We start from the raw sequence: 72089 nt of genomic DNA, 5'->3' as shown, positions 1-72089 counted from the left end.
TTCCACGGCTCCCTTCTTTAACTTACGCTGTGCTGTCAGCTCTCATCGTAACCCTTCCTACCCTGCCTTGGTGACTCTGCTTAATGCCACCTCCTTTGGAAAGCCATCCCCACCACTGCAGTAACACTGGTCTCTGCTGCTTGGAACTCTTATAGCCTTTGACTTGGAACCAGGCACCTTTGGTCCTACGTGGACACAGCTTACCCGTCCTCTACCATTTTGATTCACAAAGCAGGTCTGTGTGCAGGCTGGATACTGAGCTTTTGTCCTTGGTCACATCCCCTCTTCCCAACTCTGACTTGTATTCTCCTGAGCATCTCTCCTAGAGCCTGATCTTTGCAGCTTCTGACGAGGGCCCTCGCCCACCTATCTCTCCGACCCTGCTCGGCTCTGATGGTGGTGATGGTGATGGTGATGACAAAGTCAATTTCTAGGCTGTGGAACAGCAGGCAGGTCCCGTGCCACCACTGGGAGATGGCAGAGCCTGCAGGCTTTGGGGTTTTCACCCCACGCAGAGTCTAATCATGAAATGACCTGGGGGGCACAAGAGGGAGTCCCGACTCTGAGTGAGGACCTTTATCCTGAGAGCTGGTCATCTTGGCAGATGTCTGAGTATCCATCCGTGAGCATGTCCGTGTCTGTGTTCTCATGGTCTAGAACCCGATGGTACCAGTGGGCTGAGAGGCCTGTCAGGACCTGTGATGAGCAGAGTCAGAGGTCTCCTGGCTGTCAGGCCAGGTCTGAAGACCACTGGTCCCCTGGCTGCAGTCGCACTGTGCTTTGGGCTGTCCGCGGAGGAGGTGGGGCCGGGGGTCCTAAGGGTCAGTCTCTGTTGGGTCCACCCACCTGTCCAGGCCCCAGCCCCGCCCAGGGGATACTCTCTTCCCCCTCCCAGGCTCACCCTTTGCCTGCACTGTTCTCACAGGTGCCTGTATTCTTCAGTCCTTTGTCTTGGAAATAGATTCTCAGCAAGATGACTTCGTTGGGACACAGTTTGGGGGTAGCCTGAAGCCTCCCCTGGCTCATCAGATCTTACAAGCTAAGTCTGAGGTAGGCCTGAAGTTGTCTGGGGCCTCAGGAGGGAGCCAGCCTTCCATCCTCGGTGCCATCCTAACTTGTAGGTTCCGAGATGGACAGAGGCCTCCAGCCAGCGCCCCGCGGCACCGACGCCCTCCCCACCTCCGCAGCGGGCGGTGCATCTCTCTGGCCTCTCCCAGTGCTGTCCGGCCTCTCAGGCTGGAAGTGCCCCTGTCCTCGGGTCCCTGGCCAGGGGTCCTGGGGTGAGACCTCTTGGGAAGGGCTGGGAGGATGCTTAGGGCAGGGGCAGCAAAGGTGTGGACAGGACTGGAGCCAGCCAGGCCAGCTACCCACTGCACCCGCATTTGGGGACTTAACAGTGAGAGGGGCCAACACTCAGTGACCTTTATTTTCTTTAACTGCATTTTACTCTCCTGGCCCAGGACCCGAGCTCTCCATGCCAGGGGGCAAAGGGTGACTTCAAACATGTTAGTTAGCGCTCACTCACCCTCTGTCAGGGTAATCAGCTTGTGTGGGCGAATCCTTTGTCTTTGGAGGTTTTTTCCCACCCTCCCCTCTAGCCAAGACGGCATCTGAGGCAGGGGAAGCTGACACACCCTGGGGTGGGAAGGGGGCCTTGGGTTGTCCTTGAGCTGTCATCTGGGGCCTCGGGCTCCTGGGGCATCTCCATCCTGGGGATCCTGGAGTGGGAGCTAAGTTCCCCTGCCCACGTGGCCCCAGCTAGACATCATGGCCACAGGCAGCCTCGGGGTCCCCGCACCTCTGACACCCACCTACAGCCTCTCACCCTCACCCAGGGTGCAGGGGGCAGACCCTGGCTTCTAGTTCTCTTCCTGCCTTTCCCGCCCCAGACAGCAAATAGCTCCTGGAATTCTCCCACACCTCAGGCAGGTAGGATGCACAGGCAGAGAGAAGTGATGAAATCTGTTTAACCACATCTTTCTGCCTAAACCTGCTTTCCTTTTACCCATCCTGGGTTCTGGCTCCGGGTTGCCCAGAGCCGCCCAGACAGGAGGTGGTGCCCAGGGTCCAGCTTTCAGCTGCCTTTGAAAATGTGCTTTCCACCTCATTCCCTTTCCCTGCTGAAGGTCCAGCTCTGGGGTGGGACGGATGTGCTGTGAGCAAGAACGCCTGCCTTTTCTTGTCTCCACTCCCGGCTCTTCTCCCCAAATCATGAAGGCTTCTGTGGTCTGTTCCCTCCTGTCCCCACGCCTGGGGACCCTGGGGGATGTTCCTGCAGCCGAGGCAGCAGCACAGCCCCGCACACCTCAAGGCAGCGGGACAACCAGTGCCATCAGGAACCTACAGTGAAGCCCACTTCAGCTGAGTCTGCATGAAACACTTATCATACAAAGCAAAACCAAACCAAACCAAACCCTAATGTGTCCCTCTGGGGTGGCTTTTAAAACTAGTTTTGATCATTTGGAGAGTAACTCCTTAGCTACTTAGAAAGCTTGACAATCTAAAATGATTCATTTGTCAAATATTTAGGTTAGTTGAGATTCAGCATTTGCTAACACGTGGAAGAGGCGTGACTGTAAATGGACCGGACAGGTTTGACGTGGAAGCCTCCTGTGCTCTAGCCACGCGCTCTTCACCGAGAAGCACCCCCTGGAACAGCGCCCGCCCTCCTGTGTGCCTGAGAGCGTGTGTGTGCACGTGTGCCTGTGTTCACATGTCTGTCAGGCGCACACACGTGTGTGAGCGCCTCGTCTTTCTTGGGGTTTATTAGGTTTTCTTTGTGCTGCGAATGCTTGTGGCCTCTGGGGGTGCTATATATATACAGATGCAGAATTTGGGAAACACAGGATTTTCCACCTGAAAGGAAACCTTAGGCATCTTCTAATCCACTTTTCTCATTCTGCACATCCGGCAATTAACACCCAAAGAGGGAAAGCGACTTGCCCAAGGGTCAGATAGACAGCCCAGGGCTCGCTCTCATTCTCTCTCTCTCTCCTGCACACACACTTATTTTGCAGGCAGAAATGGCTATTTCCTCGTTGTTTCGCGCGTCTTTGTTTCTTTTTCTCCCTCCTTTATGCTTCCTTTTCACCATGTCTGTCTGTCTGTCTGTTTGTTTGTCTTTCCTCCTCCCTCCCTGTTGTGTGTCCCTGGGCCCGGAGCTGAGGTCACTTGGCAGCGGAGAGGGAAGCCCGTGTCTCCCTCTAAGGCTCAGCCCAGGGCCCGCGGGTGCTGGGGGAAGTGTAGGCACAGCGTGCTCTCTGCTCCCCCATTTGCAGGGTGCCTGGAAGAGGGGTGCCTTTTCCCCAGGAGGTGGAAGCAGAGAGAGGCACAGAGCTGGGATGTGCAGCAGCCAATGCTCTCTTGGGGGGGAAGGAATGAGTTCCCTCCCGCGTCCCTTTCTTTCTTTCTTTTTTTTTTTTTAGTTGAAGTACAGGCAGTTACAATGTGTCCATTTCTGGTCTATGGCACAATGTCCCAGTCGTGCATATACGTGTATATGTTCATTTTCATATTCTTTTTCATTAAAAGTTATTACAGGATATTGAATATAGTTCCCTGTGCTATACAGAATAAATTTGTTTTTTAAATCCATTTTTATATACAGTGGCTAACATTTGCAAATCTCAAGCTCCCAAATTTATCCCTTCCCACCTCCTTTCCCCTGGCAACCATAAGATTGTTTACTATGTCTGTGAGTCTGCTTCTGTTTTGTAGATGAGTTCATTAGTGTCCTCATTTTTCTTTTTTTTAGATTCCACATATGAGTGATATCATGTGGTATTTTTCTTTCTCTTTCTGGCTTACTTCACTTAGAATGACAATCTCTAGTTCTACTCATGTTGCTGCAAATGGCATTATTTTGTTATTCTTTATGGCTGAGTAGTATTCCATTGCATAAATACACCACAACTTCTTTTTTTTTTAACATTTTTTTATTGAGTTGTAGTCATTATACAATGTTGTGTCAAATTCCAGAGTAGAGCACAATTTTTCAGTTATACATGAACACACATATATTCATTGTCACATTTCTTTTCGCTGTGAGCTACCACAAGATCTTGTATACATTTCCCTGTGCTATACAGTATAATCTTGTTTATCTATTCTACATATGCCTGTCAGTATCTACAAATTCTGAAATCCCAGTGTATCCCTTCCCACTCTCCACCCCTTGGCAACCACAGGTTTGTATTCTATGTCTGTGAATCTGTTTCTGTTTTGTATTTTTTTTTTAAGATTCCACATATGAGTGATCTCATATGGTATTTTTCTTTCTCTTTCTGGTTTACTTCACTTAGAATGACATTCTCCAGGAACATCTATGTTGTTGCAAATGGCGTTATGTTGTCATTTTTTATGGCTGAGTAGTATTCCATTGTATAAATCTACCACATCTTCTTTACCAGCCATCTGTTGATGGACATTTAGGCTGTTTCCATGTCTTGGCTATTGTAAATAATGCTGCTATGAACATTGGGGTGCAGGTGTCATCCTGAAGTAGGGTTCCTTCTGGATATATGCCCAGGAGCGAGATCCTGGGTCATATGGTAAATCTATTCCTAGTCTTTTGAGGAATCTCCATACTGTTTTCCACAGTGGCTGCACCAAACTGCATTCCCACCAGCAGTGAAGGAGGGTTCCCTTTTCTCCACAGACTCTCTAGCATTTATAGTTTGTGGACTTTTGAATGATGGCTATTCTGACTGGTGTGAGGTGATATCTCATTGTAGTTTTAGTTTGCATTTCTTTGATAATTAGCAATACTGAGCATTTTTTCATGTGCCTATTGGCCGTTTGTATGTCCCTTTCTGTGGCCTGAGCCAGTGGCCTCCAGTTCAGATACCTTTTTAGGGAGGATGCATACGCCCCTTGCCTCATATCGGGATGCACAGGAGAGAGCTCCCTTCTAACCCTGATATCCTGATGCTGAAATGTGGCTCCCTGTCTTCAGCAGACTCTGTGGAAATGACTGCTTTGATGTGGCTCATCTTCCAGAGAGGCATGGACTCTCAGATTAGGAATGGAACTTAGATGTGGTTCTTTTCACTGCCACATCCATTGGAGGAATCCATCCTCTAGCATCCCGGAAGTCTCCCGAGTCTGCCTAACCACCCCCAGCAATGGAACCAGTTTCTTTCAAAAGTCCTTCCATGACTCATTTCTTTCAACATGTCCCCATCTCTTTCCTCTCCTGTGCCAAAGGTCTTGGAATAGGAGGCTACCCTTGCTTTCTCTACTTCCTTGTTTCCCATTTGTTCTGTAATATGCTGAGCCTGGCTTTTGTCTCTCCCACTTTATCAAAAGTATTCTCACTGCAGTTATCAGTGGCCAAATCCAGTGCTACTTTTTTAGTCTTTGTGTTAATGCTGCTGATCACTTCTTTGAACCATCTTCCTTGTTTAAGAAATACATTGTTCTCTCTTTGTTCACCTCCTCCTTCCCATCAGTCCCCTTGACTGGGTACTCTCTCTGTCTCATCTCTAAGTGCTGGGTCACCCTGGTCCCATCCTTGAAGTTTCTTCTTTTTTTAGGCTTCATGGTCTCCTAGGCACCCCATTCTGGCACAGGATGGTCATTTCCTGTCATAGGCTGGAGGTCCCAACTGAACATGTTCAGCCTCTTACAACTTTTAGCTGTTTCCATCAAAAGACCCTCAGACTCAGGGGTTCTTTCTTCCCATGAGAAAAAAGATCTCCCCTACTTGAAGCCATGTTTTGGTTAGTGGCTCCATGATCTACCCAATCATCTCAGCCAGAACGTGAGTCATTTCTGACTGCATCCTCTCCCTCATCCTGCAGATGCCCTTGGCCACCAGGTCCTATCGGCTCTACCACGTCTTCGCCTCCTCACTGCCAGCCTTTCATCCTCTCTGCCTTACACTCTTGCTGTAGTCTCCCAACTGGTCTGTTTGCCATTGGCTTTGCCTTCTCTGGCCCACATGCCCTTTATTCTGTACACAGAATGGGCTTTCTAAATCCTTAATCTGGTCATGCCAACTTCCTCCTCAAAAGCCTTCGATGGCTCCCCATTGCCTCCAGGACAGAGCCCAATCTCCTTGGCTTGGTATTCCAGGATCCTCATAACTCACCATGTCCCCTCTCCGTCCCCTTCTAGGTCTCTCTTCTGCCGCCTCCCCCTTCCCCCTGTGCTGGGTCCCTCAGTTCTGGCTGGTACCGTTCTTATCCTCACTTTCCATTTTATAACCAGCTGAATGATTGACATCATTTAATTAATTACTAGATGGTTCTTCCCCACCCCCACCCCCCAGGCCCATAGACTGCAATCTCCTTAAAGGCATGACTGTGGCTTTCTTGTTCAGTTCTCCACTCCAGAGCTGCCAACCTGACTGGGCGACTGGAGAGCTTCACATATGTGAATCTGAGTAAGATCTTAATCCTGTAAGTGAGCCACAGGGTGCAGAAGGTTGTCCTGACTACAATGGTGACTAGATGAGATTTTGAGTTTCAGGAGGATTGGCTGGGGAGCTTCAGGCAGGATGGGGTGGAGGCAGGCGTTATCAGGGACTGGGGACTGGCAACAGCACAGGCGTGAAGTGCTGGTCTGAAATGAGTGAATTTTTCTCTCCCATCCCATATGCTTCCAATGGAGAGTCCAGGAGATGGAATCAATTTGTGCTTAATTGAAAACGAACAGAATCCAGAACTGGGCTGATAATAAGCTTAGCATGTAACTGTGAAGTGACCTTACCTCATCGTGGGAAAGCTTTCTCTCCTTTTTGGCTCTTTCTAAATCTGTTCTTGTTTCATTCCTTGGTCTCCATCTCCTCCTCTTCCAAGGGTGGAATCCAGAAGAGATGCTCTCTGTTTGGAACAATGTTCCTCTCTGATCTGCTGTTAATTTGTTTATACTGTTGTTAGTCTCTACAATACAATATGCATCTTTGAGATATCACATCTGGAGGCTTCTATCCCAGAGAAGAATAAAATTGCAGTTGGAAGAGTCCGAAAAGTGGCTGAGTTCTGAGGTTCAGACTGGCTAAATTGGTAGCTTTTCCTGGCTCTAAGTTCTCTGATAGGAGCGAGAAGCACCCGCTCGCGCCTGTCTCTCCCCTGGCCCACGTTCTCCAGCCCAGTGACAATTCAGGAGGCTGCTTTTCTGCTTTTTGTTATACTGGGTTCTGCCCCATCTCTCTAAAGCAATCTTATAAATCATTGATGAGAATATTTCTATTTTTGTCTTAAATATCCTAGCCAAGAAAGTCTTATGAATACTTTCCAAATCAAGCGCTGGCATCGCACGATGCTTCCTCACTGATGGCAGCCCCAGCCCATTGTGTTTGCACTTCTTGGCTCGGCCATCCATGCCAGCAATGCCAAGTCTCAGCTTGGGGTGGGGGCTGACCCCTGGCGCAGAACTCTCGGTGGCCTCTTTCTTTTTTTTAATTTTAAATTTTATTATTATTTTACTTTTGAGGGGGAGGTAATTAGGTTTATTTATTTATTTTACTTTCTAATGGAGTTACTGGGATTGAACACAGGGACCTCGTGCATGCCCAGCAGGCACTCTGCCACTGAGCTCTACATGCCCCCCTCTCTTTCTTGAGCAGAAGTTTCTTTCCCATGGCTGCCCCTAAATTGACTTTTTTGGTTTGCTTTTTTGGAGGGTAGTAATTAGACTTACTTATTTTTTTTTAACGGAAGTACTGGGGATGGAACCCTGGACCTCATGCATGCTAGGCATGAGCTCTACCACTGAGCTACACCTTACTCCCCAAATTTAAATGCTATCAGTTATGACCAAAGATTCCTCGTGCCATCCATCCTGCCTCTGAGCCACCACCCCTCAACCCAATCATCCCCATCACCCAAACATCATCCTTCCTGTGCCTGGGAATTCAACTCCCTTGAAGGTCAGCCTACATTTGAAGGCATGAGGTTCCAAGATAAAAAAGGACCCTGTCTGGTAGTACATTCCAAACCCACTAGTTCATAAAGACCATTGGGTTTACCACTCTATTCTAGGCATTAGCACTGGGTCTGGCACATTGGAAGCACTCAGCAAATACTGCTTGAGGAATGAATTGGGAAATGCAGAAATGCATGAAATGCCTAATACATTGGATGCTCCACACACCGGATCTCCTCTCCCACCAGAACCATCTAGACCTGACACCCTAAGACAGTTAATACAGGTTTTTTTTTTTTTAGCTCATTGTTAGTCTCTACTGAGAAAGTAAGATGGTTCAGATGCATCTTTCCTATTCACCCTCAACTTGTTTGGATTTTTCTCTGACTGTGATTCTCCCTCAGCCTTCACGTTGATAATTTACATGACCTATTCCTTGCTTGTGCATTGCTTAGCTTGGGCCTTTCATCTGAGTAAGTCTTGTATTCCTGAGCAGAGCAGAAACACCTGGAGGGAGGGACTACGTCCATTTACTTCATTCATAGCCCAACGTCAAGACAGTGTAGTGGGTGTTAAATAAATGGCTCTTAACTGACTGATGGAGCCAATGGGTCTCAAGCTCAACATCCACTTTTATTTTTAATGTTAGAAGTTAGAATCTAAGCCTAAGAGGGAATGCACAGTAAATTTTTGACCCACTTCATCATGACTTGCTTATCGTCTGTCTGATAGCACCAAGTGTTACAGGTTTCCATAGTCTGTTTCACTGAAGGTGCACAATAGGAAGACTGTTAGGTAAGTCACAATTATCCAAGGCACTGGATGATTTCTATTATGTCTTTGCAATAATTAGATGCTTCAAAGAATTCATACCTTGATATTTTGGTGATGGTTTCAATAACATGCTTTGTAATCTCCATGCCACTGGGGAATGACGACCCGGGAACTCTGGAACCAGCCATCAGTCCCATACAGAATGGGCTGGGGTCCACCACGATTAGCGATGGGGCTCTTCGCCATCAGTGCTATCCTCCCTACCCACCCCCCAGGAGCTTATGGGGCTGGGGGAGGCAGACGTATGCCTGTGGCTCAAGGTCCAGGGTTGTAAATATTTGAGCACGTAGAGAAGGCTGAAGTTACCTCTCATCAGGAGACTGATGAGCATCTCACGCAGAAGTCAGCGTTCGCACTAGGTACTGAAGGAGAAATCTGATCTCACAAGCCAACACTGTATCTGATTCCTAGCAGGTGCTCCACAACTGTTTGTTGGCTGCCTGAGAGAAGACAGTGGTGTTTTAGGAGAGGGGGAAGAAGGCAGGGAAGAACGAGTTTTATTTGGGAGGCAGCAGGTCTGAAGCTGAGGCTGGAGGCGTCTGAGCCGGTAGCTGGAGACAAATCTGGTTGGCTGGTTGGAGGCTGAGTATAAAAGCCCTTGAGTTTAGCTGAGGATTTTAGACTTCAGTCAGAAGGCAGAGGGTGTCTCTGGATGTCTTGAAGACATCTGGGCTGTGCTTCATAAGGTCAGGCTGCATTGTTGGGATGGATGGGGCTGGGAGCAGAGGAATCCTGGTGAGGCAGTTGCAGACAATTGGGTGGGGTAGGCAGAACCCTGAACCCCAATAGGAGCAGTGGGTGGCAGTGGGGCAGAATCTGCAGGACTGGGAGCTGCCTTCACCAGCAGCTGGTCCTCGCCGCATCTCCTCTCCTCTCCCATCACCTGCCTGTTCCCTAACGTCGTCTCCTTCAGGAGTCTGGCACCTGCACCTCCCACCCCGCAGGGAGGCTCTCACTCATGGGGAGAATTGACTTTAGGCAGGTGTGTGTGGATGTGAATTTGCTAAGATCCCTATTTATTTATAATTCGTTATTTAATGCCTTCCTAGGGTCTGAAAGGATTAGAGAAAGACAGTGTGAATGTATATACACATGTTTTCTCACCAAATGGGACCTGCAGTTTCAGCCTGATTTCTTGTTCGGCAGCACAGTTGAAAGTAAGAGCTTTAGGGTAGATGAGTAGGTTTGAATTTCGACTCTGTCAGTGGCTAGCTGCATGACCGTCATCAAATTATGTGCCTGCTCTGAGTCTCAGCGTCCTTACCCATTGTGTGGGGATGGGTGTAACCTACTTTCCAGTTTTGTCGTGGATTAAATGAGATCAGACCTGTCGGATGCTTAGTGTAGCATCCGGGCCACAGGAAACACTCAATGGGTAGTCAGTATCACCAGACTTTTTGCCTCATTGTGACTATTATTACCCTTCTGGGCATCAGTGGTCAGGTCCACATGAGTATCCTACCTTCCTAAGGCCTTGCCAGTTTATCCTGTATGTGGCCACCTACCTCATTGATGAGATAAACAAGTACGTGTGTTCCCCCGAGGCGCGGCTTCCCGTCTGGCTCCTGATATTCTCCTGCATCAAGTCATGCCCACAGACTGGTCCAGGAGAAGTAGCAGGAAGTGATAAAGGTGCTGGCATTTCCCCGTAGGACTCACTCACTAGGAAAACAAAATAAAACAAGACCTCTGTTCTCGGAGACTTCCTATAAGGGAGGGGAGGCACAGGCATTTATACAGATAATCACAGAGGAGTGATGCGGGTGGGAAAGAGGGGTGGATGCAGCGCTGTGGGAGCAGCCCAGGCTAGGTTTCATCTAAGTCAAGAAGGAGCAGGCATCCACTTTGCAGACAGATAGAAGGACACTGTGGTCAGCGGAAGGATTGGTGATCCAGGACATGGTGTGTTGGTGAATGTTGGGGAAACCCCCAGTAGCTCAGTAAAACCACTGTGTAGTTTCTCATCAAGAAGACAAGAGAGGAAAAGTGTTGGTGAGGGTGCAGAGAAAGGGAACCCTCGTACACTGTTGGTGGGAATGTCAGTTGGTGCAGCCACTATGGAAGACAATATTGAAGGTTCTTCAAGAAATTAATAATAGATCTACCACCTGATCTAGTGATCCCACTTCTGGGTATATCCCCAGAGGAAATGAAAACAGGACATTGAAGAGTTATCTGCACCCCGTGTTTATTTCAGCGCTATTCACAACAGCCTAGATGTGGAAACAACATAAGCCATCAATGGATGAATGGATATGGTGATACATACATATATATATGAAGTATTATTGAGCCACGAGAAAGAAGGAAATCCTGCCAATTGTGACAACATGGTTGGACCCTGAGGACATTAATGCTAAATGAGACAAGTCAGATAGAGAAAGATACTGTGTAATATCACTTATATGTAGAATCTAAAAAAGCCAAATTCGTAGGAAGTAAAATGTGGTTACTAAGGGCTATGGCATTGGGGAATAGGAGAGATGTTTAAGACACAAACTTGCAACAAGTGGATAAATGCATCCTGGAGCTCTAATGCCTCGTATAGTGCATATACACAAAATATTGTATTATGACCATCAAACTTGCTAAGAGGCTAGATCTTAATTATTCCCACCACAGAAAAAGAAATGAGAATTAGGCGACGTGATAGAGGTGTTAACTGTTGCTACGTTGGCCATCATATTACAGTGTACAAATATATCAGATCAACACGTACACCTTATGTTTACACAATGTTACATGTCAAATGTATTTTAGTAAAAATTGAAATAAACTATATTAATCCTAAAAAAAAGCAACTGTGGAGTTTCTAATGAGGCCTTTAGTTATCAGTTATCCTGATAATGGAAAAACAGAGAGAACGCGTGGGGGCAGGTGGACTGGGGAGATTTTTAATGGACCATCCAGGTGGTTCTCAGATCATTTCCAGATCAACACTGCTTTCTCATACCACTGGTCTTTACCGTCAAGCTATGTACTGTATTTCCTGGTATGAAACTAAAACGGAAAATGAAGAACTTCTTTTATTTTACTAGACTTACATTAATGTCTTCATTTTAATTTTCTTCCAGCCCTCTTTTACTCCGCAGAGGGGTATTCAGTGTCAAAGGCTCCCTGGCTCCATCATCTCAGGGCATCACCTCCATCCAGCCCCCTCTTCTACCCTTGGCAGAGAGTGACAGGCAGCTGTTAAACAGGTGTCCCCAGTGAACCTGGGCAGCCTGTCCCCACCTACCTGAGGCTCTCTGTTGGCCCAGGTGCTCCTAACTGGTGTCTCATCACTCGTGCTCCTGCAGGGGGAGGGTAGGAGCCGCTCCAGCACAGCTGTCTGAAATGAGTTTGCAGAGTGTCAGGGAAGGCACTGTGTGAGCATCAGGCCCCCCCGGCTTTTAGAGCCACCCCAGTGACTGCAGGACGGACTGGATCTGCCCTGCGGCCATTTGCAAGGGCCTTGTGTCCAATACCAGGACTTGCTGCCGTCTGGGTCTTTGATTCCCCATCTCGCCGGTGTTTCTTTTCATTTCTGCTAAATGGCAAAGGACCAAGGGGGAGTCACTGATGTTGTCTTCCCTGCCAAGTGAATGAACAGGTCAGTTTCTTCCTTGTGGCATTCAAGAGCCACGTGATCTGAACCTGCTGACCCTCCAGTGTCGTTTCTCTTTCCCAGTTCAAACCCTTTGCCTCGGTCAGGCAGGGTCCGACGTCTCATTTCCGACTGGATTCCTTTGAGCCTGTCGCTCTCGCCTCTGCCTGCGACGGCCCCCTGCACTCATCACGCACCCCATCCCAGTCTGCTCAATTTTTGAAGCTCAGGCTCAGGATCAAACTTCTTGTGAAGGCCCTCCTGGCTCTTGTGGCCTCACATCTTTTCAGAGATCTCACCTGGGAGCCCTGAGAGCATTTGAGGGCCGAGACCTCAGATGGGAACCTCTCTGTTAATTCATGTCTGAAAATGAGTTCCTAGACGGCGCTATCAGCTTCCAAATGGTGAGTACTTTGTCCTGCTGTCTTCTCTGAGACGGTTGGGGCAGGACAGGCTGTAGTCGGCTTGCATGGCTTAGCAGTGGGCTGCCTGCATTTTTTTTGTTGTTGTTGTTGTTCTGTTGACTTTTTCTCATGTTCAAAATAGGCATTTTCGTTTGCAGAGATGAAGAAGAAATTCCAGCGTTTGAACTTGAGGGGCGCTGGATAGACATTTGCTAATGTTCTGACCTCCAGGCTGAAGGTATGAACCTTCTAGGCAGATCCCCGCCCACCCCTTCCTCGCAGTCTCTGATGGCTGCCCCCACCCTGGAATGTGTTTGGCAGAAGGTGAGGGACTCTTCCTTGTGTCTGACCACAGCCTCTGCCCTAGAGAGAGCAGTGTACAGCTAGGTTCTGAGGGTAGATGAGAAGCATCTAAGCAGATGACTCGGACCCTGCCTTTGGAAGCCTGTGATATGGCTTCTGTCCCGAGGACAGTGCTGGGGGCATAGGAGGTTTGGACAGGCAGGGAAAGGAGTGCCCTTTTAGATGTGGGACAGGAGCCAAAGCTAAGTAAAGCCTGTTTCCTTTTGCCTCTAGCACAATTCCTTTATGATCTCTCCTCTCTGGACCTCTGTTTTCCCCTCTGTCAAATGGGCATAACCAAAGGCTCACTGGCCCACAGGATTGCAGGATGATGACTTGCATTGATATGAGGGGAAATATACTTTTGAGGATGAAGGCAGCCTCTGAGTGAGGGGTGAACACCCTCCTCGCCCTTTGCGTGAAGTTAGTGCCACTTCACTCAGATTGAAACTCCATGTATCCCCAGCTTTATCATTCTCGCTCTCATAGATCGCCCAGGGAGTGGGTTGTACTCTTTTATAAAGCTTCTTTAAAAGAAAATCGCAGGGTACATGTATGGCTAATGCATGGTTAAAATATACATTCATAGCCAGACCCATTCCCTGAGTGTGTGTGTGTTTGTGTGTGTGGCGTGTTGGGGAAAGTCACACCACGGTGGCTTCTCATGGCTGAGAAGGAACCTGATGATGTTGCGATGCATCAGTCGGGAGGTCTGCTGCTCCCTAGTTCATCACTTTTAAAATCAGCTATAAAATAAGGCTGAACTTGGAGGGAGGTGCCCTCGAGGATCTGGAAGTCTAAACCAGGGCGAGGTTTAATTTGGGAAGTCGGTGTTTGTTCTTAAACATCACGTAGTGCTCAGGTAGGGCTGCCTTCCCCCGCTGTGGAACAAAAGGCTGTCCTCAGGCCGTGGCGGGTAGGAAGGGGACCCTGCAAAGGGGCCTGCATTTGAGATTGAGTCCATTTGGAATTGGATCAAGGATGTCTCTGGATAACGGAATTTAAGGCTCAGTCTTGCTTTTTCCTGTTTCACTGGGATTCTTCAGATCAGAGTATGAGCTTTGGAAACTTGACTGATTTTGATGATTGATTGATTGATTCCAGATTAATTAGTTAAGTGCTCTGGCCTGCAGATAGACATAGTTTTAATTTGTTGCCATGATTTAAAATGTCAGAGACTTCAGAAGGTCTGGACCCATTAGGCCCTTGTTCCCGGGGCTGAGCAGCTTCTCTGTGGTTACAGCCCTCTGCCCAGCTGCCTTCTCACTTTAGGCCACCAGCCCGGGCCTCTGAGCACTTGTGTTTGCAGCCCTGCGGTGGTCAGAGGCACCAGTGGGTCTCTGTGGGCACGTTCATGTTGACAGGCTAGAGGTATTACGCGTACTTCACACTCTTGTCTTAGCTGATCACAACCAACTCTCTGAACCCAAAGCTGCCAGTTGCTACCCATTGCCAGCTCCTACAGTCTCACCACTGTATTTCCAAGTATGGGTGTTCTGGACTGAATGTTTGTGTTCCTCCAGATTCATTTGTTGAATTCGAAACTACCAATGTGATAATATGAGGAGGTGGGGCTTTGAGACGTGATTAGGTCATGAGGGTGGAGCCTTCATGAGTGGGATTAGTGCCCTTTGAAAGGGGCCCAGAGAGCTCCCTTGCCCCTCCTGCCATGCGAGGACACAGGGAGAAGGCAGGAGACTAGGAAGTAGAGAGCTGGCCCTCACCAGACACTGAATCTGCTGGCCCTTTGACCTTGAACCCTCAGCGTCCAGAAATATAAAAAAATCAGTGTTTATTGTCTAAGTCACCTAGTTTACAGTATTTTGTTATAGCAGCTCAAACAGACTGAGACACTGGGTGTGACCTGGCAGCCAAGTGGGCTTGGGCAGGGGAGAGGGCAGGGCTGTACTTGGCTGGGTCAGGAAAACATTAACCAAGGGGATCAGCTTTAAAAGGTGGTTCAGGTGGTGGAGTTACAGATCAGTTCCAGGTTGGGGATCTGCAGGGACATAGGGAGAGCTTAGCAGAGTATTCCATATTTGAAACCCCATTTGGCTCTTCAGATATAAATTCTTTAGAAATTTTGCCCCTATAGGAAAGCTCCCCCCCTCCCCCAGGCATAAAAAAGTGGGAGAAATGAAAATACATGTAATCGTACTTTAAACATATTTTTCCAATAATATGGTCACTTAAAAAATTTATTAATGTAAACACTTATTAATTATAAATTGTTGATAATATATTCATAGAGATGTGAAAACATAGAACAAAGTAATATGCTTTCAGTAGAGATTGAGGAGATATTTATTTAAAGAGCCACATCTCTTCTAGAACACAGCACATCCATTTTAGAGTCAGGGACCTAGACTGAGGGCCTCTTAAGGCCCCAAAGCTCCTTATTTTCCATCCGGTAAAATGGTTAAACAATCTTGTAGAACTCTGTTCATCGGTTATGCTGTGTCTAGCTGTGCTCTAACTAACATCGCACGAAGAATTGCATTTTTCTCCCTCCTGACTTAGATTTAAATCTTGCAATCACCGCTGGGAAGTGAGCTGTATCATCTTGAGAAATCAGACCACAGAGACGGGCCTGCTGCTGGCAGGCTGGGTCATCTTTAATCGCTTAACCCTTCGCATCAAAGGATGGGTTGTAGCAGCAGATTCCTCCTTGAGAATTTGCCATGGCAGATTCTCTCAAGGAAAAGCTGAAAATTAAAATGAGACAGAGTGTGTTCACAGGAACCTTGCCTTATAAATGGATTTTCGTGTCTGTTCACATGACCAGTTTTATGTGTATCTCTGTGTCATTCTCTCTGTTTGGCATGTCCAGGTCTAGAGGCGTGTGTGGCTGTGATGTGTACATACGTGTGCCTTTATGTGAGAATATGCAGTGAGTCTTCATGTGCACGTGTGGATGTAAGTGGGTGAGTGTGTGTGGGTACATGGTGTGTCCAAAGATAATTCTTCCCTGTCTTGTAAAATAAGATCCAGGGTATTTAAGGTTGATATAGCAGATTGTTTAAAAAAGTGGCTACGGTAATTCCTTTCTTGTATTTGTACCCTTCTAAACTGACTCTGGGCTTGGCCATGCACTTGTCTTCAGCCAATGGGATATTACCAAATCTGACACAAACAGATCTGAGAAGCAATTGCACATTGAAATTGCCTTCTTCTGCTGTTCTTGGAACTCTCAACCAACACGATATCAATGAACAGGGCAAGCCTGCTGGAGACATGTGGCCCAGTGGCTCCTGCCACCCCAGCTGACAGCCACCGCCAACTGCCAGACACGTGAGTGAGGCCATTCCAGACCAAGCGGCCCTCATTCCACCTGTGAGCTCTATGCAGTGATCCAGGGAGACTGGCAGAAGAACCACCCTGCTGAGCCCAGCCCAGATTGCCTGCCCACAGAATCATGCATTAATATGAAGTAAGTGGGATTTCAAACCACTAAGTTTCTGAGTGGCTAATTACACAGAAAGAGCTAACTCACAGATCTAGCTGGTAATAGAGGGAAAATCTCTCCACTGGAGGAAGAGGTGTTTGGTGAGAACTTGTGGGCACAAATCATGCAGATACATGTTATTCCATGTTTAAACATTCTTGACAATCTTGTTCTCACTTCGTGAATTTAAAAACATAAAAATTAGCTCTTATTGGAGGACCTACCATTAATTCTCACCCAGAAATGTGTGCTGGAGAGTCAGGTATGGGTACAGGGTGGTGGTGCTGGCATGCTCCAACAACACTTTACTGAGTCTTGGAAAGAAAGCCAAAGAGCAACAGGCCCAGTGAGGATGCTGATCTACAGAATCTGCGTGGCGGCTGTGACCTGCTCTCTGGGAGTGAGAGGATCCCTCTCATCCCGCCTCCCAGTCTGTCTCCACTGGCTGGGCATCACTTCAGCATCTATTACCCAGGAGCTCACCCCAGGCATCTTGACTCCTTGAAGAACAGTGCCTATAAAATGAGGCTCAGAGAGAAACAAGATTGTCTTCCCTGCCTGAGGCTTGCCTTTCGGGAGCCTGCCACCTCTTTGGATAATTGACTCTAGGGATGACTGTCCCTCTCAAGGGAGACCGTGTGTACTTGCAGGGACAAGACCTTTACCCTGCAGACCACAACGGGGTATCAGAATATCATGATCAGCCAATTCTAGGTGGCTCTACTTATATGTAGAAACCGAGCTTGGGTGAGAAAATTCTGTGTGTGTGTGTGTGTGTCTATAAATGCAAGAATATTGGCTCAGAAGTCAGGGCACATGACTTTTGCATTCCCAGCCCCGGTCCTACTTTACAAGAAATTCCTATTTGGTGTGATTTGAGGGAATTTAGGGCAGAATCGAATCTGCTATTTGTATCAGTACTTTGGGTCTGAAAGATATTTTATTTCTAAGAATCCTTTCTCAAAACACAGGAATACTCACAAACAACTTTGTTATTGGTTAACACCTAAATAGGAAATAGCAGAGGTAAGGCAGGAGGTGGATGCTTCAGAGCTCTTAGGGAACTCTGATGGATGTGTGGACACCAATACTTATTAACTTTCATTCTTCAGGTTTTCTCCAAGCCTAGACCTGCCCTGCCTCCTGTAGATAAACACATCTCACACACTGCCCAAAAGCATATGAGATATCAATTAGGTCAAAAGCTCAATAGGACTTACCTCTTTTTTTTTTTATTGCTAGATTTAAGGACATTATGCATTGGAGAGGAAAAAGAATTGGACTAATTAGATTGTCATTAATATAGAAGAAACTGGCTTTATTAAGTGCCAGCTATCGCCAAGCTCTGTACAAAGCCCTTTACTCACTGGTGTGTATTATTGTGTATTAATGCTCCAGTTTTCCACATAAGGAAACTGAGATCCTTAACTGGAAAGTTCAAGTGTCTCATTGATGGCTGCTGGTAAGCTCCAGAACTAAAACTCGAATACAGCAGGCTTGTCTGATGTTACAGCACTATTTTTATTATTTAAAGTTACTATGAAATATTTCAATTACACAGAAAGCTTCAGAGAACAAAAAACAAACACCCATGTGCCCATCACCCAATTTTATTAGACTTTAATATTCTGCTGCACTCGCTTTCAATTTCATGGTATTTTTTTTTAAGGTGGTCGATTTGAATTTTAAAAATTTGTAGAAATTCGTTGTGGGGTCTGGGCATTCATTCTACAAATTGCAACTATCTTCACTTTATTTATGGTAGCATTTAACAAGCAGACATTTTCTTTTATTTAAATTTAATAAAGTGTTTGTGGTTAAGTTTTTATTCTTTCCAGGATTGTTTTTTGTGGTTAGTGATTTGTGGGTCTTAATTTTGAAATATTTTCCTTCTTATCATTAAGAAATCCCCTTCTTTTCAATTTTTTCAGAGAGGTTTCTCCAACTTAGTTATCACAACGAACTGGAATTTAATGTTTGTGACTGGCAGGAGGTAGAGATTTAGTTTCATCCTTCCCCAATGGAGAGTGGCTTACCCCAGGATGTGAACAAGAGTCCAAACTTCACTCTGGTTAATAAGCTACTTCTGTGCCACAGGAAGGCTGCCTCCAAGCTCTGTTCTGTCTCATCATCTTGTTGTCTGTTGCTTTATTATAAAATGTGATGTGCGCAGGGCACATTTCTTTGTGTTATTACTCCACTTTGTCCTCAGATAACTTTGGCCTCTTGCTCGTGTATTTTAGGATCAGCTTGTGTCTCTCCAACAGCCCTGTCAGAATGTGGACATATATTAATCTGGAGGTGATGTTTCACCTTTATGCAATCGAGTCTTCTCGACCTTGCAAATGATGTATCTTTTTGTTTACTTGCTTCCTTTATAATTTTCGGTAACATTTTGAAACCTTTCTCTGTAAAATTCTTACCTAGATTTTTAAGTTTTCTTCTTAGGAACTTTACGGTTTTTCTTGCTATTGTAAATGAGACAGTTTTTTCCTACTGGTTCTTCAAATTGCTGTAGAGAAACTGTGCGTGTGTGAGTCAGACACAGCTCATTATGCATTTCCTTGATGTTAACTCCAACGTTTGTTGGCCATACGTGTTTAGTCTTCTGCGAGATGGTTCTTCCTGTCTTCTGTCCCTTTCTTTCTATCATCTTGTTTGCTCTTTTCTTGCGGATTTAGAGTAGTTCTTTGTATATTCTCAATACTAATCCTTTGTTGGTGATATGTGTTGCAATATATATATTTTTTCCAATTTATACTTTATCTTTTCCTCTATTTGTGTGTGTAAGATCACATTTTGGTACCTTCTTTCCCTCTTTGGACACCTTCCCTATTTAACACCCTTAGCCATCTCCTGAATAAAACCAACACTTGACATAGTCTTGTGTTATATTTCTTAATGTATCTGCATTTTGGTTCCCATGATTTCAAGGAATCATCTGTTAAATGTGTATTAGTGTCCCAGTGTTGGACAAATATCCTCACGGTATTTAGCTAAATTTGAATGGAGGAGGGTTCTGAGGCCTAGGATTGTGACTTGGAAGAAATATTTCTGCACAGAGAAGCCACCATCCCTTCGCTCTCACCTGTCTACACCCACCGCACCACGGGCAGCTGAAATACGTCCAGGACTCACATCTCATAGAACTCTTCTGAAATACAATTCCCCAGGAAGCTTTCATTTTTCTCCAAGTAGTAAAACTCCCACTTCCTGAGAGTTAGGAAGATAGGTTTTGTTGTCATAACGCTCTCTCTATGTGCTGCGTTGCAATCAGAGTTTTCTCCACTCAGGGGCTCCATCACTGAGTGGCACATTACGGCAAACGCATATCCGTTTGCCTCTATTATTGTCATAATCGAAAGGCGGGGCTACACTGAAATATTTGCTTCATGTCTGCATATCTGTTATCCGAAGGGCCTTTTTACCTAAATGGTGTGCTTTCTGTAATGTCTTCGGTTAATGAATGGGTCTGTGAGGGCCTCAGAGCGGTGCAATGTGGGAAGAACGCTATAATTTCTTTTTAACATGCAGGAATTCTGAATACGAGAAAATGCATGCCAAATTTTATTGCTTCTAAATCTGAATAATTGTATTTCTGGGCTGTGCATCTGGGTAGATAATAAAGCCACAAAACAATTTAATGAAACATATAAAAAATAAAATGACATTACTAAATATTATAATCCGAAGAAACTATTTTTTGCATATTGTCACCTAATCTTTCAACCACATAGCAACAAATAATGCAACCATAATTGAAAGTTTTATTATCCATCTGAGTAAATTGAGCTCAAATTTACCTTGTTCTCGTTAGTTGGTGGGCAAGCCTATTGGGGTTACTGACAGGGGTGCATTTTCGTGGTGGGTTATTTATTTATTTATTTATTTATTTATTTATTTATTTATTTTTGCTCCTTTTCTATGGAATCTAAAGTGGTCAGTAAATAGCCCTGCCGCTTAATCGATTCGGAACCCGGCTCTTTAGAAAGCCACTCCTCGGGCCTGTGACCCATGCTGGCAGCCAGCCCTGTGTCTGTTGAGTTTCAGAAACTGGCTCCACACATCATGAGCCTTCCTGGTCCTAAAGCCCCACAGATACACCAAGGATCCAGTGTCTTCACTCCCTGCTGCGATGCTCCGCCTGCTCCGGAAGGAATTTGACCGGATTTCTGGAGTGGAGACTGGGAGTATGTTGACTAGTGCTGACCTACTGAAAAGATGATCTGTCATGCCCTTTAGTGAAAGGTCCATGAGCCGCCTCCATGATGCAGGGTCGGGTGGGGGGGCTGTGCCTTTGGAAGAAAACCACTGGCGTTTCCCATCTTGAGCCCCACGTGTTAGCCCGCACCGCTGGAACTGAGGCCCCCGAGTTCTCAGAGCAGGCCACAGGGTGTGCGGGATGCCAAGTCTCGGGAAAAGATGGCGCATCTTTGCGGGAAAAGCTCTCCTGATTTTAGCAAGTAGTTTTTGGCTATGTTTATTTTAAAATGTTCTGCCATTTCCTGTTGGCACACCAAGATGGAAATGGGTACGATAAGGAGCAATATTTACCTGGAAATTGATTAGGGTGGTAAAGAGCAGACTGGAAACCAGTATCATGGCAGCGCCTCCAACAGAGGCTGCCAAGTGCTTGGGGCTCGGGTACAAATCACAAAAGGGATAGGAGCCCTGCCCTGTGTTCCAGGGTTAAGGAGGGACCTTGGCAGGGAGAGCAGTGAGCCCTTCCCAAACTTTTCCATCTCAGTCATCACATGGAATTAGGACCGGAGCCTCAAGAAGGAAATGGATGGAATCCGATGTAATACTGTTGTGTGCTGGCTTGGTGCTGGCCCTCGACTGGCTGTCTCTTTGTTTCTTCTCAGTAACACCCGAAGGCACCCGCCCCACGTGGCAGATGAGCAGCTGAAGGGTTGCAGACTTGATCTACTTCACGGTGATTGGCACTTGTGGAAAGTTTCAGCGACTATGTAACACATTATAAGTACACTTAGGGACTTAATCATCAGTTTGGGGCTGGAGGCAATTTCTACTTTTTGAAGTATAGTGGAGGTAGGTAACTTTTAAAAAACGTGCTTTTGAGACTAGAGAAAACTGTGAAATTCTAATTCCAAAGACTTCTATCTCCTTATCATTAATATTTTAAACGTCGGGAAAGGATGTCTTCTGCTCCCCTGCTGTGTGCACCACGCTCCGCTCAGCTCTTCGAGACCAGGGGAGAGCAGCTGGGGTCAACACAGCCTTGCAGACCTGATGGCGGACATGCTTTCCCACGAGGGTGTCAGCTCTGGAACTCCTGGGGTTTTGTTTTGTTCACAGCTGTACCCTTAGAGCCCCAAAGAGTGCCCGGTGCAAAGTAGATACTCAGTAAATACTTGTTGAATGAATGAATCAATACATGAATGTTCACTCACAAGAGACAGTTAAAAACTGTGCAAAATACTGTGCAATCCAGATCCAGGATATATTCGCTTGAGAATTACGCCAAGGGCCGTCCAAAATGAAAATGATGGTACCACGGCCGTGGACCTGGAGTTGAGTGTTGAAGATTGGACAAGTGACTAGGAATGGGAATGCTCGTTCTGGATGTGGGAGAGGCTGAGCTAAGTGTAGGGTGTGGGGAGGATGCTGAGGACAGATGAACAGACTGAGGCTTCAGGAGAGGAAGGGACCTACCCAGGAGGTGGTGCTCCGGTAATAAGTGGATTTAAACCCAGGCAGTCTAACTCCAGAGCTCAGTCTACATTTCTTGGATAAAACTATAAGATGGCTGGGAGGAAGGAGGCTGTGAGGATCTGCCTCAACGGCAGGGAGGAGCTGTGAGGTGCTGTGTCCTCTGATTTACACATATTTCCTGCCCATGGATGTCTTCTCCACTCAAGAAGTGAGGACAATATACCTGGCCAATTCCAAGCGGGTGAGTGTTAATGAACCACTCGGGAATTCCTCGGTGAAAAGTAAAGTACAAAGGCAGAGCATTTCTGTCCCCGCAAATGGTGCAAATAAAGAGCATTTCAAAGAATATTTTTATACAACTTGATTTTTGCGTAGAGAATTCAGACAGACTGCTTTTGCAGACTTAAATAATCCCAGGATAAAAGGTACCATATAAATGCAAAGTATTATTATTATGATCCAGTGGTAGAAAAGAAGGACATTTCAAAGAATGTTTCAGTAGAATACAATTTTATTTTGTTTTGTACAGAGAGTTCAAGGGAAAAAGCTTTATTTTATAGACTTAAAGAATATTGTTATGGGGCTACAGTAAAATAAATAATACAGATATGGTGTTAAAATAAATAATACAGTTAGGAGGCTTAAATAAATAATGGTGGAGAGAGAAGAGAAATTAAGCGTCCTGAGAAAAGGCAGGGGGAGGTGCAATTTAGAATTATAAGTGGCAGAGAATTGAGGTCCAAAAGTCCTAAAATATTCAGGATGCTTCTACACTGACCAAAAAGACAGCGTTGGACAGTTCACAGTCATGGGGTTGATCTGACAGTGTTTTTATTTTTTAGTAATAGACTTTCCCCACTGTTTCAATGAAGGCAGTATTCAAACTTTTGGCTGAAAATTTAAAAGTAATTATATTTAGCATTTTATGACGTTTACACAAAATGACGTCCCACCCCTCCATCTCCAATCCTTGTTCCTTAATCCTTCGTCCAATTATGGGGAAAAAATGACCTCATTTTCTATAAAACTCAGAGCTGCTTCCTTGAAAAAGCCTGCCCCATCCTGTACTCCTGAGAACACGCCCATCCCCTCAGTGGATGTGGCTCCTGTCTGTATGTTGAGGTTCTGACGTTTCTTTAGGGTCTGTTTGCTTGTTTGGTTTTTTTTTGGGGGGGGGGAGTAATTAGGTTTATTTATTTATTATTATTATTTTTAATGGAGGTACTGTACTGGGGATTGAACCCAGGACCTCGTGCATGCTGACCACACACTTTACCAGTGAGCGATACCCTCCCTCTTTCAGAGTCTTGGATTCCCATCTTTTTATAGAAATGGGGTTGCAACATTCCAGGCAGAAAAATCAAACCTCTTCTTCAGCTATAAACTTGAGCTGAGAGACTTTTTAGACCTGAATTCTGGGGAGAGCGAGATGGGTGTCCTTGAAGAGGAGCAGGGATTTGTGCATTGGTTGGATCTCAGCTCGGGGTGAGGACCACCGGAGTCAGGCTCCTGTGGGTGGGAGAATTGGAGCCAGAGGGCGACCAGGGAGTCAGAGAGCTGAAGACAAGGTGGGGCTTCATCCTCCCAAGGAGAGCATGGGATTCTAAATTCTCCAGGTTGTGAGAAGAGAGAATGACTGTGAGGTGAAAAGGCCAGAAGATGTTCGGACCTAAGCTGGGAGGACAGAGAGATTCTCGAGAGGCCATGACTTTGAAGTCTGGGGCAGTTCCGCCCAGGGAGGAAGGAGGGGTCTGGGCTGGAGATGCAGAATTTAACATGGACTAAAGGGCCTGGTGCATTCTACCCCCAGCCCGCAGGCTGGCCAAATGGGCCCTCCCTGTACCGGAGAGGCATTTTCAGCTCCTGGGACAAGAGAAAATGATTGCTCAGAAGCATCCATTCCTTGCCGGGGACTCTCACCAGAACATTACCTTCTCATTCTCCATCCAGAGGTACTTAAATGCCCAGGTGCCATTGTGTTTGCAAAAAACAGCATAAGAGAAGCCTCGTTTCCCAGAAGATGGGGTAGAGTCTCTCTGCTCTCAATGGCTCTGTCCTCTATCTGTCCTTCAGAGCCTGGTGGTAGGTCACAGCCTCCTTTAGCCTGACCTTGGTCCCCTCCAGCCCGGCTCCTGCAGCCTGGTTGGATTAAAGTGCTTACGTCATCCCCTCTCATATACTGTCTTTTTCCCCTTTCTCATTCAGTAACTAGACGATGGACTTCCATCTTTTTTTGCCTCTTCCAGCTCATTGCGTTCAGGTGTAGGCCACATGGTGTTTGTTCAGTGGAGAATTATGGATTTGAAGAGAGGGAGGAAGCTGTGACTAGCTCTGAAATTGGGGAGGAACAGGAGGAGGACTGAGCCAGCCCCAACGCCAACCTCCTGTCCCCAGGATGCAGTAACGCCCCTTTGAGTTTCCTCCTTGGTGCTTGAGGTTACAGGTCGAGCTGGACAACCCCACAGGGCAAAGGAAAAACCTCCGGGGTGGAGGGGAGGCATTGTTTCCAGGGGAGCAAGGAGTTGGTTGTGATGTTATGTAACTTTGAGGGGAAAGAAAAAAACAAAACCAACAAAAGAGAAAGGCAGAGGAAATATAAATAAAAAAGAGTGCAAAGTTTTATTGTCAACCGCTGCTGTCACCTCCTGGAACTACAGTCGTATCTAAGAAATATGTGACACACTAATAGGAAGTAATTTACCCAAGGATGTTTTTGTGTCTCGAATTGCCTTTCCTGCTCAGCTGTGGGAACTTTGCGGGGGTATATGCATGAGAGCCGGCGCGGTGCTTCAGAAACTTCCCAATTTGTGCACAATGTGACTTTTATAAGGCCATTAAACTCATCTCGGGGAAAGCGCGCTAGGAAACAGTGATACATGGGATCTCAAGGAGCCTGTGAAGGCAGACAGAAATGGCAAAATGATGACCAAACCCTCTTGGATAAAGTGACTTTGAGGAGGCTGCTCTTCTGGATCTGCTTGCCCTCCCGCCCACCCACGATTTCTTCCTCTTTCTCTGCCCTTGAGGTTCTGCGGTGGCCGGGGAAGGGGGGCGGGGAGGGGCTTTTATCAGTGCTGTTTTGGATCTAGCAGGCACTGCTGGTTTTTTCTTGCTGTGGTTGGGTGGGACCCAGGCAAGGGGTGGGGGCGCTTGGCTGTCAGCCCAGAAACAGCCACAGAGCTGCTGTGACCTCAGGGAGCTGGTGGTGAAGCTCGGATGAGATCCCTCAGAGATGGGAATCCAGGCACTTAAGCAGCCCGGGGATGCTCAGGGCTTGGGGTGGCCGGTCCAGAGAGAAGAAAAGTATAGGCAAGGACCAAAAGAGCACAAAAAGGAGAAATGAGGAAAGCAGGGAGGGTCGCAGAGACGGCAAGAGAGTGGAAACAGAGAGAGAGATGCGTGTAGTGGACGCAGACAGGAAGGACAAGGAAGAGAGGGAAGAGGAAAAGGAAAGGAGATGGTCCTGCTTATGTTTTGCTCCCTAAGTGCCTTGGTATGCTTGTTCTGTTAACAGGCAGGGCCACGATCAGAATATAATCAGAAATTAGAAGCTATGAAGAAAACGAATAGCATCAAAGACGAGAGAGCTGCCCCCCGGGGTGGGTGCTGCCCACAGGAAGAGCAGGGAGCCACCTGAGGTCTCCCCGCAAGTTCTTTCATCACCTCCCTCCTGCTCCAGTCTCAGTGTCTCAGGTCCCACCAAGGGCCAGCCTCGGACGGGCATGCGCAGTCCGCAACATGATGGAGGACCCGTAAGGCATCCTCCTCCCCAAGAGGGGCAGCCAGAGGCCCCGAGCTTCCAGCGTGGTTAGCGGATTGGCCGAGATAAGAAGTTAGGGGACGGGTGATGAGGGGACTGGAGGGGGTGGGGCAGGCCTCTGCAGCCTCATTGCTTGACCTGGGAGCAAGCTCTGCGTGCAGACCCACTGGAAGAAGGGACCCGAGGGTGCTCACTGGGCGTGGATGACTGGGTGGGGACAGGGGAGGGAAGGAGCAGGGCGCCTTTAATTTGTACTCTGGCCTGTATATCTCTCTCTGTGTCCTAGCTTGGGGAAAAAAAGAAATGAGCCCTTTATCAATTTTTAATAAATTGAAATGACAAATAATCCATTTAATAAATTATTAAGTGAGAAAATTACTGAAAACTGAAATATCAAACAATCGTGAGCAAATGCTCAGAGCATCGTGTTTATTAATAACAAGTCCTGCCTCAGGAGAGCGCTGATGCTGTGGTTCTGCTGTGGCCGCCGTCCCCACACCCACCGCAGCCCAGCGTATCAGGGGCCGGGGCGCTGGGGCATCCGCAGGGTGGAGACACGGACAAGCGGAGCCGTTACTGTGGCCCTGGGAGCCCGCGCGTGACAGCTCAGACAACCCTTGGGGAGGTGGTACCTGGATGCGGCACTTGGATGGGCACCAGGATGAAGTCCCCAGTTTCTGCCACCATGGCCCTGGAAGGGAGCCAGAAATAATCCCATCTCTGAAGTTTGGTTCTTTCAATCAAGGGCTACATGTTCAGAAAAAATTGTGTGTGTGTGCACGTGCATGAAATTTTGTATATATAAAGGATGACGTCAGCCCACAAGCTGCCTGGTGTGATGATCCGCTGAGCTGGCTGTCCTGCAGCAGGCCTGACCGCCCCCAGAGGAGGCCTGGGGTGCCTGGTGACGGCAGAGGGCCCTGGCTGCGGAGGGCTCAAGCCCTGTGCGGGGAGGGGGCGCGGGTGGCACTTTCAGGAGGCCCTTCACCAAGTACACTTTGATGCTCCTGAAAGGCTGCTGGAGATCAAGGCATCGGGCCATCACTCACTCTGAGAAGCGGAGGTTCAGAGAGGAGGAACTAACCTGAGGTATCAGTGCCAGTGATGGAGAGACGGAGCCGTCTAGGGCCCAGGCTCCCGGTCAAACGCCCTTTCTGTTAGGGCACCCAATCTTCAGGCTGGTCCTGAGCTGCTGGTTCTCCCAGAAGCCTCCCTTTCACCCCATTGCTCTGCCCTCTTGGAACCCCCGCTTCCACGTGGAGCCACACAGATCTGCCCAGGACAGCTGGCTCAGGAGGCCTCTCACCGCATGGCTGGCCTGGCCTGGCCTGCAGTGCGGGACTCCAGGCCTCATCTCCTCCTAATTTCTTGCTGTCTCTGGAAGCACAACCAAGCCTGCTTGCCTGCCTGCCTCTGCTCCCTCAAGGCTGCGGTAACCGGGAAACATGGCTCCTCCATCCCAGCCCTGCTGTGGGGCTTAGGGCCTGGCAGGTGACCTCCTGGTGCCCTAGTTCCTTTATCTGTAAAATGGGGATAATAATAAACAGAATAATTTGAAGACCGGGATCGAAACAGTCCCATTATAAAACTACAATGCAGCCGCTCAGGATGACAGGCTGCAGGCTCGAAGATGGTGCTGCAATGGGTATTTTTAGGAAGGAGGGAAGAGGGGGGAGAGTTGGGCGGTTTATAAATGTTTGTTGCATTAAAAAATGTGCTAGTTTGAACTGTGCAGAACAGAGTATCATTTGTTTCTAGAAAAAATTCACTGCTGTGGAAATGAATTAGTTTACATTGAATATGTGATGGTTCAGAGAAAGGGATATTAACCCAATTTGCATTTCTTTGAACTGAAATAAATTATTGCCGTGTTTGCATTAGTTGGGTCAACTGGATGGGATTGGGCAGACCCATGGTGGGGAGGGCTGGCCCTGGGCTCAGAGGGTTACAATAGGGTCAGTGTGTGGGGATTAGCGAGCACCCTTCAAATCCGGGCTTATTAACCTTTTGGGAGGGGTCTGTGGACCCCTTTTGGGATCTGAGGAAAGCAACTTGCAGACCTGCCTCATACAACTGTGCACGGATCTCAGCACCCTCCGAGACCTTCAGCCTGCCATGGTCCCGGCAAGCCAGTGACCATTGACTTGGTGTCTCATGCCCAGATCATGACCCAGGTTGGTCAGAGCCCAGTGTCTAGGGCCTCTCCCATTTGTGGAAACAAAACAGGGCTTTGGTTCTAAAGAGGAGACAGCCAAAGACAAGTTCAGACATGTACTCAGACCTGGGGACTTGGACATTTCAGATCTAGATAAGACAGTTCCAGCTCTGAGAAGGGGCTGGGGGCGCCACCTGCGGCCCTGTCAGTCACCAGAACTGATCTGGTGGGCCCGGCTGGCAAGCTTTGGCCCCTGCTGCCTTCACTTCTCCATGCCCGTGTCTGCTTTATTTGTGTGCTGAGCCAAATCAAGGGTACCCTCCTCCAAAGGCAAGGAGGTGCCAGTGCCTGGGTTCCTCCCAACCTGGCCCTGGCCGGGCCCCCAGGAGTTTCCTGGGTTCAGAGTGGTGCAGAGCTAGCCAGCCCAAAATTCTGCCTAGACTCTTTAACACCTGACAAATGGGGCATGATCGGTGGGGGACCGTCTGCGAGTGCTGACAGCATACATGGACAGTAGGTGCCTGTTGTAGTTGGACATCGAAGGTCAAGGTAAATCCAGAAGAAATAGAAACTACAATTTTCAGAGACATGTGCCTGGAATTCGCTGTTGGACCAGAACAGTTTAAGGGGCCCCAGGTGTGCAAGAGAGAAGGAGAGAGCACGGGATGGAAGAGGATGGAGAGAAACATCCTACCTGTCCCTCAGCAGAGGGAGGCAAAACTAGCTGATCAGCAACCAGTGACTTATTTAATGAGTCCCCCACCTGAACTCACTTTTATTGGAAAGCGACAACTACAGGACAGTTAGATGATAAGCAGGAACTTAACTTGAAGAAAAACTTCAAGTTAAAAGTCCTTCTCACATCACTTCTCTGCATAAAACCCATCAACAGTGCTTTAGTGATGTCAGGATAAAGCCCGAACCCCTTAGCTCGGCACACAACTCACCCACCCTGCTTGACCAGTGGTGCTGAACTTCCTGACTGTCCCGTGCTCTCTAACACCTCCAAACCTTTATTTCTGCTGCTCTTTCTGCTCCCCTCCCATGGATGTCGTGCCCTTTAGGCGGTTTTCTCCGGCCCCTAGACTAGGTCTGGGCCACAGGGATAACACCCATTACATTATAACATCACAGCGGGAGAGGCTGATGGGCACCAGCCAGCCAGCGGGTTCCTCAGGGCAGAGCCACGACTGATTCACGGTTGGGCCGTGCAGCCAGCCAGCCCCAGGGGAGGAGCCAGGGAAATGCATCTGGGATGCACACATCCATCAGATAATGACTAAATGAAGGAAAGGACTTCGGTCTCATTGTCCTGCATTGCTCCCAACGCACTGATTACCTCTACAGCATCGAATATGGCTGGTATTTACCAAGCCTCTCTCAGCTGGAAAGCGGGGGTAATACTATCTCCCTGATATTTGCAAGAAAGAAATGAGCTAACACACATTAAAGGTAGCACCTGGTACTCAGTAAGTGCTCAATGAATGCTCAGTATTATAATTCTCCATGAATAAGTTCAGGGAGACCAAACCCAGGGCTGTCCTGGAATCAAGAAACTTTACCTCCTTTAGCGAGTCAGTGAAAATGCTTCTAGAAAGCGATCTCCAGGAAAAGGTAGACTCAGACATGGGACCAGGAATCAGGCTTTGGGGGACCCATCAGGACCCATGCAGGCTTCCAGCGTTGCCAGGTGCCGCCTGACCAGTGGTGGTCAGGCGGGAATGGAGGGAGCTCATAGCGGAGCCCGTGCCAGTCTCTGGCTGGACTTAAGTCAGGGGAAGGAATTCATGCTGAGTAAATGAGGTAATGAATGGGCAAGTGCTTTGCAAACTGCAAAGTGCTATAAAAATGTGAAGCAGTGTTACAGTCATTTATTTCTCTTCTTTGTGCTTCCAGGGTTTCCTAATAAGGGCTCTTTTTGAAAGTCCTAGGCTGGCTTTAGGTTAACTAAAGGGAAAATGTGTGTGTGTGGTGCTGAGGGGTGGTGCCGTGTACTACGAGGGTAGCAGAGGTCCTGGCTAGGAAAGGGGACTTGCTGGCAACAGGAACTCAGACATGTAAAGGCTGAACATTGCGTGGTGATTCATCTCTCCCGATCTGGACCATTTTCCAGGGCCAGGGCCATCTGGGAGCTGCTCACATCATTCTAGAGAGATAGAATGGCCTGTGCTGAGACGGTGATAAGAGTGAGAGTAAAACCTAGGGCCCTGGTGGCCATGAATCAGCATCCCATGTCATGGGCAGTGTCCCTAATCCCGGCCTCTGTGCCTGCTGGCCCAGGCCGGCCCAGGCCAACGCACACCATGTTCAGCTACTTTGTGCTAAGGACACAGACTGGCCTGGAAGAGGGAAGAACTCTGATCCCTAACACCCTGGTAGCAGACTCATTCGCGTCTCTCTGTGCCCAGCCTGCTCCTGGGCCTCCGTGCCCTCCTCCCAGCCCTGGTAACCAGGCAAACTCAGGAACCCCTGAAGGTCTGCAGCTTGACATCAGTGAGGTCCAGCCAGCCCGGACAGAGGAGCCAAGGCACTAGATCCATTTCCAAGGCAATCACTCTCGAGTTTACGGTCAAACTCAACTTGCTCGTGTGTACATTTTCCCAGGGGCCAAGGAGCCCCGCCTAAGGGAGTCACGTGAGATTTCAGCCTCTTACATCCCACTAGGGCGTGAGAATGAACCCTTGGATGGTTGCCTGGATCATCAGCAGGAGAGTGTGACTCTTCAGGAGAGCTGTGTCTGCTTAAAGTCTTGGGAGCTGTCTACACCACTGACTTCCCAAAGCAGTAAGCTGGAAACGGCAGACAGCTCTTAAGCTGTGAAGCTGAAGCATGAAGTGAGGATGGTGTCTCCGTATCTGCTTGTTCACCGCTCCATACCCAGCACCTAGCATAGATCCTGATAAAATGAGGTCAAAGATGCTGGTTTAATTAGTGAATAAAGGAGTGAATATGACTGGAGCATCTCAAGGCAAGTTTCAAAGGTCTCAGTAAGTCAGTGTTGAAATAGGTTGTTTGCCCAAATGTCAACTGCTTTCACATGGTTAACCATACACCATCATTTCCCCAAACAAATGGGTATGATTTGGAGAGGCCGTTGAGGATGCAAAAGGCAATGCAGGTGGCTGGAGAATTCCATAAACCGAGGACAGGGGCAGGCAGTGAGCGCAGCATGCTTAGGAGACGGTGAAACCCGGAAGGGTCAGATGTTAAACTCGCACTATTTGAGTGGCTGATTTTGCTTAAGACTTTCTGAGATCTTAGAAATGACATTTATTCTTTTACACTCCACCCCTCCCCCAAAGGGCATTTAAAACTGCACTGAGCATTGAAGGGAGAGGAAAGGCTATAAGTCATTGTCTCGTGCTGCTGTTCTCCATCTTCAGAGCGTATCAGAATCATCTGTGAAACTTTAGGAACTGCAGCTGTCCAGGCTCCATTACAAACCTCCTCATTCAAGCCTTCTAAAAGCAGAGCCCCGGGTGTAAGTTGCAAAAGCTTCACGAGTGATATCGATGCTCTGAGATCAGCTACCATAGTCCTTCATTTCACCCGATTCATTGAGTATTTCTACAACATGAAAAGCACTGCTTATTTACATGGCCCTTCCTAGTTTCTGGGGTTTCTTAAAGTATGTCCCCAAATCATTTCCACATGCATGTGCCCTCTGATCAGGCAAGAGAGCAGAAGGACCCTTAAGTCGTCCACAGAGAGCAACACGACCATTTGCCCTTGCTTTTTTAGGCTGGGGAGACAGCTGAGATCATGGGCACGGCATAGGTGAGTTTGGATGGAGGACAGAGGAAACATAAAACGCGGGGCTTTCGCCTGAGGGGCTGCCCAGGGTGGGACACCTGTGGCTGTTCTCCAAGAGTGTCAGAGGCAGTGTATTCTAGACCTCATTGATTCACTCACTCATTTATTTATCTTTCATTCATCGTTTGTTTGTTGAGTGCCTACGTCACAGTGTGTGACGGCAACTCTCTGCCTCATGGAACTGATGGAGGGGGTGGGGTGCAGTGGGGAGACAGAGATAACAAATAAGCCAACAAATAAATAATACTTACACAGATTTTAGTAGCATGACAGTCAATGGAGAAAGCCTCAAACAACTTTTCTCACTATCTGCCTTCACCCAACCCGATTTGAGTCGCCACAGGTGGCCACCTGTGTCCTGTGATGCACTGGTTCCCAGGAAGCCCCTCCCATCAGCCCCCAAACCTCCCCCATCTCTCTCCCTCTCTCTGTACAATTTATATTTTAACGTTTGGTGTTGCCAAATACTTTACAGATGAGGCAGCTGGGGTCTGAAGGGTACACGGCCAGTGAAGGAGGGGATGGACTGGACTTCGGGCTTTGAACCCCACCTTGTCCTTCCCCCTCCAGCCTCTCTCTCTCCACCTTGACCCCTCTTCAGCCCCCAGAGCAGGTGGCCTCCGTTCCTTCTTTTTCTTTTTAAATTTTCTGTATTATAGTCAAGACTTCAATTAACTTCTCTCTGTTGAACGACTGTATTAGGCAAAAGTTTGTGTGGGATCCCATAAAACGTCTGACAGCATTGAGAATACGTCAGGCAAAGCCTGCAGCCCCATAAGTTATTATGTGTAAGTGTTGCAACTTTATTTTGAGGAGAATACACGTGTACTATCAAGCTGTTTTATAGATACGCAGCATGACTGATCACGGCACGGGATCTGCCACCACAAGGTAAACTCAGATAGAATAATCTGCGGATATTTAGTCCTCAGCAATTTGTTATCAAAAGACGTCTCTGGAAATGATAATTTCTCTCAATATCACTAATTATCAGAGAAATGCAAATCAAAACTACAATGAGGTATCACCTCACACCAGTCAGAATGGCCATCATTCAAAAATCCACAAATGACAAATGCTGGAGATGCTGTGGAGAAAAGGGAACCCTCCTTCACTGCTGGTGGGAATGCAGTTTGGTGCAGACACTGTGGAAAACAGTATGGAGATGCCTCAAAAGACTAGGAATAGATTTACCGTATGACCCAGGAATCCTGCTCCTGGGCATATATCCAGAAGGAACCCTGCTTCAAAATGACACCTGTACCCCAATGTTCATAGCAGCACTATTTACAATAGCCAAAACATGGAGACAGCCTAAATGTCCATCAACAGATGACTGGATAAAGAAGATGTGGTATGTTTATACAATGGAATACTACTCAGCCATAAAAACTGACAACATAACGCCATTTGCAGCAACATGGATGCTCCTGGAGAATGTCATTCTAAGTGAAGTAAGCCAGAAAGAGAAAGAAAAATACCATATGAGATCGCTCATATGTGGAATCTAAAAACAAAACAAAACAAAACAAAGCATAAATACAAACAGAAATAGACTCGTAGACATAGAACACAAACTTGTGGTTCCCAAGGGGGTGGGGGGTGGGAAGGGACAGACTGGGATTTCAAAATTGTAGAATAGTTAAACAGGATTATACTGTATAGCACAGGGAAATATACACAATATCTTATGGTAACTCACAGAGAAAGGAATGTGACAATGAATATATATATGTTCATGTATAACTGAAAAATTGTGCTCTACACTGGAATTTGACACAACATTGTAAAATGATTATAAATCAATAAAAAATGTTAAAAAAGAAGCAAACTTGAAAGAAAGAAAGAAAGGAAAAAAGGCCATGATTTTTTAGCACACGGAATAGTTTAGGTAAAAATAGATTACATCAAGGAGCAGAGTCTTTTGCAGATCAGCCCCAAGAAACTTGCTGCTAAAAAAATAACTGGGTGGAATTCCTCAGCAACTTTTCAAATAACCATTTGTTTGTGAAACAAAGAGTGGCTTGAATGAATTAAATCCAGCTCAAGCCCCCAGTTCTCCCGACTCCGTGGGGGAGGCAGTGACCTTCTTTCTGCTCGTCTAGAGTCTGGGGCCACTCTTTTGATAATGAGTCACCAGTGTGCCTTCCCTTGGAATCCTGTCCTGAGTTACGACTTTTCTTTAATCGTTACACACTCTTCATGCATATGGAGAGGAGCCATGGTCCAGTGGGAGGGAATTCTAGTTCTCAGGGGCAAAGCCCTGTGTTGGTATCTTGCTCTGCCTTCCATGGGTTCCATGACCCTGGGCAAGGCACTTCCCCTGAGGCACAACTCCATCATCTGCAAAGCAGAAAGAAAGCTGAGACCAAGTCTTGAAGGAAGGCAGGAGCTAGCTGTGCTGGGGGGTGGAGGGGAGTAGAGTGTAAGAATTAAAACAAAGTTATAAGAAAAGATCACCCAATCCTGCTCCCTTAGTTACAGTGAAAACAGTGAGGCCCGGATGTTCCCAGTTACACCCACATTTAGGGGAAGAGCAGGAACCCAGGCCTCCTGGCTGCCCTGATTTGATTTGTACCAAGAATTAGGGCACCAAATACATTTCAGCTAAGGCTGCCTTGGAAAGTCCATCACAGACGCAGTCCTGTTTCCTTGTCTGTCTCTGACTCCACCCTCCCTTAGGAGGAACTCCAATGAGCCTCCACCCAACTCCCTAATACCATACAGCTGCAAAAGCAAAGATCTGCTCTAGGATCGGCTGGTGAGAAACCCGGATGGATGTCTCCGCTCAGGCTTGGCTGTGTGGCCCGTGGACCCTTGTGGCCAGAGAAGCACCTCCATGCAACGGGCCGCCTTGAGGGACCAAGCCCAGCCTCCAAGCTGCACGCACCGTGTCAGAAGATGCAGCCACACTGAGTTTCATCAGATATTGTTCTGTTGCAGAAAGGCACAAGAGGCCATGAATCTATCATTAGGCTTCTGGAACACTTGGATCCTGACTGAATTCCTGCAGGGTGTTGGCTCTCCCTCTGGACTTGACTCCCAGCTGAGGACCGGGGTGGTCCCCAGCCAGGCAGAAGTCAACCATGGCCTCCGTTCCTGGCCCTTGGGCAGCACTGTGACCTACAGCCTTCAAAGCACTCTCAAGTTCACCATCTCATGGAATTCTCACAAAAAATATTCAGAAGCCAGATAGAAAAGTTCTCACTGAGTGGATGAAGACATCGAGGCTCAGAGGGGCTAAGCAACTTGCTCAAATCCTCCAATTAGTGAGGGCTAGATCCAGGGCAGAAAGCCAGACCTTCAGCCTTCGAGAATAGACCTTTCATGGAGCAGTCCAGGGGAAACAGCTTCTGGCTTGGCATCAGAATGCACCCTCAGGGTCTCCCACACCCTGTTCAGGTCTTGCCAAACCCAACCAGCCCAGGGGTCAGTACGTTCTTGAGTCCTTCTCTTTTGCTTGCATTGTTTCTTTTATGAGGGGGAGGTAATTAGGCTTCTTCATTGATTTCTACTTGGAGGAGGTACTGGGGATTGAACCCAGGGCTTCTTGGGTGCTGAGCCTGCGCTCTACCACTTGAGCTATACCCTCCCCCGGGTCCTTTATTTAAATTTGTCTTCCCTGCACAGGACCTGGCCTGACTATAGCACCCAGCCCCACATGGCTGGAACGCGTTGTCAGTAAGAGGCAGAGAAGACAGGGCCATTATTGCATGCCACAGACACCACCATTTCTACCCTCTCCTGGAGCCAGGCCTTATTTAACCAAATCAATGCACACAGATTGCCCAGCTGTTAGACACAGAGGCAGGACCTCGGGGAGCTCCAGGGGAGAGGAGGCCTGGCTTAGAATATTTGACAAGCAGATGATGATTAAACTCCCTTTGTGTTGTTGAGAGCAGAACTAGGGCAAACCGCTGAGAGTGTCGGCAAGCAAATTTGAATCCACCGCGAGGAAGAACTTTCCAGCCCTTCGGAGCTGCCCAGAAGGAGAAGGTTTTGTCTTAAGTGATCGCTCATCTGCCATTCAGAGGAGTTGCCCGTCCCATTGCGGAAGAGCAGAAACTGACAGAAGCAGCTTTTTCTGTCAGACGAAAGCCCATCAATTTTTCTTTATTAGGCCAACCATTGGTCCTAATTTTAGATTCTGGAGCTGCAGCAAATAAAGCTAATCACGCTCTCACATTTTACGAGAGGGGCTTGTAAATGAGTTTCTAATTGGTGGAATTTCAGGCATGGTTGTAAAGTGAAATGAAGGATTTCGGGCCAGTGGGGAGATATTCGGGGGGCAGTGTGGTCTTTTCAGAGCCTTTAAATCATGCCACAGAGCTGACCGGCTACGATCTGGGGTTGGATGAATTTATGAGAAATTCACTTAACTTTCATTTGCTAAAGGTTCTTTTGGTGGGAACAGTCGAATCAATGGGGCTCTGGAAGTTTCCTTGGAGGCTTTGGTAAATGCCCTTTGACTTTTAGATTCAGATGGTGAAGTTGAGCTTCCCAATTTAGGAGATGGCTGTGCTGGATGGGGCAGGGGCAAGGGCAAGGGCAAGGGGGCACTTGGAAGTGATCCCTGCATCTCATCCATGTGCTTGGGGATCTTTGTGGAAAGAATGCAGATTACGAGAGTAAGCAGTGCTGACTGCACCCACAAGCTGGGCCTGGGAGGAGCTCTACCCCTCCCTCACGTCCCTGGTACCGGACATGGCATGTCATTCCTGGAGGTGCCCTGGCTTCTGCCTCTGTGGTCCCTGTTAGCTGAGAGCAACACTCAATAGCACCGAAGAGGTACTTGAGCTTCCTGCTGGAGGCCACAAGCAGGGGCAGGTGTTTTAGGGTCTCGGCCTCCCCTTTCCTTACCACTTCCCTTCTCCGCCCTCTTCTGTAGGCACACTGTTCTAGATCACACCGGATCCCAAGTGTTGTGGAAGCAAAAATGTAGTTCTTTACCTCCCAGTGAGGTGCTGGTGACTGACTCAGAGCAGCCTGAATGCCTAGCCCGGGGATTGCAGCATAGTCAATTTCTCAGATATTTCCTGCTCTCCCAGTCTTCCTTGTTTATGTAACCCACCGTTATCACTCCTTTTTTAGGAGGTAGCTAGGAAACCCAGCCTGGTTCTCTATGCACACAGCCACTCATCCCTCTATCCATCAGTGCGTCCATCCATCCATGCATGCCTTTATTTGACAAGCACTTACTGAGTATCAGACTTGGTGCTAGGCACTACAGACACACTCAGGGTAAAATGAGGTCCTTGCATGACTAGCTGAGAGATAGACCTGCAAATACAGACGCCCAGGACCATGAGGCGGTAGCAGCAACGGAGGTTTGCACCAAGGGCAGTAGGACCCAGGAGAGGCCTGGCTGCCTGGGGGAGTCAGGGAAGGTGTGAAAGAGACTTGATAACTGAGCCAGTACTTTCCGAACAGACACGTGGACAAGGGAAGCTCAGTGCAGGGTCCAGAGGTAAGAGGCCACCCGCTATGTTTAGAGAGGTTTCCAGAAGGCAAAGCCTGCTTCTGTATTTGCCCCTCATTGTACATCTGCTCATAGTGGACCCTCGCCCTTTCTAGAATACACAGCTATGCATATCATTAAGTTTATACACATGAATTAATTGTTTACTTTCTATTAAACTAATACATGCACATGATGACAAAATTCAGATTTATGATAAGATTTCCCCCCCAAAAACCTAGCAGTTTCTTTGCCTCCTACTCTTCTCTCTAGCTTTCTGTCTTATTGTCAGTCTTCTGAGAGCCCAGTAGGTGAAGGAAGATGGGGGTATCTCATCACTGAGTCTTAAGATTTGACTCCATGTGGTTGCCAGCTCTGCAGGAGACAGGCGTGGGGCCTGACCCCCGGACCACCTGCGTTTAGCAAAGAGGAAGATCGTGAAGGTAATGAAGGGGACAGAGGAGTGGTGAGAATGTCAGGAAGAGAACCAAGGAGGGGAAGCCGATCAACAGCCCAGATGCCCAGTTTTCTTTAGGCGATCATCGAAGACCTTCCCTGCTACAGTGGAGGTGGAACCCAGCCCGGGGGAAAGAGCAAAGAGATGGGGGCAGACAAGCTAAACGGTCCCGTAGAGACCAAACTCTCCATCGCGCTAGAAACCTGCCCTTCCGTCGGCACTGCCGGCTCTCGTTCACGTCCCTTCCAAAGGCTCTGAATATATTCCGACGAAATCGGGCATGTGTGCACATCCGCCATCAGAAGTGATTGACAGGAGGCAAGAGGGACTCTAAAATGTATGAAAGTAAAACAAACACTTTATTTAAGGAAAAGGCAACTTGGAAAAAAAAAAGGAGCCTAATAAATAACTCAGTGCAGCTGGCTTAAGCACTTTAAAGCCAGTGTCTGTGATAAGCAATGAAAACATTAATATAAAATGCTTCGCCATGAATGAGTACAATTCAGGCTGATGTATCGCAGCTGAGCCGGCTGTCGGATGGCATGCTTTTAAAGTGATGTTTACAATCAGTGTTTTTCCCTTTGGTAACTAGAAGAAGGCCGAAATGGCTGGAAGCCTTGCCAGGGTGTGGCTCTGAGCCTCGGGAGGGTGGGAGCCCTGCCAGGCGGCTGGCTTTCCTCTACCTATGGCCCTGTTCCCAGCCAGCTCACGACAGGGCAGGAAGGAAGATGAGAGCAGGGTGGGGTGGGGCCGGCACAGAGGGCTGGGAGCCTGGGTCCAAACAGCGGCTGTGAGGTCTGCAGACGGTGGGGCTGGGTTTCGGGGCTCTCTGTGTCCCCAGCTAGTCTTCTTTTTAGTGTGTGGGTAGTCTGAAAATCATCCTCTAAAGGACATTCCTTGTTACGCTGCAATGGTCACAGTAAGAGCATCCCGTGTTTGCTGGGTGCCAACTCGTGCGGGGCCTGCGCTGAGCAGAGTGGTCCCTCCTGGGGAGGCACCCGCCACTTCCTGCGGTCCTGGCTCCCAGCCTGTGTACACAAACTCACCCGGCCTCCGAAGGCCCTTTCTTTCTCGCTGTCTCAGGCTGCTTCTCCCTTGCTTGGCTAACGCTCTTTCTCTGTCCTGGGTTTCCAGCAATCCTGCTGGTTGACTGGGGAATTGGAGCTGTTTTGTTTTCGTTTGTTCTTCATCATTGTCTTCAATGAAATGAATCACAAGGCCTTTTCCTTAAAGTGTTCAGCTTTTGAATTTGAGAACCCATCCCGGGGCCCAGTGCTGTCTCCCAAGCCTGTCCTCTTCTTCCACAGGGGGTGGTGACAGCTCAGCGGTGCCGTAGAGTGGGAGGTGGGATGCAGGATTTTCCTGAGGCTGAACTCACCACAAATGATTTCTGAAACAAAATCAGCCCGAATAACTCCCTTCCCGATGAGAAAAATCTGCACTCAAAGGGCCAGGAAAACTCGGCACTCCCTGGTCGCCACTGTGCATTTTTTTCCAGACCCCAATTATAAATTTGAACTGAACAGACGTATTATACGGAGATGCTGTAAAACATCATTAGGAACAGCTTTTGCATCCGTGGTAATAAATCCATACCTGCAGTCACTCTCCGTTGCTTCCTAACTCTTTGATAACTTCGAAAAATGTAAATTCTGTTCCAGGGGAAATTTAAGTGAATGGATTGGTGCCCCTTTCCTTCATTCTTCTGCTCCCGTCCATCCCCATCCGCTTGCACCACAGCACCATTCAGGATGGAGAGGAGGTTGGAGAGAGGAGAGTTCAAATCTCCAATCACTGACTCTGACCTCAAATCCACTGCATGATCTCGGAGGATTTAGATACTTTCAGTGCCCCATGTGGTCGACTGCTTCTAAGTGGGTCTCAGTGATCTCTGCCAGGTGGTGTTCATGCCCTCTGTGTGGGCCGGACCTAGTGAGTCGCTTCTAATGAATAGATTATTGCGAAAGGGATGGGAGGCCACTTCTGAGGTGAAGTTATAAAAGACTGATTTTTATCTCTCCCTTGGCTTCTTGGCTTGCTGGCTCTGGTGAGGCAGGCTGTCGTGGTGGAGATACCCACACAGCAAGGACCTGAGGGGGGACTCTGATTAACAGGCAGTGGGAAACTGAGAGCCTCAGTCCAATGGCCCTCAAAGAATATAATCCTAGATAATAATAAATAATAAATGTGGATTGTTTTAAGCCACTAAGTTTGGGGCAATTTGTTACACAGCAGTAGATAACTAATACACCCCTTATGTCACTAAAATGGAACCATTCCCACCAGCCCTCCTAAGTATAGCAGGAAGAATGGGGTATTAAGACACATTTCAACACTGAAGCTTTATTCTGGTTGCATCTGTAGTAGTCACTGATTTATTCATAAATACTTACTTAACATCAATTATAGTTATGTGCTGTGCTGTGAATGTGGGCTACAAAAATGAATATGACATTCTTGCTTCCTCTGATGAGGTTGTGGCCTTTATGAGGGGAGTGATGTATAGTTTGGAAACAGTGAAATACAATATATTAAAGATTCTGAAATACCCTCAAATGGTTTGGAAGTCCAGATACCATATACAATCTCATGTAATAAAACTGTTGACCAACGTAGCAAGAATTCTTGGAAATCTCTAGGGATCTCTATTCCTCCTTTCCCAGTGGCAGTGCCAACAAGAAAGAATGCATTTAAGAACAGAAGGCTTAGAATTTGATATACCCTTGGGTATAATCCCAAAGTGTGTGTGGATGTACTCTGGCATCTTGAACCCAAGTCCTAGGACACACTTTCAGTAGGCGCGCCCACACCGTTTCGGATCCTTGGCTCTGGCCCCGTGATGTGCTCCATCCACAGCAAGCCCTATCCTTTCACACTGTTCCTAGTCCCTCCAATGTCTTCTGTGATTTCTCCCTCTCACAAGACCTCCAAGAGTCTCTGGAATCCCAACTATATTCCAATGCCGGAGTCTCTCTGGCTTCACGTATGTTGTTTGTTCACACATTCACTCCTTTATTCAACACAAATGAAATGGAGGCTCCAGGCTGCCCTACCCCTCTTCCCCAAGAAGGTGACAGTAAGTTCTGGACTTCAAAAAGAGTAGACTGAAAAAAGCATTTGTTGAAAATCTGTTTGAGGAGTTGTCAGTTGTCCAGAGCCCCTTCAGTGTCCAGCTTCACACTGTGACAGGAGAAGGGAAATTTAGTCTCTGGGTAAACTGAACCACAGAGGCCCAGACCCTGCATCATTGGCCACAATAGAGGGTGAGGGCATGGCGCCTTAATGAAAACAGTGCTTAAATGAAGACCGTGCTTAGCCTATGCTATTAGCATCATTGCTTCCATGTGACGAGACTTGAATTGGTTATCTCCATCCCTGATCACTCACTAACCCAGTATGAACCGCCTGCAGAACAGCTCTGCTGGGAAATTTCAGCATTAGTGCCATCATAATCATGCAAATCCATGCAAGTTCTCTCAGCATCATTTTGGTCCTCACACATTCAGGCATCGAGTGCCTCAGGGCCTTTGCACTGGCTTTCTTTGTTCTCTCTCCATATATTGGCACAGCTTCTTCCAATTCAAATACTTGTCCACACTTCACCTTCATAATGAGTCCTCCTCTGATCATCTTTTTAAAAATTGCAGCCCTCAACCTTTTACCCCAAACTTGAACAACAGTTAGGGCATATAGTCATCCCTCAACACATGGTTTTAGAATGAAGTGGAGTGCTTGAGCAGAGACTGGAAGCCTATATATATTGTGTGCGTGTGTGTGTGTGTGTGTGTGTGTTTGTGTGTTGAAATACATAGATTTGCCATTATTATCATTTTTAAGTGTACAGTTGAGTGGCATTTAGTACATTCACATTGGTGTGTAACCATCAGCGCTATCATTTCTAGAACTTTCCCCATTATCCCAACTGAAGCTCTGAACCCATTAAACAATAACTCCCCATCTTCTCTCTTCCCCCAGCCCCTGGGACCCACATTCTATCTTCTGTCTCTATGGATTTGACTCCTCTCGGTATCTCATGTAAGTGGAGCTCTACAGTTTTTCTTTGTATGGCCTATTTCACTGAGACTAATGTTTTCGAGGTTCAACTGTGCATGTAGCCTGTGTCAGCATTTCTTTTTATAGCTGAATAATATTCTCTTGCAGGTATAGATTACATTTTGTTTATCCATTCATCCACTGATGGTGGAAGCCCTTATATTTTTTTTTTCAGAGATGATGTCCAAAGGACTGTAGTGTGGGATGGCCACGGGCTCGGTCCCCTGTTGTGTTTCTCTTGATGGTAAGATCCACTGAGCTGTTTCTCCCACGGATTTGTGGTGCTTAGCTCACCAGGGGAGGGGGACTTCTGAACGATTCGAGGAAGCCCCAAGGCTTTGGGTATGGAATTGTTTATCTCTCCCCAATACTACCGTGGGAGCTGGAGATGGAATTTAGTCAAAGTTGTGAGGATGAGTTATCTACCTTATGGTTTGTAAATAATTTAAAAATGGACTCGATGTCTCCAAACATTATCTATATCAATTCTTTATCAGATAGGTGACTTCAGGCTAAACACTGAAACCGCAAAACAAAACAGGAAATAAAAACAACAACTGTAGTCAGGAACAGTGGAGAAATCACGTTGCTAGTGAGCCTGAGGGGATCCCCACCCAGCGCCCGAGCTGCCGTGAGCTGGCAGAGCCTGGGGACACGCTGGCTGGCCGGCTGGCCGGCTGGCCGGGTGTCTTCTGGCCCCTGAGAGCGCGCTCATGTTCATTCAGCTGTGCCCCACCCTCCTTTACCTCCTCCTTCTGTCTTGTTTCATCTTGTTTGTTCCGTTTTTCACCTAATAATCTGCCAGGGATGTTTGTTATTTTAAAAGGGTATATGTGTATATATGTGTATATATATATACGTATGTGTGTATGTGTATATATATATACACACATACACATATATATACATAATATATATGTGTGTGTGTATATATATATACATATGTATATATATGTACAACTGGGACACTATGCTGTACACCAGAAATTGACACATTGTAAATGATTATTCTTCTATAAAAAAATTACACAAGGACATATATCAGTTTTCCTTCTGTTTTGACCTTGTACCCCCATGCATATTTTTTTTTCTTCCCTCTTGCGTGTGTTTAATGCAGTTCTGGGCACTAGGGATGCTACTTAAGACAGTAAAATGAGTCTGAAGGATCCTCCCCCTACTCTCCCTGGGCCTGGCGCTCTCTCTCCGCCAGCCACCAAGGGCCTGGCAGAGCACACAGAGGGAGCCTCCCTACCTCTCTCCCAGGGAGGCCTTCCTCCACTGCTCTCCGCCCTGAAGGCAGACGACGTGGGTGAGCACTTGTCCCATTCCCTGCCTTGGGTTGGTGTGTCACGGAGGAAAACATCGTCTGACTGTTGATGGCTATACGCGAAAGAAAAGCAGAAGGCTGATGAATTCCAGGGGAGGTGTTTGGAACCTGAGATGCTCCGAAGGTCCCTCTCTCTGGGAACCTGGGGAGATCCTGCGACCACTTCCACAGCTGGCAGAGGTGGGATGTGGAGGGGAGGAGGAGCTCCCAGGTTCGGAACTCCAAACACGCTCTCCTGTAGAAAATGTTGCGGTCTCGGGTGCTCTTAGAACAGTATTACGCTCCAGTTACACGGGGTTTCCACAGGCTTCTGTAGGCTGCCTGGAGCCCTAACCACCACGCACAACATGGTTTCTATGGGAAAATGCATTTTGAGTACCAGAAAACCGACATACAGTCACACTTTTGGAATAGAGCCCGCTCTTAAGTTGGAGACTGCGTGAATCCCACATTCCCAGCTAAATTATATGGATAGTCCTATTTTTAAGGCATATGCCTATTTCCAAGACACCCAGCTTACATAACAATGGGAACTGGAGGGAAGGATTGGTGAAGAAGGAATCGTGCTCTTGGTGAGGACGGGGGAAGATGCGAACATTCACTGTGTAAGATACATTCACTTCTACATGGAAGAAGAGTAGAAAACACAGAAATAGCTAAAATCTTCTCTAGGTTTGTGTGGTCTGCCCTACATGGGCTGTCTTTTAAGTGGCGCCCACATCCATATTGTTCCTAACTTTTAAAAAATTTTCTATTGAAGTGTGGTTGATTTACAATGTTGGTTTCAGGTGTACAGCAAAGTGATTCAGTTACACATATACATATGTACATGTTTTCTTTTCAGATATTTTTTCATTATAGGTTATTACAAGAAATTGAATATAGTTCCCTGTGCTATACAGTAGGTCCTTGTTGTTTATCTTAGCAATAGATATGTTGTAACGTGTGTTTGTTAAGCCCAGAGTCCTAATTTATTCCTCCCTGCCCTTTCCCCTTTGATAACCATAGTTTTATTTTCCATGTCCATGAGTCTGTTTTTGGTGTGTAAATAGAAAAAAAAATATATATATATATATTTTTTAGATTCCACATACAGTTCTTAATTTTAAGACCCATGCTTGAATTCTATGATAGGTTGAAAGAAGGTTGAGTTAAATTAGGAGTTTCTGGTATAAGCAAGGTCTGCATTCTACAGGATTTACCCAAGTCACGAAGCATCCTTAATCTCCCATCTCCCTTTGGTGTGTGGGCTTCCAGGATGACGCACGATGAACATCCAGTGCCAGACCTAGACTTCCTTGCCCCAGATGGGCTGAACCTGCAGAAGCCAGCAACAGCTTTGTGAAGACCCTGTCTCGGTGCCCGTTCTCCAGCGCAATCAGCTACTCAAGGTCAACACTCATATCCATTGGTCACCAACTCAGTGTTAAAAACCTTGGCTGTTCTGTGTCTAAAGACGAACAAATCTAGATTCAGTTCATTTTACTTTACTTCAAAGAATTCAATGCAACTCAGTAATTCAGGGAGTTAAACGAATTTATTTCAGTTTGACTACTTTAAATCAACAACTCAAATCAGCTCAGATGAGAACTGCATCCAATACCCCAAGCACTGGTTAAACCACTCGAGTTGGCTGGTGGTATGTTCTTAACTACGGAAAGTCACGAAGATGGTTCAGTTGGCCTTTGGGTTGGCAGAGAGCTGTGGGATGAATTGTCTCCTCCTCTCCAACTGTGTGTGTTTTATTCATAGACTGCCCTTGTATCCCAGACAAAAATAACTCATGTAAATGCTGTTGTTTTTCAATTGTGAATTTAAGAGACAGAGTTTTAGTTCTGATTCATGCCTCGTGTTTGGAAGGGTAGTTGGTGTCTCATGACAAGAAGAAAGACGTGGAGGGAGAAGTGGGCAGGACCAGTGCCTGAATTCTTGGGAGAAGCTGGCTCTTCTCCACGCCGTGATCACCACAGCATCCACACCCATACCCTGTGCCTGAGTGACGGGGTAGACTTCCCATCCCGGAACGGAACACCATGCAGTGTGTGTAGCTTCTCCATGCCTGGCCTGTTCATTGGTACAGGACTGTTTTCTATGGAAAGACCTACCTAAGTCTAGAAGGATAGATCTGTGTGCTGAGAGGGGCAGCGAGGAAAGGAGGGAGGGAGGGAGGGAGGGATAGAAGCTTTCTTGCATCCTGATCATCACAGGGATGTAGAACTCCAGCCGAAGGGCAAGAACACCAGGCTCTAGGTTTGGAGGGAGGCCTCAGTTTTGGTTCTCGCTCTGTTACAAACCAGCTGGGTGATCTTGTGCAGATCATTTGCCTTGTGTGAGCAAGCTGATTGCTAACATGTCTGTTAACTCTGTAATTCGAGCCAGTGCTGGTACCCATGGGCGGGGAGATAAGCTGCCTGTGTCCCTGGGCACAGCTTTGGCCAGATCCAGCAGTGGATAGCTGGAGCTGGAGCAGCTTTCAGCCTACAGTTCTTTACTTTCTGTGTTAATCCTGACCCAGCAGGTTAGCTTTTAGTCACCTGGCCCCATGAGCCAGTAGATTCTGAAACTGATTGTTTGTCGACAGCCTTAGATGTCACTGTGAAAGTTTTTCCTTTAACACCAGCAGCCCCATCTCTGCCATCAGTACCATCATGAGGTCATAAATATATACCTGGCTCTGTATTAATCGCTTTTCATTTGTTTTCTCATTTTGTCTTTATCACAGTTCCAGAAGGAGGTGTTCGCCCCATTTTTCAAATGAATAGGCTGGATTTCAGCCCACATTTACCTAATTTTGAAACTCAGTCCCTTAAGCCCTAATGACAGAACCCTCAAGGAGGGTTTTCTACTACTGTTTTGTAACTACCATCCCATTCTTTGGAAGGGGCAGAATGCTGTCTTGAAACCCACGCAATGGGTTGACTCTCTAGCAGATTTTTGCCTAGACTCTGTGAGCCTGGACCCCATTCTTTGCCTTCCAAACTAGTGGACAGTTTCTAGCTCTAAATGAACCAAACATCCCCAACCCGGATGCTGCCCCCACCTGAATCTGATAACACTGGCCACAGGGCCCATCCTGCTGGACCTCCCCATCTTCTGAACTGGAGATCTCAGGGCCCACTGGAGCCAAGGCTGACTTCATCACAACTCTTTGGGGCTCGTGGTCGCTAATTTGAAGTCAGCCCTATGCCTCTCCCAATTTCCTTACCCCTCCCGTGGGCATCCTCTGCTTCATCACCTGCCCTGCTGCTGAGCGCTCAGCACGAGTCCCACCTGACTTCACTTGACTTATGACATCTGGGGCCTGTGGGAAAGAATATTGTGGAACATGGTAATCCAACCCCAGACTGGAAGGTGACCCCAGGAGCCAAGCCAGCAGGAGGTGGTATACGGGTTGCCCAACAGAGCTCCATAAATACACCTTTTGTCTTACTCACGTGTTCCTTTTGGCTCTCACTTGTTTCTTTGCGTGTGGAGAGCTCTTGAGCACAGAGCCACAGGGGAGAGAGGTGGCCCAGTCTTGTTCTGCCTCCGCTACTTGTAGGATTTGGTTGTTTTCCATCTCAATTATACTCCTTGCATCTGTGGCTGGCAGGCACACTACCTTTAAAGCAGTTTATTTTAAAAGCCCTCTCTCTGCTGAGTAAAGCTGTTCTGTGGGGAACTGTGAGATTTCTAGGGATGGTTTCATGGTGTGCATGTGTGCGTGTGCATGCGTGTTTGTGTATAAGGGGTGGTCATGGGGATGTTGGTAGTTCCTTTCTTGTTTACCATTACCTTGGAAGGCCAGAGCTTGCCAACATGGGCTGGGAATAATTACATGCCTCCTAGCCTTGAGCTTCATCAAACACACAGACTTCAGCTTGTGATACCACTATTGAATCAACTGGCCACAGTGATGATATTGTGAAGGTGAGCCAGAGCTTGTTAGTGGATTTAAATGGGTTACAGCACCATGAATTTAGGTTATATGTATCTAACAATGACTAACTATAAATACTTTGGAGGACTAAGACTCTGAAGATCCCTGACTGAATGCAAATGTCATCCTGCAGAAATAACAGTTTATAACTACCAACCATTCATACTTTAGTATAAATTAACCTGTAGCTGGCCCAATTACCAAGTGCAAGATCTTCCCATATCTACTGTAACTAATAGATAATTCATTCATTTACCTTTTGATTTACTTATTTGAGAATTTGTTTCTTAAGAAACAAATATATACTGTATACTCTATATACTGTATACTCTGTCTTATATAGGAAGAACACCACCTGGTCTATCTCCTAATTATAATTTGTTTTTATCATGCTCTGTTGTTTTCTGTGGGGAATTCTAGGTCTCCAAATACTTTCCTCAGGGGATCAGTTCTCCTTCTCTTGGTCTCCCTGAATAGGGCAGAGAGCTCCTCAGCTCAGTTCTCAGCCATGTATGAGGAATCTGGGACCGAGACCAACGCTAAGATGCTTTCATAATCTGCTCGTCCCTCTTTCTGTTTCTCTCCAACCAGGAAGGTAGAATATTTAGACTTCTGCCAAATTCCCTGGAAGCAGACCTTCGAGCCTGCACTGTCATTGCTTGGGTCTTTTCCTGTGAGAAGGTGCTGGACTGACCATCACAAAAGTGCCTGGAGAAGGTGGACAACCACTTCCCATATACCATGATGTGACAACTGTGCCAAGCCTCCAGTCGCTCTAGCTGGATGATAAAGCAGATACTCCTGAACTTTGTGTTGACTTTATCATCTAGGAAACATCCAGTAGGACAACACTGGAAGCAGCAAGGCTTGTATTGGAGAAACAGTGAACAAAATCAGACCCAGCCCAGGGGGTGAGAGCAGGGTCCCTCTAGTGGTTGGGCAGAAGATGCCCAGGTGGAGTGGGACAACTTCCAGGACTGGAAATGCATGGAGTCCAAGCCAGGAGAGTCAAGGGGAAAGAGGGCAGCTGGACATAATTCTCATGGATGGAATCTTGCCAGGTGAGCCCTTCCCAATCATTTTATCAAGTCCTGTTGTTGAGGTGAGGTCACTCTCTCCTGGGCTAGATCTCAGCTTTCCTTTTCCCCAGCGAGTGAGAACACTGGTAGGACTGGGGTTAGCACGGAGGGTTTAGGACCAGGGCTGTGTCTGCACCATCCCCCACTGCTTCCTGTCCTGGGTTAGGCCCCAGCCCACACTCTGTGCATTCCCCACCCACACCTCCTTCTCACAGCAAGCCTTCCCCCCCTCATTTGTTTCTGCCCTATTCTCTTGTACCCCTCCAAGATCCAGGGTAGCCTCACAGGGGCTTAGACTAATTGATGATTATTTCAGAGATGACTCCGGCTTCCTTGTTATGCTAGTATCTGCCCTCTTGTATTTTTTGCAGATGGAGATCTCAGGGCTGGCCCACAGTAGGTCCTCTGTCATGTTTGTTGATTGACGTTTTGATGTCTCCTCTTTTTCCCACACCATTCACACACCTCCCCCTGGTTCACTAATTTCTCCTGACAGTTGGGAATGGGGTGGGCCTAAATTAGTTGATCTTTTCTGTCCTCCACTAGAACTCTGCTAGAGTGTTGATTTTCTGAGCTGCCTTTTTGGTCAGCCTGATCTGACTCCAATGTATCAGAAATGCCAATAGTAGTGCCTTGACCCTCCTGGGTATAAAACTGGTTTCATCTGTGTACCGTGTTTATAATTTCTGTTGGGTCTTTTTTCTGTTAGTAACGTATGTGAAGACAGCCAGGCATGGGCTGGCGATACTGGGATAAGGAGGACTTAGTGTGAATAATATCCAAAGCTGCCAAAAGAGGGAAGAGAATAGAGGCCTGGAGGGACTGACTTACCCCATAGAAAGTTCTAGAAGGAAGAGGGGAGGGGATATAGCTCAGTGGTAGAGCACATGCTTAGCATGCACGAGGTCCTGGGTTCAATCCCCAGTACGTCCATTAAAAAAAAAGAAAAGAAAAAATATATAAGAAAGTTCCAGAAGGAGATTCAGGCTTGTGAGTAAAGTACAGTGCCCCACTGGTATAACAATCACAGGCCACATTTTCAGTAATAGGGACTGGGTCAGAAATGAGGTGACACTTCTGAGTACAGAAGCAAAGTGTGTCTCAAGGCACTAGGACAGCGGATAGCTAGGCACCCATCCTTTGGTACCTAGAAAGGAATGCCAAGAGCTGAGAAGCATCACAGCCTAGGAGGGACTGCGATGGCTGGCTTTCTTCTTCCCTTCTCCCTTCACTTTCTTCATCAAATAGTTAATGAACACACCAGTAACTGCCGGGTGCTGGGACAACTTGGTGCATGAAGAGATGACACTCTATCTTAGAGCTTAGAAGGGAACAGACTAAAACAAATGAATGCGTGAAATAATTACCAATTGCGAAGATCTCTGTGAAGGAAACAGTACTAAGAGCGTAAATAATTGGTAGTGGCGGTGGTCAGAGAAAGCCCTGAAACACGGAGAACCATAGTTGGTGTGGACAACCAGGAAAGCCAAGACCTGAAGGATGAGATGGAGCCAGCCAGGTTCAGAACACAGACGAGAGAAACCCAGTGAGGGAGAAGAGCATGTGCAAAGGTCCTGAGTCAGAAAAGCTTTGGCTTGTTGAAGGATGGAACAGGGGATCAGGATGGTGGGAGGCAGGGCAACGGGGAGAGCATGAGTTCCTGAAGCTGCCAGAGCTAAGGGAGCCGTATCAGGTGGTTTCTTTTTGCAAACAAACAACCCTAACATTTAGTGGCGTAAAACAGCAATGATTTATTAGTTCTTAGGATTCTGTGGAGTTCTTCTGTCTCAGATCTGCTGGGTGCAAGTGTGGACCGTGCAAGTAGGTGGCTCACATTACGGCAGGTACAGAAATAGCCATAAGCACCTTGTACAGGCAGCCAGCATTGCAGCGGAGATGGGCCCGTGTGTAATGATGAGAGACAGAAGAGGAAGCCTGACTCTACAAGGGGGTCCGGGAAGGAAGCTGTTCCTGGGGGGGATGACGCCCGAGCGGAATCCTGAAGAATAAGAAAGTGAGCGCGGGCATCCAGGGAGCAGCAGGGGAGCAAGGCAGACACCTGAGGCCAGTGACCCCTGGATGCTAAGCACGAACGTGTGAGCCTGGAGCTTCATCCCCTCTTGCTTCAGGCGGGCTCGATCCTGAGCACCATTTGAACGCACAGTGGTGGCGGCAAAATTAAGGGACCCCAGCGTGGGGCTGGGTGGAACAGTGACTGCAGACAGCCCTGGCATCAACATCTGCGCCCTTCGCCCAAGGCTCTCTGCAGCTTGTGCCAGGCGTCTCCCATCAGACCGCGGACTCCTGCATCACAGAGTCAGTGCTGGCAGACAGCCTTAGCAGGGCTCCAGGACCTCTTCGCTAGAAATAGGTTCCCAATTCCCCCATACAGATTGTGTCCTGAAGGGACAACAGGGTGTGAGTGCATCATTCTCTGCACTCTTCATGTGTGGGAAGGGAGAGTTGGGGGTGGAGGTGGTGAGAAAGAGAAAACATCTCAGGAAATGTGTATATTTATCCTGGCCTTGCCTTAAGAAAACCCGGCCACTAATCCATCAAAAATGAATTTGAGTTTGGGTAACATAAGCGTTTAAGGCAATGCTCTTCTCTTGTATTGATTCTCTGTGGGTTGAAATGCAAACAATTTTGGAAATGTAGTCTTAGGTTTCCTTAATCTGTGTGGCTCAGAGAGGAAAAGGCTGTTGTCACTCGTGCTAATCACCACAAGGAACACGGTTCTAAAGTGCTTAGCTGGAAAATGAATTCCAGAAGCCAGCCCTGGCCATGCCTCCAGGGAAGTTGTTTCCTAAAACTTCAGCCTTTTTTTTTTTTTCCTTCAAGGGAGTTGCCTCAGGTGCAGGACCACTTGGGAAATAAAAACTAACTTGCAGAATTGAGGATTCCCAGGAAGGGAGGTGTCGGCATGGGGTAGTCCTCATTGACACTGATGGGGTGAGCGGGAGTTGGCTTGTGCACTTGACTTTGGAAGACCAAGAGAGGCCTCTGCCTTCCACCATCCAAAACACATATCTGCTTGGAATTCCGTTATGAGAGGCTTCTCTTTTAGATTAAGGCACTGAAGATACTTGTTAAGATGTGTGTGATACTTGACTGTCTTAGCAAGGAAATGCGTGTCGAGTTAGCGTTAGTCGCCTCTCAGGGTCCTGAGGAAAGGGGTGAGCTGGATGGAGAGCAGAGAAGGGACAAATGTTTGTCACATGGGGCACTTTCCTGGGAAGAGAGAGCAGGGTGCAGCCAGCAAGGGACAGCAAGAGGTATGGGGTGTCTAGGTCTGGTGTGTAAATGCAGTGAAGCTGGCTACTCCACAAAAAGAAACTCTGATCCTGCTAAAGGAAGTCATGCCTGTTTGTAGTTCGGGTTGAGCTTCCTAAAGACCCAACATTTGAAGCCTGGTGTCCCAATCCTTTGACTGTGGGTAGGGTAGGGAGGTGAAAATCGAAGTGAGAATGGAAGTCCTCGGCTCTTTCCTCAGAACCTGCCTTTTTGTTTCTGGCCACTAGAGGGGCCCTTGTGGGTATTTGTATAAATATGGGCTCTATTTGCATAAAGCGTTGGCACAGTTTGCAGTGTCCCCTGGAGGAGCAATCTGTCCTGTGGCCTTTTCCCTGTTTGTCACCTGAGATTTGTCACTTCACACCTCTCTTCCTTCTCACCTCCCACTTGTCCTGACCCAGATCTGAAGGGCCAGAGCGTGGGAGGAGGTTGGAGGGTGATGACGAATGGATGGATCTGTCTTCCTGGACACTGAGAAGGTCCAAGTCCTGCCTCCCTCGGGGAGCGGCCCTCCCTTCCCTCCTCCCAGGCAGCCCTGTGCCTCCAAAGTAACACCTTCCTTCCCCAGAAGTGATTTGCTTTTAACAACCATGATCTACGTCTCCAGCAGCAGCTTGCATATGGGCACGGCCTGTGTGCGTGGTGGAGCCAGACCTCAGGATGCAGACAGGTGGCCTCCCTAAATACTCACCAGCTGGCCAGAGCTCTGGGGAGTGGGATCCTCCTGTCGCATTGTTCAGACTCTTTCGGGTGGAAGTACAGATGCTCAGTTCCCATCAAGTGTGGGGCTTTACATCAGGTGGGGTCACCGCAGGCACAGGCTGAACCTCCTAGGACAGAAACGCAGGAGAGCAGGGCCAGGCTGAGGCTATGATGGACTGGGTCTGGGAGGGCCTTCAGATGCCAAGCAGGCGGGCTGTCTGCCCAGGTTCTCTGGGTACACCCTTAGAAGCAGGAGCTCGCAGTCTTCTCCTCCTTCCATTCATGACCAGCCACCTCCTCTACTACTCTGTCTAGTTGTAGAATTTTTGTTTATTTGTAGCTTCTGCTTATTGAGCCCACTCAGGACTGAAGGCCTTGCCTGACTGGCTGATTTTGGCGTGATTTCTGTGGCCCCGTTATCAACTGGCTCACTTTCTCCCCATCAACAATTTCCAGCAGAGAAAACACAATATATCCTGCTAATTATCACTGAGCCCAGTTGCTGACAATTTGGGTGTCGCCCCCCCCTTCAAAGGCTGGTGGCCAGAGATTGTCTTTCCTTGAGTTAAGTGCTCACCCCAGATCTGATCAAATCGGAGCAGCTGGGGCAGAGGGTGGAGGGGGAAGAGTGTTGTGCAATCACAGGGACCCACGTGGGAAGATCCTTTGGAAAGAGAGGTGGGCATGGTAGGCATTCCAAGGCTTATCCTGACCCATAGCTCTGGCTGGCTAACGTGACGACCATTGATAATAACCACAGTCGGTGGTCATCTGTCTACCTGCTGTGCTGAGAAATCTTGTATCTAACACTGGAGTCTTTTGTTGGCTCGTCCATTGGTCCCACTGGCTGAGGGCTTCTGATGTCCAGTGCAATGCCCAGCACATCCTCAATACTGAGTAACTATTCGTGGAAGAAATAAGTGTGTGCTACTTGGTTGTCAACAAAATATCCCCTTTTCACTGAGCTAGACTATAAGCCTATAGCATAGGAACCCGATTTTAAAAATCTGTAATACCTAAGGGCCAGGTACACAGTTGGAGGCTATTAAATGCTTATACTCCTTGATAAACAAACAGAGAAACATCGCAGAGATAAAAGAGGGTATGGCCCTCCAGCCCTCCTAGTGGGGACTAGGGAGGACTTCAGGTCACTTTTTCCAGTAGGAGATAATTAGACCAAACATGGTCTTATTCTAGGGGCCTTGTGGGCAGAGCATGGACTCATTTGACCATAAGGAGAAAAACGACCCTCTTAAACCTCATTAACTGCAACGCCACTAATTTAGAGTAAGCAATCACTCAGACCCACTGAGCTGAATTTTGCTTTTGCACTTTGAGAAATGGACCTGTAAAGTCAGCGAGCAGAGTCAGAGGGGGAGCGGGAGGTGGGGATGCGGGAAGGATCCAGCTGACTGCTGACTGCCAAGGCTAGGCCCGGGCTCAAGACTTCAGGAAGCCCTCCCTGACTTCTTGTTCCGCAGAGGCTCAGGGCCCTTCTGTGCCTGCCGTCCTCCATCATGGCCCTGAGCGCAATGCAACAGACTGGGAACCCCTGGAAGACAGTGCCCCTGGTCCTTTTTCTCTGTATCCCCAGGCCAGAGCCTCTGTAAGTACATGTTTTCTTAGTGAATAAATAAAGCAGAGCTTCCACAGAAAGTCTTTACCTAAAAATGAATGCTGCATTCATTTCAAATAGGTATTATTTTAGGAATAAGGTTTTATAGCCTTTAGCCAAGTCCTGGACAGAGGGCTCTCCCAGACGTAGTATTATCACTATAGAGTCAATGTTAAAAGGGCAACTTGATGATAAGATTAAAGCCAATAGCTTTTGAGTAGTTAACCTATTGGTAACCAGAAGGTTAATATTATGTTTCACTTACTTACAAAGGTGCCTACCCCCTCCCTCACTCTGGGATCCCAGGTCATGAAGAAGAAATGAGAGAGTGGGTGGGTGAATAAATGAATGTTCTAGTCTCTCTCACTGTAGTTCAGTCCTTCACCTCATATTGAGGCCAGGTTGCCTCCGGGTGGGATTGGGTGCACAGAGGGCAAGTATGATGGGGTTTGGCAGCCTGGACAGGCCCAGTTGGAGCATAGCTTAGTGCAAGAACATCTCTGGGTGGGCAAATCCAAGGGCAAGGGAAGGTGGAAGGCCAGCTCTGCAGGAGAGACTCTTATGGTGAATGCTGGGGACTCGCTAGGTGATGTCCTAAGAAACAACTAGCTTCAAAGAAGTCCTAGAAAGGCCAGGAGGAGGGATCATGTCTTAGCAACTGAGGACCTGGCCAGCAGGTGGCATCCCAGGAACACTGGCGGGTTCCAGGGTCCTGGCCTTATGCCCACAGAGCTGCTGTCGTTCAAGGTGAGGATGCTCCTGAAAAGAGCAAGGTGGAGATCCAGTTCTGGAGGGTATAGAGAACAGGGAGTGTCTCCAGGTGCAAAGAAAAGGGCAGGAATGCATTTGCCAGAAGTTTGGTGGGTATTATGTGGTCACAAGAATAAGATAGTAGCCCGGTTACTAGTACTGGGACATGAAGCCAAGACCAGACTGGGGCAGAGGTGACTGGGAGCTGAGTCAATGGCTAATAATCTACAAGTCTTTCAATTCCCTTTCACAGTAACATGTGTCTAGAGACGTGGTGGATGCAGTCACAGGCAGTATAGGATTCCCAGATGTCAAATGTGAGACAGTGCCGGAATCGAGGGACTAATTAATTTGGAGAAACTCTTCTGCTGAGGACTAAACAAGATAAAAAACAGCCACAAAAATGAGCATTCTGCAGGCATTGAAAAGCTAACAAAGTAATGAAGAATTTCTCACGAGAAGACCAAATCCAGAGACATAGTACTGGTAAATCACCCTCAGCTTGGGCTGGGACTTTTAAGGGTATACCTTAGGAATGCAGGTGAGCTAGAAGTAAAAGAACCCTCTCAAGACTCCAGTCTGTCTTGAGTCACTGCATAGCCCAGAGATTCTTGGTACCTGAAACTGAATTAAGGTAATCCAAGATTGTTATTGTTCTCAGATGTAAAGCAAAAGCAAGTAAAAATCACTTCTGGAGGGAAATAATGACATTCTGTCTCAAATTATTTCTATAAATAATTTTTCAAATACATTATCTGACATACAATCGAAAGCCATTAGATGTTATGAGGAGACAAAGATAACATGAACAAGAACTTTCCAGAGAAAGACTCAGTAACCACATACGAAAAACATCAGACACAGACTTTAAAATAATTGTATTTATGATTTTCAAGCAATTAAAACAAGATGAAAATTGTAGCAGAGAACAAGAAACTATAAAATTGATATAGCAGATTTAAAAAATTAGTTACATAGAAACTATAAATAAAAATAAATGATAGTCTAAGTTAAGAACTTTATGAAATTGTTTACCTGAAAATTAGATATAATTGAAGAGAGAATTAGTTAACTGGATTATAGGTCAAAAGAAAATATGCAGAATGAAGCCTAGTCAAATGAAAGGTGGGAAAAAAAAAGAAAAGAAAAGAAAAGAAAAACAGAAAAGAGGGCAAAATACACAGAGGAAACCGTGATATCTTCTACCATACATTTGAGTGAAATCTCAGAAATAGAAGAAAATGGAATAGAAAAATTATTTGAAAAAATAATATTTAGGAAATTTCTAAGAGGCATTAAGCCAAGACTTAAAAATGCCATGTGTTCACATAACAACATGTCCACTTTCATTAGTAATCAATCATTATGGGGAAAACTCAAATTGAAGCCACAATGAGATGACACTACATTAACTACAGAATGGGTAATTTTAACAACTTGTTAATAAAACCTTTTTGTAAGGATGTGGAGCAACGAGAGCTCTTATACAATACTGGTGAGGGTGTGAATCGACACAACCATGCTGGAACACACTTTGGCTGTGCTTCCCAGAGCTGGAGATATCCATATCCTGAGAAAGAGATAATTCACAACAGCCCAATGGCTGGAAATAACCCAAATGCCCATCACCCTCAACACCAGTAGAATGGATAAATAAAATCTGGCATATTCAAATAGTGGCATACTGTTCAGCAATGAGAGTGAGCAAACTACTGCAACATGCAAAACATGGCTGAATTGCACAAGCCAAATGTTAAGCAAGTGAATCCAACTACAAAAGAATATATGTGATTCTTTTTTAAACTGAAGTTTAGTTGATTTACAATGTTGTGTTAGTTTCTGGTGTACAGCATGGCAATTCAGTTATATATACATGTGTTCTTTTTCATCATAGGTTATTACGAGCTATTCAGTGTAGTACCTTGTGCTATAGAGTAGGATCATGTTTATTCTGTATACAGTAGTTTGTATCTGCTAATCCCAAACTCCTAATTTATCCCTCCCCACCTTCTCCTCTGGTAACTGTAAGTTTTCTTGTCCATGTCTGTCAGTCTGTTTCTGTTTGGAAACAAGTTCATTTGTATCATTTATTTAGATCCACATATACGTGATATCATATGATTTTTGTCTTTCTCTGTCTGACTTACTTCACTTAGTATGATAATCTCTGGGTCTATCTATGTTGCTGCAAATGCCATTATTTTATTCTTTTTTATGGCTGAGTAGTATTCTAGTGTGTGTGTGTGTGTATACACACACATATATTCACACACATATATTCATATATATATATATATTTATATATATATAACAACTTCTTTATCCAGTCATCCATCTGTGGACATTTAAGTGGTTTCCATGTCTTGGCTATTTTAAATAGTGCTGCAATGAACGTTGAGATGCATATATCTTTTCAAATTAGAGTTTTCTCCAGATATATGTGATTCCTTTTATATAAGGCTCCACACAGGCAAAATTCAACTGTAGTATTTAGGAACGCAAATTAGATGATAAGATGATAAAGAAGCCAAAAAGTGATTACCGTAAAGATCATAATAGTGGTTATCTTTGACCGGAGAGAGAGAGAAGCAGTTGAAGGGCTTCTTGGATGCTGGAAATGTTTTCCCTTGGCCTGGATAGTGATTGCAACTGCTCATTTTGCAATTATTTACTGAAGTGTGTATATGTATTTCAGATACTTTTCTGTATGTGTGGTATAATTTTGCAATACAAGAGAGATAATGCAGAGCTGAGAGGCAAACAATCTTTGCATTCTATCTCATTATTTTTCTCTTCCTTCTTCTTTTTCCTGAGCATCACCTGGGTTTACAAGTGCTAGAGCTATTTTATGTAGAAACAAAATAAATATCTCTTCCTAAAGATTTTTTTTTCTTTTTACAAGTTTATTCTCCAAAGAAAAGTATCCCGGAAGACATATACTAAGGGAAAAAAAAGACCTGTCTGGAATGGTTCGTTACTTCAGGGCTGTTTTGTAGTACTTCCCACATTCCATTAGTCTCTGCAGTTGTGGGGGTGGCAGGTGTCACACTGTTTGGAGTTTGGAGCTCTGAAAGCTGTGAATAAACTCTGACTGAGATTCTAAAATGGTGATACTGTTCATGGCGATATTGATGCTCTGAATTCTTGGATTACAGAACGTTACCTACCTAGTTTGGATGTTGGCAGGTAGGGTGAACACTGAGAATGCTGAGAAGGCTTCTCTGACCCTTGGGGATGAAGGTGAGTAAACTCTTCACCCACCTGTTACAATGCCTGAGCTCTCCACCCACGCCTACAACAACCTCTTAGGGGTTTGTTACTTCGGTTTGTAATTTTTCTCTCAAGACTCTCCTAAAGGCAGTGCCCCTGGGAGGTAGATTTTGGAGACATATTCAGGGTCTGGTACCTCTGTGAGAATAAATTCCTTGGCATTACCTTATCTGCCTGATCTCTGAGCCCAGGGAGAAGTGAAGACAGGAAAAGGGAGGGGACCAGGGACGTTTCAGAACAGCCACTTGTCCTTTTGCTATTGAGTTGTAACCCCTTTTTAGGTATCGAGTTTACAAATATTTTCTCCTATTCTGTGGGTTGCCTGTTCATTCTGTTGATGGTTTCCTGCCCAGGATAAGGCTGTAGTTACACCAGGAAGCCTCACCTGTCTGACTTTAATATACCTTTGCCAAAAGTGGTGTGACATAAAGCATGGATCTGGGCTCTAATCCTACTTCACCTTCACCACTTAGTCATAGTGTGACCTTGAACAAGGCATTGAATCTTCCTGAGTCCCTGTTTTCCATCTGTGAAATCAATCCCTGTCTACGTTGAAGGGCTTTTGTGAAGATTCAAAGAGAAAATACTGGCGAAACTCCCCCAAACCCAGCAGTTAATGGACATTGGTTTCTATAATAATTTCTGACTTCTTTAATACACAGGGTGCCTTCCCCATTTCCTGACTTCCCTATGCCACCGAATGCTCGTGTCTTTAATTTTGACCTACCTGTACCACCTGTTATTATCTCAGTTGCTTCACAAATTTGTAAGTGCTTCTTGATTAGATAAAAACCTCCCTGTGGGCAAGGGCCTTTTCTTAGACACTCACTGAATGCTCAGAATATCGTGAACACATGCTAGGTGCTCAGAATGTTGTTGCGATGATTGATTTCTATGTCCAGGAAGACCAAAATCCCCAACGATTTCCCAAAGGAAGTAGATCTTGGGGTTGACATTGACAGATGGGTAAGTAATGACAGGTAATGTTCAAGGGGCAGGATGGCCGGTGAGGAGAATGATGTAAGAATAGTGGCAGATTTTTTTTCCTTAACTTTTCTGGATGCCTTGTTTCTCTAGAACATTCTACCACATTTTGAAGTCATTTATCACCCTGGAGCTTTGTGAGAAAAGCAAAGGAAACCAAACCAAAAGAGGAAATATCCATCCAGCAGCTGGCCAGCTCAGTTATTTTTAGGGACAGGAGAAGAAGCCAGCGTCTGGGACTCAGCAAAACATCCCACTCTGTTTGGGGTTGACCGGTCCCTGGAAATGCACGGATCTAAGCATTTTCTCAGCTGTAACTCTCCAGCACATGTGTATCTGAAGGGAAACTTAGCCCATCTGTTTCTAATTCATTTACATTGAACTCATCAAAAACACTGTTGACATATTCTTTGCCTGGCCAAGTTCTCCATGCGTTTTGGGGAAATCCCAATATATTATTGGATTCTTTTGGGTGTCTTGAGGTTGTTGGGTTTTGTCTTCACTGGAAACCCAGGGAGAGTGAAGAATTCTTTGAATTGGAGTCATTCCAAACCTTCAAAGCTCTGTTCTTTGCTCACCGTGTCTCAGTGGCTCCCAGATTCTGACCAGCTTGGAAAGAGAACAAAGTAGCAAGCATCCCCCAGGTCTGCCATCTCCTCTCCTTGTTCCTAGCAGACCCTGAGGGATGGCCCAGGAGAGGGAGGAAAGTGCTTTATAGAGGCAGTTTGGCCAGTAGACCGATCATAGAATGAGGAGAGTTTTAATTCTAGATACTGTGTGACCTTGGGTAAAAGAAGTTCCATTTCTGTTCTTTAATTCTCCAAACTATAGTAGGAGAATGATATTGCAATTTTTGACCCATCTGCTAGAGATAGCTTATGTGGTTGGTGGGTGGTTTGTAACTTGGGAAACAAAATTATCACGGTGAGAAATTATGATTTTCCAGGTACCCAGATGTCCTGACGCTTTGAGTAGAGTGTGTTCTCCCATCTCCAGCACTGGGCATGGGCCACGTTGAACTGTCCATCCTCATTATTGCTTAGGCTTGGTGAGGGGTCAAGTCTGGATACGTAGCCCAGGTTCTGAGTGATGCTGACTGATCCACAGAGGGTTGGCTTGCTTGATATCTGAGTCCCCCAGCCTCTCTATTCGATACACACACTTGGGCAAGCACAGAAGGAGACTTGTGCCCCTTCCAGCATAGGCAACGCTAATACCCCTCAAAGGAGATAAACGTGTACTGTCCAGAGAACTGAAAGCTGAAGAGGAACTTTGGAGCTCACAACTCTCCTCTTTATTTTACACATGAGGGAACTGGGGCTTCAAGAGGCAAGACAGTGTGCCCAGGACTTACCGGACATGATTTCCTCACCGTCCTGTGCTAAGTCCCATCGTACTTGGTGGTACTGGATGGAAGATATTCTTATCCCCATTTTTCAGATGAAGCAACTGGGGTGCAAAAGGGGCTGATAACTGGTCAAAGTCACTCAGTGAGCAAGTTATGAAGTAGAATTTGATTACAGCTCTGCTAACTTTGACAGTTGACGCTGAGCTAGCTAGTGAGGGATGGGAACATAGATTCCGGGATCTCCCAGCCAAAGAATGTTCTAAAATGTAAAAGTTGGGCTGTTCCTTTTGTGTGCATACCTTCCCCTTTACAGCATCTCCTACTGTCTGGTCCATCCACCAAGGGGTTGGCCGTCTGGGGAGAGGAGCCCAGTGGCAGAGGTGGGGAGGGTGAGGAGAGGGTAGCTAGGTGGAGGGGAATCTGAATTCCCTCCCACCCCAGGGCACTGGGCAGGGGCAGACCCTGTGAGTGGCCTCCAAGGATTCCAACATGGCCACCATGATTGAGCAAGTGAGGTTTAGAAGCCAATAGGCAGCAGTGGCCAGTCAATTCAAAGAAGGACCACCATAGCACCACACCTGTAAAAGACACTTGGTACTTCTCATCTTTTCTATCCTAACACATGAGGGGTGGGGGTGGGGGTGGGGTGAGTAGGAAATGTCCTAAGAGTAGACCAAGCTCCCCTTCTCATCTCTTTGTCCTTTAGGCCAGACCCTGGCCGGCATCAAAGGAAGGGAGGAGACAATGCTTTGTTGGATATATGATGGAGTTCTGAACAAGGCTCAGCGCACTTGCACTTTTTTCATAAATCGGAAGTGATTAGCCAGCAATGAGATATGCCTGGGTTGTCATTAAGGGTGGGAAAGGGGACTTGATGGGGCCTGTTTGAAAACAGGGATAGGGAAAGGCAAATCATTTCACGTCTGTGCCCTCTGAGTTCCAGCTGCTCAATGGGCCGATTACCTTCTCTTTTCCACCCATCCATCAAGTGGAGGGAATATGAAAATGGAATATGTCCTTAGATGAGATTTCTCTTTGTCCCGTTCTCTTGGGCATGTTTTGCTTGTGTCTGCACTCCCTGGTTTTGGCCAAAAGAAAAAGACCCAGATACTGCCAGGTCGGCTGTTCTTCCCGAATGAGCTACTCAGCACCGGAAGGTCCAGACGTGGAGGGAGGGAGGTAGGGAAGGAGGGAGAGAGAGGGAGGACAGCTGGCAGGGACAGAAGGGGGAAAGGGGCAAGGTGTAAGGGTCAGAGGGGAGAGAAAGAGGTGGGAAGAGCAGGAAGACGGGGAGGGAGTAGCAGGTAGGGGAGCCTGGGAGAAGAGTGGAGGGAAGGGGTGAGAAGGGGGTCAGGGAGACGCAGGGGTTTTGGGGTCAGAGCTGCAGCAGCTTCGTGCCAGGCCTGCTGCCCAGCCGGCTGCTGGAACATCTGCATCCTGGTGGGGGTGTTTCCAAATGGAGCTGCCTCTTCCCTGGATTTCTTCCCCACACATTCATGAGCCTGCGCCCTTCCGGCCCTCCCACGGTGCTTGCTTTTCCTCTTACTACTCAGCAACCCGTGCCCAAACAGCTAAATCAGCTCTGAACCTGGGCAACGGGTGAGCAGGTGGGGCAACCCTAGGGTCAGCTGGGGGAAGAGGTGTTTGCTCTTGGACATCACAATTCCAGGCACAGGAGGAGCTGACTGGCTGCATCAAGGCTGCCCTGATCTCCACTTGAATAGCTGAGTTTATGAAAAGAACATGGAAATGGGGGTCAGGGTCTGGGGGGCATGGTCTTGGTGAGCTGTGAGCCTTCTTGAATGTCAGTGCCATCATCTGTAAACAAGGAGCAGAATTCCCTTCCTGATGACTTTGGGAAAAAGATATTTCATAAATCTTGTTTCAGCATCCCTTGCTATCTGGTGCCTGAGTTTGGATAGAGAGGGTTCAGATGGAAGTGGAAAGCTCTCATCCTCTCCTCAGTGCCTTTCATCTTGCTGCTGTGGCACCTCAGGCCTGTGCTGGGGTCTGGCCAGAGGGGTCCCTGCGGTGGTGCCCTTCCTGGGGGAGTGCCAGATGGTTTCAGGTGTCAGGGCCAACCTTCAGTCCCTGAAGGAGGAAAAGCTTGTCCTCTAGGCCTTCCAGGCTTCTATGGTGGCCTCTTAGTCTCTTCCGGAGTCCTTCATCCCCTGGTGTCATCCTCAGGCATCCGCCCCACTCTCCCTCTCAGCCGACAGATAATTATTCTCTGCAAAGCTGCCACAAGACCTGGAAGGTTCTAACTGCTAATTTGATGAAAAGAGTTTCTGGTTTAGCTCTTCCCTGGGACATTTCACCTGCTCTTTCCCCAGGTGGCTCTTCTCCTGGTCCTTCCTTTCCCTCCTCCGCCCCCTTCTTTTCCTGACTCCCATGAAGATGTTCTGGCCACGCTGGACCACCTCCTGTGGTCTTACTTCTATGCGAGGGTGGGAGGTGAATCTCAGGGGACCCATTCAGCTTGGCGAGTGGGGAGGGGTCGGAGAAGGGGATAGACAAAGCTCAAACCTTGGTCTGCCCCTAGAAGGGCCCCTGTAATTTACCATCCAGGACTGGCCACAGCCAGACTCTGCTGAGGTCATCCTTGTAACCCCAGCTGGCCCCTCCTGATCCTCCAGCCCTTGGGAGCTCTCCCTCCCTCAGGCCCCCTGCTCTCACCCATCCTGCGCAGACCCTCTCTGGGGGCAGTGATGGTAGAGTTAGGATGCTACTCTCTCTGCAGCCTTGCTGGTTTGTGGGAATCTAAACTAAATCAAGGAAGGTCCCGGCCTCTTTCAGGGTTAGGGTCACACGACCCCTTGAAATCACCTGTTTTTATTCTAGTTTTGGTCTCCTCAAAGCTCTGCATGGACCCAGAGTGTTTATATGTATCCTCAGATGAGCAGTGGGACTTGGGGTAGACACTGGAAGGGTGTGTCTGAACATTGAGGAGGCTCCACAGATGGTCCCTGGAGAGGGGATTGACTTTGGGATCCCGGGATGAGGGATGCAGTGCAGGCTGACATGTAATTAGATGCTTTGGGTGTGTTTATATGAGTTCACGCGAGGTAAATCCCAAACATCAAAGTGGACCTACAGGCAGGAAGGGGATTGACACTTGCTAAACACCTGCTACGTGATGTTTGATGATCCACCTGCCCCTCACTATACTCCTGCTAGGTGAGTGCTGTTAATGCCCTTTTACAGGTGAGGACACTGGGGCTTAGAAAGATTATGAAAATAGCAAATGGCAGAGCTGGGATTTTAGCCGGGAATATTAAGGGAAATTTGGCATGTTCGATCCTGACTGCCTTGGGGGACTGTGAGGAGGGGGACATCTGGGTACTGCTTGCCCTCTGCTCCCAGGGGCCCCCCATTACTCCCAGAGCCAAATACTTGTCGCTTCTCAAAGCCAGTTCCAGACTCAGCCCTGCGGGGAAGGTCCCCCATTTCTGCTTCTCACGAGCTCTCCTTGCCATCTGCCGTCTTGGGCTGCCACAGTGCGCACAGGGAGAGCAGAGTGAATTCATTCTCCATGTTGGGCTCCTTCCTCTGTCGGGAGGGGTTCCTGGTTGGCTCAGATGGGGCCTTCAAGGTGTCACTCCCTCCCCACTCTTGCCCTTGTCTGCACTGATGGAGAAACCCATTAACAAGTATAGCTAAACCACAGGGACTTCTGGGCTCTCTGAGATGAATTAGCTTTGTCTGGAGGCGGGGGCAGGGAGGATCCCTCTGCCTGAAGGTGTAACCTCACATGACCCATCTCCTCTGCTGCAGCTCCTCTCTGAAGTACCCAGACAACAGTGTCTCATGTATATTTCCTGAGTTTTTCAGATGCTAAAAACCACCGCCAAAGGGAAGAAATTAACTACTTGATGATCCAGAGGCAGTGGCCCCCAGACCTTCTGGCACCTAGGGGTTGATAGTGTTGACCACCCTGTGACTTCAACATCAACCAATCAGAGAATTGTGCACGAGCTGATCATGCACCCTGCGACCTCCCTCTCTTATCTGGCCTTTAAACACGCTTTGCTGAAACCCTTCGGGAATTTGGGGTTTTCTAGGGCGTGAGCCACCCCATCCTCCTTGCTCGGCCCTGCAATAGACCTTTCTCTGTTCCAAACTCAGATGCTTCAGTTTGCTTGGCCTCAGATGTGTCAGGCACATGAACCTGCCTTTGGTAGCAGAGGTGCTTAGCTGGATCCTGACTGGAGACAGCGCAGTCTGGAGACTGGCCCGTCGCCTACATGGCCTCAGGCTGCCACAGACAGGCCTGCTCGCAATCCAACATCCCCATCCTCAGCACCAGCCAGCTTCCGGGGTTCCTTCCTTCCCCTCATCTGTGTACCCCAAGCAAACTGGAATGTGGGGCTGGTGAGTAAATGGGGTCACATTCACTATAGCTTCTTGTTTTTGTTTGTTTGCTTGTTTGTTTTAGTATTTTCATAATCTCTTTTATTTAATTGATGAATAGTCAGTTACGATGTGTCAGTTTCTGGTGTACAGCATAATGTCCTGGTCATACACATACATACATATATTTGTTTTCATATTCTTTTCCGTTAGAGGTTATTATGAGATATTGAATATAGTTCTCTGTGCTATACAGAAGAAATTTCTTTTTTAATCTGTTTCTATATATAGTGGTTAATATTTGCAAATCTCAAACTCCCAGATTTATCCCTTCCCACCCCCTTTCCCTGGTAACCATAAGATTGTTTACTATGTCTGTGAGTCTGTTTCTTTTGTAGATGAGTTCATTAGCATCCCTTTTTTTTTTTAATTTTCCACATATGAGTGACATCATATGCCATTTTTCTTTCTCTTTCTGGCTTACTTCACTTAGAATGACAATCCCCAGGTCCATTCATGTTGCTGCAAATGGCATCATTTCATTCTTTTTTTTTAATCACTGAGTAGTATTCCATTGTATAAATATACCGCAACTTCTTTATCCAGCCATCTGTTGATGGACATTTCAGTTGCTTGCATGTCTTGGCTATTGTAAATAGTGCTGCTATGAACATTGGGGTGCAGGTGTCTTTTCAAATTAGAGCTCCCTCCGGATACACTGTAGCCTCTTGTTGATGCTCGCAGACATCCTTCTACCAAGACCCTCAGCTTCCCAAATGGTATTTCATATGCATTTTCCTATATATCAGGTGAGTGGCCTCACAGGGTCCCACCCGGTTACACCTCCAGGCAGAGGGATCCTCCCTGTTCTCGCCTCCAGACAAAGGCCCTCCAGACAGGGCACTGCTGTCACCACTGTCAGGCACTCCTGCTTCTTCTTGGGCACTGCTGCCTTCTCTGCTCAGACCCATGCCCACCTTAACCCTCCTGTCCCACGTACCCCCATGATCTGCCACTCGGCACCACTGCTGCCGTGGCCACCTCCTCTATGGCCCAGGTGACACTAGGGACTGAAGTCGTGTGTAGTCAACATGTCAGAGGATGCCTCCCTGCCCCTTTGGGTGACATGTTTTTGATGGGGGTCACAAGTAGAAGCTTGTGCTGTGATGCCTGGAGGCATTTTGGGTGAAGTGGCATTTCTGAGTTTTACTTGGAGCCTCTTTTCCCCTTGGGGCTGAGACATGGCTGGACGGGGAGGGGCGTGTGAGGGCCGAGATCATGCGGCCTCAGTGTGACTGTGACCTTTCTCCACCAACCACTTCTGCCCTGTTCCTGGGCCAAGCTTGCCTTCCTGACTCCTGCTTATTTTTTAAAAAAGAGGGTTCTCTCCCGGGAAGCTGCTTAGCCCCTCGTGAAACAGAGGCTAGAGGGGTTCAACTCACCTGGTTTCCAGACCTGGCTTGATCCCAGCAAGCCGAATTGGGGAACCTGCCACCCTGACTCCATCTGCCTCTTTATCATCTCCTCTGTGTTCTTCCTGCCTCCAGACCTGCATTGTGCCCTCTCTCCTGCCCGGAGCAAGTACAGATGCCAGGTGTGTGTGGTGATGGCCGGTGGCAGCTTCTCTTCTCTCCAATTGGCCACATCTTTCAAGGCCCAGCTGAGTCCCCACCACCTCGGAAGCTTCCCCTGCTTAGTCAGCCAGGCACCACGGCTCCTTCTGGTCAACTCCCACACCCCTTAGTGGGAACCACCTCTACAGTCATGTGACCACCTTACCCCTGCTATAGACAGGATATTTGTGCCCCTCCAAATTCCTATGTTGAAACCTAATCTCCCATGTGATGGTATTTGGAGGCGGAGCCTTTGGGAGGAGATTAGGTCACGGGGGTGGAGCCATCATGAATGGGATTAGTGCCCTTAAAAGAGGTGCCCGAGAGCTTCTTGCTCCTGCCACTGTGTGAAGACACAGCAAGAAGATGGCTGTCTATGAAACATGAAGCAGGCTCTTAAAAGACACTGAACCTACCCTTGGTCTTGGACTTCGAGCCTCCAGACTGTAGGCAATACATATTTGTTGTTCAGAAGCCACTCAGTCAACGGTACCTTGTTACAGCAGCTTGAACAGATTAAGACATCCCCCAAGCTGTTCTTTACCTGGTGTCACCTTCTCCCGTCTACACTGGGTGGCCCTTGAGGTCTTGGAGTACAAGCAGTTGGCTTCTCTTGCTTGCTGCTTGGCTGGGGCTCAGCAAACCTTTGATGCCTGATTGAGTAAAAGCAGGGACATGCTTGATGTGCTCTTGGGAGGTCCTGGTAGCCCAGTTCCCAGTAGTGATTAGCCCTTTTCTTTGTGCTGCCCTAAAATCCTGACTTGGTTAATTAAGGCTCACTAAGAAGCCTGGGGAACGGGCATCTTCTGTTCGCAGACCACACTGTTTTCCGTCCTGCTCTCATCCCCTAAGCCACCTGGTTGGCAGCCCTAAAAGCAAACATGTCGGCGGGTTCCTTCCAGGTGTGGCCACTCCACCTCCGAGGAGGAAGATTTAGTTGTATGGATTTTGGCCAAGGTTTAAAACCCGCAATAAATAACAAAAAAATTCAGTCTACCATTCTGCATATTTTATAACTCAGTCTAATAAAGAAATAATCCAAGATGGCACCTGCTAAGAAAACTTCGTTTATTGAAATATGACTGTAATATAGGAAAGATGGCTAACGCACTAGGCCGTGGGATATTAATACTCTACACTTCAGCTGGTGTGTTTAAAAGAAGTCTCTCATGTATTTTATTTTATTTTATTAGGAGCCATATCATTAGCTTTTAAAGACATTGTGAGTGAGAGAGAGAAGAAAAGAGATTTGAACTATTAAAAAAAAATTAAACTCTCGGCAACTCAACCTGCCTTTCTCTACAGATGAAACAAACAAGCCAAAAGAAAGGGGGGGGGGCTTTTTTCATAAACATTTTTTTTCCTGGCTGGGATATTAGGACAGTATATTAAATTCCCCCAAAAGGAGGCCCTAGAACTATTTACATAATAATATCTCCACTGTGGTTGTGACAGATGGGCTTCACTGACGCAGACATACTGTTAGGGGCTTAGCAATAGATTAAAAAAACCACCACAATACTGTGTAACATAATAAAAGTGTATTGTAATGTACACCATAACTTGTGGCCAAGGTTAAATTTGCAGTCGGAGTATGAAAGTCGTATTCCATTATACAAAATAGATGTTACACGGAAAAGCATTAAAGATGAGTTGACTCAACCATTTATTTTTAGTGTATATTTTATTCTATTTTCCTTGGCCCCATTTATGCACTATTTTTTTTAATCGCACAAAATGACATCGTTACCCCTTACCTGCCCCCACCTCGGAGTAAGGGGCAGCCTGGGATCTACGGACTTTCTTAGTTTTGTGGATTCATGTTTCTTGGGGCCCTGAGACTTGGCTCTGCTGGAGAATGGCTGTTTGTGTGCTTCCTTTTTTGCTTTATTCGATGCTTCTGGATGGTGCTGAGATGAGCAGTGGCCTCTGAGGGTGGCCTCTTTTGGTTTATGGGGAATCTTTGGAGACAAGGGATAGTTCCAGGGCAGTGTGGCCATCCAGAAGTGACAGGGACATGAGAGCAGAGACCAGTGGGATGCATCCCACGGAGGAGGAACTGTGAATACCTTTCCGGGCAGCCCCACCTTTTTGTCCAGGTCTTGACCACCAATTTCACTCAAAGGTCCTATCCCCTTGAACCCACCCTCTGTCCGCCAGCATGCATGCCAAGATGTTGGGTGAAGGGGGAGACACTCTCTTCACCTTGTGGGGAATTATTTATAGGATGGGATATCTACTGAAGACATTTCATCCTCATCCACTGCCCTACATCTCCAAGCGTCCTTCAGTGCCAATGGAAACCAAGACATTTTTTTGTGAATCACAAGATACTAAAATTTTGGAGCCAGAACAAGACATCTGTGCAAAAAAAAAAACCCAAAACAAACAAACAAAAAAACCTCTATGTGCCTCATTTCTTTATCTGTAAAATGAGAGCCCTTTAGCTCCTATTTCTTGGGGGTAATTGTGAAGTTTTAATGGAAAAATATAAAGAGCTTAGCATATAGTAGGTACTTATTGAATATTAGATATTTTATTTAATTAGTATAAAGATATTATCTCACTTAGAAATGATCTTCTGGAGACTAAACAGAGCAATTGAATAACTGTGTTTTCCCCTTCTGCTCTCTCTCTCTCCCTGGGTCTCTCTTTCAAGCTAGAGATTAATCCTCCCCCCATTCTGCTTTCCCTCCCCTCCTTTCTTCCTTTCTTTTTGCATCGGTGTGTTCTGTTCTACCCTTTTGCTTTCTGCATGTCCAGTATTATCCACAATTCAAGCCTCCACTGAAATCTCCTCCCACCTCGGACTCACTGTTCACGCTTCCATCTTGACAAGCCCTGGCCTCCTCTGAAATCCAGGACAACTTGTATCTACTCATCCATTTGGTATCAATTTGCAGATGGCAGCTGGAGGGTGTCACGTCAGCTTCTGAGAGGAAGAACTCTGGAAAACCAGAGACATTTTGCAAGGAGGGAGTTCCATGTTGGAAAAAAAAGTTGAAACAGTGCCTGTAGCCCTTTGTGGGGATGCTAAAGTGTCCATTGCAGTATTGGAGGAGGCCAGAATTGTAAGTTGAAGAGATCAACTAGTCCATGCCTCACCTTCAAAATTTGAGGGAAGTGTCTATGGAAACTGAGGCCCAGGTGGACAGGTAGCTGCTCTGCCAAGGGTCCCACAGCTCATCAGTAAAGCTGGCTCCAAGCTTCAGCCAGTGGGCGAGTCCCCTCCCCACCCTCATGCCACCAGAGCTGTGGCAGGTGCGGAAATTGACCAGAAGACTTCTGAACTCCAAGGTGTCCACTGCTGTCTCGAGTTTTTCTTGTTGTCTTGAGTTGCCATTACTTAAGTTTTTGCTTACTGCTGCGTGGTCTTCTAACTGTTGTATATTTGACGATGGCAGGACTGTATTACCTGCTTTTATGTGCACAGTACGTGTATTACCCAGGAAGACAAATTTTACCAACAGGTGGTCAAGGACTATCTGTTGACCCAACTTAATTGGTTGTAAACTAGTCTGAGTTAGTATCTTCACTTTGGTCAAAGCCAGCAGCCTCTGAGAAGACACCGGAGATTCGGTAGACAGCACAGACAGCCTCTCAGGACTCCATGGCAGCTTGGAGAATTTTAAGGCATGACTTAACGAGGGGATCTTCTCTCTGGGGCCAGGCCAAGATAGGCAGGAAAACAGAGGCGTTAGAGAGACTTCCTGTCCAGGATCAATGTTGAGTCTTGAGGTTCCAGGGACTTCTGGCTTTGGACTCAGATTGTACTGTCAGTTTACTATTTAACATTAGTTTTTTGACACTAGTTTTCTTCCATTATGAATCCACTTGATTTCACACAGACACACACTTCAGACTCCACCTGCATGCTCTGCAGGTGCCCTTCAGTCCCTCAGCAGGCTTGCACATAAGCGCTCGCCCAGCATGCACACGCACACACACATGCACACTCATAAGCACACCAGCCTTAGGAACGTGGAGGTCAGAACTGCTCTAGTTTGAGAGCAGTGAATGAATGAAGACTCAAGGTTGAGTTGATGTACAAGACCATTCATCAGACACCCAACAGGGAGCTCTAGAAATGACACTGGGGCACACTTGTCCCTTCTTCTCCCCTTTCCTGTCAATTTTCTATCAGCTCTAATATCCTTCAAGAGCTGGCATCCTTGCTTGCCTGTCATTTTCCTCTTCATTCTTAGGTGTACCTTTATCCAGAGTCCGGTTGGGTCTAGGAATGCGGAAATTGGGAAAGGTCAAATTACCTTCATAATTTGCTTTGGTAATTTGTGGGGAGGTGGGGAGCTTCAAAAAGTTCCTTCTGCCCCAGGAGCCCTCTACCCTGACCATACGGTTTCCAGCTCCTTCTCTGAACTACTCCTGCCCTGATAACAGGAACCACTCTGTCTGGGTTTGAATGATGTGCTGTCTAGTGTCCTTTTATTGGACAGAAAATCCAGGCAAGGGCCCTTTTCTTCTTTCCTTTAGTGCAGAACTGGGTCCAGCTTAGTAAGTGCATGATGGATAGATAGACGGATAAACACAAAATTGTTAGTTTTCACAAAATCATTCTATTTGCTAGTCAAATCTTGATCTTAAATCATTTTTCCTAACTTCGATGACAAAGTCATGACTGAGGATTATGTTAGATAGGTCTGAGTCTCCATGAGGTAAGCAGCTCACTGAGTGCCACACAGATGGCTGTCAAATACCCAAAGCTGACATTTTTGCTCTGCACCTGTGGACAGACTTTGAACTGAGAAGAGTGGAACGGACTCAGTGAATGGAGAGTAGGGTGGGAAGCACAGGGTGGATTAGGGTGGGGTTAGATTCCATTCCCACATTTCACCTAACCTTTTCCCCAAGAAGGTCTGATATGTTCCTCCCACACTCAAGCGAGGCAGCCCAGTGGGTAGAGCCTCTCCAGAGGATTTGAAATTCAAGGGTGACATGTGGATTGAAAGGGAAATACCTCCAGTAGTAGGACCTCAGGCACCTAAAGGCCAATGAAAGGACAGCTGGAGGCGGGGTGGATTGCTCCTAAGCACTTGAAACGATGCCGTGTGTTTGGAGCCTGGGCATAAAGCTATTTGCTCCTAGCATCTCCTCCCTTTGCTGAACCCACTCCCCTCTGCCCTCTCCTGTCTGGCTCTTCTGCTCTCTGGCTTTCTTTTCAGGATGCTGTGTTGCTAGGCAACTCTGGTCTGGTGCTGAGGTTCTCACGGAGGCGAGCAGCCTCTGTGCAGGGACAGGGTGTTTGTTGAAGCCCATGATTACAGGTGTCTGTGCGGAATGGAACACAACAGTACCCCCCTCGTCGCCTCCCAGAGACAGGAAATGAGAGGTCTGGGCAAGGGAAGCAAAGCTTTCTCCGGCCACTTGTCATCTCCCCTTCCCATTCTCCTGCTCCCCCCCACCACCAGCGGGACTTTTCTTCCACGCAGGCCCCAGAGTCCTCCTGTTGCTCTTGGCCTCCTAGTACCCCGCTCAGACCACAGTAATCTGGACCACCCAGGCCCTTATCACCACCTTGGGAGCTCCCTCAGCTGTTCCCCAATTAGGGGGTATTACACTCACTTAGACCTCCCTGGCTTAACTTTGCCAAGTGTAACTAGGCCTTGGTTGGGGGAAGAGAATGCACGCCTTGAACCTGAAGAGGTGAGAGCTGGATTCATCTTAGTTGCGCTCCAGTGATGCAGGGGAAGGTATGTGTCTGTACACCGTTGGCCTGAGCTGTGGGTAGACTCCAGAGGGGTAGCGGCAATGCGGAAACTGAGTAGCGTTAAAGCTCAGAGGACAACTTAAAGGACACTTTTCGCTTCAGTGGTTTAAGCGTAAATGATTACTAAGTTCGGACCTTGGGCCGGGTACCACCCCTCCTTGGTGCTGGGCATTCCTCAGGCAAGGAAACATTTAGTCTCTGATCTCACAGAGCTAATATTTATACAGGAGAAGAATGTCCACAAACAATAGACAATTAAAC

This window comes from Vicugna pacos, chromosome 24 (assembly GCF_048564905.1).
Source record: "Vicugna pacos chromosome 24, VicPac4, whole genome shotgun sequence".
Classification (NCBI taxonomy): domain Eukaryota; kingdom Metazoa; phylum Chordata; class Mammalia; order Artiodactyla; family Camelidae; genus Vicugna; species Vicugna pacos.
Note: the sequence above shows the minus strand (reverse complement) of the source record.